Source organism: Amphiura filiformis, chromosome 14 (assembly GCF_039555335.1).
Source record: "Amphiura filiformis chromosome 14, Afil_fr2py, whole genome shotgun sequence".
NCBI lineage: Eukaryota > Metazoa > Echinodermata > Ophiuroidea > Amphilepidida > Amphiuridae > Amphiura > Amphiura filiformis.
In genome coordinates this window covers 62,352,430-62,424,518 of record NC_092641.1, presented here as the reverse complement: position 1 = coordinate 62,424,518, position 72,089 = coordinate 62,352,430, and the positions used below count along the sequence as shown (strand labels likewise).

General features: G+C 36.1%; 2 protein-coding genes and 1 long non-coding RNA gene across 5 annotated transcripts; 2 read left to right on the top strand and 1 right to left on the bottom strand.

Moving 5' to 3' along the window:
- Window positions 1-14,991: 14,991 nt before the first annotated feature.
- On the bottom strand, window positions 14,992-18,457 carry LOC140169109 (uncharacterized). Its single transcript, XM_072192375.1, has 2 exons — window positions 18,359-18,457; window positions 14,992-16,314 (listed from the first exon to the last, which is right to left on the bottom strand). Exons 1-2 carry the CDS (start codon window positions 18,451-18,453, stop codon window positions 15,066-15,068), a joined length of 1,344 nt encoding a protein of 447 aa, XP_072048476.1. The 5' UTR covers window positions 18,454-18,457; the 3' UTR covers window positions 14,992-15,065.
- An 8,128-nt stretch (window positions 18,458-26,585) lies between these two features.
- LOC140169108 (uncharacterized) lies at window positions 26,586-31,540 on the top strand. The gene is made up of 3 exons (XR_011861357.1): window positions 26,586-26,871; window positions 29,305-29,440; window positions 30,824-31,540. It is a non-coding gene; the product is annotated as an uncharacterized lncRNA (long non-coding RNA).
- A 7,095-nt stretch (window positions 31,541-38,635) lies between these two features.
- LOC140170414 (uncharacterized) lies at window positions 38,636-70,773 on the top strand. Of its 3 annotated transcripts, XM_072193786.1 has the most exons (4): window positions 38,636-38,742; window positions 52,818-52,953; window positions 67,069-67,204; window positions 68,563-70,773. In XM_072193786.1, the coding sequence occupies exons 2-4, from the start codon at window positions 52,820-52,822 to the stop codon at window positions 68,707-68,709; spliced, it is 417 nt and encodes a 138-aa protein (XP_072049887.1). In that variant the 5' UTR covers window positions 38,636-38,742; window positions 52,818-52,819; the 3' UTR covers window positions 68,710-70,773. The 3 variants fall into 3 exon arrangements, with proteins under 3 accessions (XP_072049887.1, XP_072049885.1, XP_072049886.1); XM_072193784.1 differs by lacking the exons at window positions 38,636-38,742; window positions 52,818-52,953 and adding an exon at window positions 65,480-66,035; XM_072193785.1 differs by lacking the exons at window positions 38,636-38,742; window positions 52,818-52,953; window positions 67,069-67,204 and adding an exon at window positions 65,480-66,035.
- Window positions 70,774-72,089: the final 1,316 nt, after the last annotated feature.

The window sequence follows — 72,089 nt, the reverse complement described above, 5'->3', positions numbered from 1 at the left end:
TTTTAATAGTTTCTTTGACAGTTTTTGACATTATCTACATAGTAATTTGAAAACACTAAAAAAGTGATAAAATTACAAAATCACTTCAGGTGGGTTCTAAGCTGACATCTGCTATTACTTTTAATTGATTTCATTAGAAACCAATTTTGTTTTGTCTCTAAACTAATATCAGTGTTGATCTTTCCAATTTGAGGTCATGTACGACATTTCAAGTACAAAGTCATGTCAAGCCATATAGTCTCGTGGCATTCAAAACTCAGGTGTGTAAACTCTCGGCTCACGGATATGTACCCAATCCATTCCCGGAATGCTTTGCGACCTATTGAAATCATCAACGTCAAGTTTGAAATGGCATGGATACTATCAGTCTGAGGTGATTATACCATGCTATTCTCACGACATGTCATGATCAACTTGAAATGTTTGCGTCAGTGGCGTAGCGTGGGTCATCATATATGGGGGGCACCGACCATGATTGGGGGCATCGGGTCTGATGGGGGGGGGCACAAGCAGCCGTTTTTCGGCAATTTTCCTGTGGGAATTTCTAAATTATGCAATCCCCCGTGCCCCTATGACGCTACGTCACTAGTTTGCGTTTTGGCCGGCCGTCTTGGTTCATCAATGTGCAACATTTTAATGTGTTAAATTGTTCCAAAAATTGCACCACTTTTATTCTTTGGTATACTTTCAACACAATTATTCAGCTCCTGAGCTCCATTTATTTCAAATGAGAATAGCTTTTTTTAAATAAATATTTACTCTAAACAATTTTCATCTACTTGCATAATAATTACGCAGTGCATGATGGGAAAACACTGAATCAACGTCTAAGTCGCGGCATTCCAACTCAGGTGTGTAAACTCTAGGCTCCCATGCATCTTTGATGTACCGCCTTTGTTAACTCATTGGGATGAAACATTGTTTGCTTGGCCTATCTTACATGCCGTCTTTTGTAGCAACGTTATTTCTCAAAACAAAATGTTGCTAAAGGTGGTCTGTTTCAACTCCGTACTATTGGAAAGTGCATTGAAATATCGCCAGATTCATTCACCAATGACATTGTACATGACAATGGGTAACATGCTTGACTTTGAAAACGCTTTATTTCATAGAGTGGTTTTGTGAAGTGTGTGCACGGGGTGGGTGTGTGTGTGTGTGGGGGGGGGGGGGGTGTGTGGGGGAGGGGTGTGTAGGGGGAGGGGTGTTTGTGAGGACACCCAGCAACTGAGACCGTAGTTTTTTAGTGTAAAGTCAGGTAAAGTTTTAATAGCAAAAGATGAGTCTGCAATTTGGGTCTTAGTTGCGGAGCTGCTAAGTCCTCGGTTTGATTTGAAAAAAAAAGATGTAAGTCCTCGTCTGCAAAGATATACAAGTAGGAGATGGGTGTTTGTGTGTCGGTGTGGGAGGGATTGTGGGTTGTGTGGGTTGTGTCAGGTGTGTGTGTGTGTGTGTGTGGGGGGTGAACCGGGATAGGGATGTGGGGTGTAGGGATTATACTTTGAAAGATAAATAACTATTTACTAATGCTTAACAGCTGTTTGTATCTGAAAACCGCGGCCTAATAGCATCTTGAAATTATACTTCTCAATGTGTTTTTGCACATTATTCTTTTTGTTTAAAAAGTCTTCTTTATATTTCCATTTCCCGCTGCAGAACAAACAAAAATAAATACAAATAAATAAATAAATAAATAAATAGAAAGTAAAATAGAAACAAATTTATTTTTGGTGAGACAAATTCTATTTTTATAATTGCGCAGCCATAATAATATAATATCTACCGATGTAGCAGGAAGGCAGTTTTATTGAAATCAAACACAATAATGAAAAAAAAAATCTTTTTGAGAGTAAATATTTTCAGCATATTATTAAATCATTCCTGTAATTCAATTTTAAAACAATGAATGTTCTTGTATACCTAACCCCAGATAATGTCTGAAAAACAAAACAACCTTTAATCAAAAAGCCATGACATCAAGATCATAGCTCAGTTTCATGTTTCTCTACTTAACAAGCCCTTAACATAAAACATAATTTCATGAACAATTTTAACATGATGAATTGAAGTTATTTAATAGGAACCACACTGACGAACCAATAACATGTCAATTTAATAAATGAGATGCGACAGCGACGAGCGAACTGTTCCAATTACTGATTCTCTCTCCACTTACTTATCTCAGTAAGACGCTGTAGGGAGTAGAGGCGAGGATGGTAGACCTATAATAGTTGCACTTCCATTCAAGCAACTTAAAGGGATAGTACAGTCATTTTGATTTACTTATCTCAGTAAGACGCTGTAGGGAGTAGAGGCGAGGATGGTAGACCAATAATAGTTGCACTTCCATTCAAGCAACTTAAAGGGATAGTACAGTCATTTTGACTTACTTATCTCAGTAAGACGCTGTAGGGAGTAGAGGCGAGGATGGTAGACCTATAATAGTTGCACTTCCATTCAAGCAACTTAAAGGGATAATACAGTCATTTTGACTTACTTATCTCAGTAAGACGCTGTAGGGAGTAGAGGCGAGGATGGTAGACCAATAATAGTTGCACTTCCATTCAAGCAACTTAAAGGGATAGTACAGTCATTTTGACTTACTTATCTCAGTAAGACGCTGTAGGGAGTAGAGGCGAGGATGGTAGACCAATAATAGTTGCACTTCCATTCAAGCAACTTAAAGGGATAGTACAGTCATTTTGACTTACTTATCTCAGTAAGACGCTGTAGGGAGTAGAGGCGAGGATGGTAGACCTATAATAGTTGCACTTCCATTCAAGCAACTTAAAGGGATAGTACAGTCATTTTGACTTACTTATCTTAGTAAGACGCTGTAGGGAGTAGAGGCGAGGATGGTAGACCTATAATAGTTGCACTTCCATTCAAGCAACTTAAAGGGATAGTACAGTCATTTTGACTTACTTATCTCAGTAAGACGCTGTAGGGAGTAGAGGCGAGGATGGTAGACCTATAATAGTTGCACTTCCATTCAAGCAACTTAAAGGGATAGTACAGTCATTTTGACTTACTTATCTTAGTAAGACGCTGTAGGGAGTAGAGGCGAGGATGGTAGACCTATAATAGTTGCACTTCCATTCAAGCAACTTAAACGGATAGTACAGTCATTTTGATTTACTTATCTCAGTAAGACGCTGTAGGGAGTAGAGGCGAGGATGGTAGACCAATAATAGTTGCACTTCCATTCAAGCAACTTAAAGGATAGTACAGTCATTTTGACTTACTTATCTCAGTAAGACGCTGTAGGGAGTAGAGGCGAGGATGGTAGACCTATAATAGTTGCACTTCCATTCAAGCAACTTAAAGGGATAGTACAGTCATTTTGACTTACTTATCTTAGTAAGACGCTGTAGGGAGTAGAGGCGAGGATGGTAGACCTATAATAGTTGCACTTCCATTCAAGCAACTTAAAGGGATAGTACAGTCATTTTGACTTACTTATCTCAGTGAGATGTGGCAGGGAGTAGAGGCGAGGATGGTAGACCTATAATAGTTGCACTTCCCTTCAAACAACTTAAAGGGATAATCCGGGGGGATAATACAGTCATTTTGACTTACTTATCTTAGTAAGACGCTGTAGAGAGTAGAGGCGAGGATGGTAGACCTATAATAGTTGCACTTCCCTTCAAAGAACGTAAAGGCGGGGGATAATACAGTCATTTTGACTTACTTATCTCAGTAAGACGCTGTAGGGAGTAGAGGCGAGGATGGTAGACCTATAATAGTTGCACTTCCATTCAAGCAACTTAAAGGGATAGTACAGTCATTTTGACTTACTTATCTTAGTAAGACGCTGTAGGGAGTAGAGGCGAGGATGGTAGACCAATAATAGTTGCACTTCCATTCAAGCAACTTAAACGGATAGTACAGTCATTTTGACTTACTTATCTCAGTAAGACGCTGTAGGGAGTAGAGGCGAGGATGGTAGACCTATAATAGTTGCACTTCCATTCAAGCAACTTAAAGGGATAGTACAGTCATTTTGACTTACTTATCTCAGTAAGACGCTGTAGGGAGTAGAGGCGAGGATGGTAGACCTATAATAGTTGCACTTCCATTCAAGCAACTTAAAGGGATAGTACAGTCATTTTGACTTACTTATCTCAGTAAGACGCTGTAGGGAGTAGAGGCGAGGATGGTAGACCTATAATAGTTGCACTTCCCTTCAAGCAACTTAAAGGGATAGTACAGTCATTTTGACTTACTTATCTCAGTAAGACGCTGTAGGGAGTAGAGGCGAGGATGGTAGACCTATAATAGTTGCACTTCCATTCAAGCAACTTAAACGGATAGTACAGTCATTTTGACTTACTTATCTCAGTAAGACGCTGTAGGGAGTAGAGGCGAGGATATACACCAATAATAGTTGCATTTCCTTTCAAACAACTTAAAGGGATAATGCAGTCATTTTTACAATATTTTACTATAATAGTTGCACTTCCATTCAATCACCTTAAAGGGATAATACAGTCATTTTGATTTACTCATCTCAGTGAGACGTGACAGGGAGTAGAGGCGAGGATTGTAGAGCTATTATAGTTGCACTTCCCTATAAACAACTTAAAGAGATAATACAGTCATTTTGATTTACTCATCTCAGTGAGACGTGACAGGGAGAAGAGGCGAGGATGGTAGACCTATAATAGTTGCACTTCCCTTCAAACTACTTAAAGGGATAATACAGTCATTTTGATTTACTTATCTCAGTGAGACGTGACAGGGAGAAGAGGCGAGGATGGTGGACCTATAATAGTTGCACTTCCATTCAAGCACCTTAAAGGGAAAATACAGTCATTTTGATTTACTTATCTCAGTGAGACGTGACAGGGAGTAGAGGCGAGGATGGTAGACCTATAATAGTTGCACTTCCCTTCAAACAACTTAAATGGATAATACAGTCATTTTGACTTACTTATCTCAGTGAGAAGTGGTAGGGAGTAGAGGCGAGGATGGTAGACCTATAATAGTTGCACTTCCCTTCAAGCAACTTAAAGGGATAATACAGTCATTTTGACTTACTTATCTTAGTAAGACGCTGTAGTGAGTAGAGGCGAGGATATACACCAATAATAGTTGCATTTCCTTTCAAACAACTTAAAGGGATAATGCAGTCATTTTTACAATATTTTACTATAATAGTTGCACTTCCATTCAAGCAACTTAAAGGGATAATACAGTCATTTTGATTTACTTATCTCAGTGAGACGTGACAGGGAGTAGAGGCGAGGATGGTAGACCTATAATAGTTGCACTTCCCTTCAAGCAACTTAAAGGGATAATACAGTCATTTTGACTTACTTATCTCAGTGAGAAGTGGTAGGGAGTAGAGGCGAGGATGGTAGACCTATAATAGTTGCATTTCCCTTCAAGCAACTTAAAGGGATAATACAGTCATTTTGACTTACTTATCTTAGTAAGACGCTGTAGTGAGTAGAGGCGAGGATATACACCAATAATAGTTGCATTTCCTTTCAAACAACTTAAAGGGATAATGCAGTCATTTTTACAATATTTTACTATAATAGTTGCACTTCCATTCAATCACCTTAAAGGGATAATACAGTCATTTTGATTTACTCATCTCAGTGAGACGTGACAGGGAGTAAAGGCGAGGATGGTAGAGCTATTATAGTTGCACTTCCCTATAAACAACTTAAAGGGATAATACAGTCATTTTGATTTACTCGTCTCAGTGAGACGTGACAGGGAGTAGAGGCAAAGATGGTGGACCTATAATAGTTGCACTTCCCTTCAAGCAACTTAAAGGGATAATACAGTCAGTTTGATTTACTTATCTCAGAGAGACGTGGCAGGGGGTAGAGGCGAAGTGGTAGACCTCATTAAACATTCTCTATTAAAGCTTGGAATCAAGTTGTGACGTAATTGACCATTTCGAGAACTTCGAGAATAGTTTCGACCTGGACAGCATCTCAAATATTTATATAATATTGAATGGCTTTGAGTGTGATACAAGAATATATTGCACGAGATAGAAAATATTGCACGAGTCGAAGACGAGTGCAATATTTTTCTATCGAGTGCAATATATTCTTGTATCACACGAAAATAAGCCATTCAATATTATTATTATTATTTATATCAGGCTTTTGATATGCGATAAAATGAAAATTTAAGCCTAGCCACCGGGTGTAACCAATGTGTATTGTAATGTAAGCTTAGGCCTACCTTTTGACTTTCTTGTTTTCTGCTCTTTACTCTCAAAAGACAATCTCGGAATAATTATATGAAGGTTATTTGTAGATGTGGATTATATTTCCTAAGTTTATCATCATCCAGAATTGCCGGGAATTAAGTTTGTGATTTAACTTGTTTATACAGTACGAAATCTCCTGTGAGCCGTTACGGTGTCTGTATTGTTGTGCTGTTGTATCATGCCGCGTGTTGGTGCTATCAACATGGTAACGCGCGACGCGTACGCGATACGCGTACAATATTAAAAAAATATTGTATTGCATCCGGGTATTTTGCAAATATTGTACAATATACAGTTTTATTGTATCGCTCAAAAGCCTGATATAAATAATAATTTTGAATATTGTATGTACAAAGTATATGCCAAGAACAGCTAATGCAGCACAGCCAAGCAGCTAAGATGGGATTTGTTATCCAAAAATCTTGAAGCTGAAAAGTTGCTATCTCATATCGCTAATCCTAAGATTACAAAGCGCCGCGGCTGCACATATCGCTTACTGATAATGGATGTGAGACCTCAGACAGTAATAGGCTATTCCAGAAAATAAATGCACACCCCCTATAGAGGAGTTCGGATTTCCGGACTTTTTGTCTAGTCGTGATTTTTGGAAATCCAGACTTTTAAAGTGTTCAAAGGCCAAAAAATCCAGCAGAAAAGTAGCTCAATATTAGAAATTCTCAATTTGAGAGCCAAGCCTTTTCAAGTGAAATTGGCAACTGGAATTTCAGTTGTTTTTAAACAGCAGTCTTGGAAATCCAGGCATTTATTTTCTTGAAAAGTTACTCCTCTACAGGGGTGTGCACTTATTTTCTGGAATAGCCCGATTGAACTTGTCAAGTGTGGATGTCGCGGTGAATATACCAGTCAACTTGTCATGTACAGCACTTTGCAAATGTAGTGACTGTGGTAACTTGCTTACTTGCTTGCTTAAGATGAGTGGTGTCCTCGAACTACGACAGCACGCCAAGTCCTTCTGTCCTACATGGCCGTCCCCAAATCCATAACATCCTGTCCAGTGTCCTGTTTCAATACATCCACGTATGTTAGAGGGGGTCTACCAGGTTTTCTGTTTCCATGTTTTGGTGTCCAATGGATCAGCTTGGCCACAGGCTCATTTTTGCTTCTGTACGCGTGTCCTGCTCTCTCTGATCTTTTGTGGTAAGACAATTGACTATGATGTGACAATTCAAGAAGAAGACTTTGACCAGGTAGGGCTACTTGGTTAAGGTTAAACAAAGGACAAGCAGTCCTCGGATGAAACAAGTTAAAATGTCAATTTTAATCGAGTTTAATTGGTTAACACATATATATTCAGACACATGAGAAACTCCTCACATAATCAAGCGTATAAAATTGTTTTTTTTTTCCATACACAATGGAATGGCGGCTATTTTGAAAGCCTCCATGGTAGCTGAATTTGTTCATATAGATGGTAGACATTCACGAATTCGGAATCCTCGTCATCATAAACTAGGGTATTGCCATCATTTTTAGGTTTTTATGTTACCCACATGCTGAGATATATATGCAAAAGTGTATTAAACATGGCGGCCATATTGAAATTCAAGACGGCGGCTAAACCAAATTAGTCACAAGTAAGGTGATGTTTTTAATGGAATCACTGGTATCATAAACATGGGTACTGCCACCATTTTTCTCCTATGTTACTCAGAAGCTGAGATATAGGACAAAATATAATGAAATGAAAAATGGCGGCCGAAGACGCCACTGACAAAAAACCAATTGGTACCTTATTTTTTTGAAATCAGCATCCCAAAATAGACAAATTCAGCTGGATCCAAATATCTGACATAAGGAACTCTACTATAATATGTCATGAACATGCTAAATTTGAAGATTGACCATTTCACTATCAGATGAGTCAATACCTGTGAAGTTGAGCCGGGTGTGACATTTAAATTTCTTCCACCATGGCGGGTCTTGGAGGACACACTTCTGTACATCTCAATCATGATAATATGTAGACCAAAGTCGCAATCATGAGTCCGCCACAATTTGAACTGTAAGATAATCAGTCGTCACTACGAAGCATAACACAGTACATGCGCAGTGTAAACGGCTGGTGGAATAAGTCTAGATAATAATATGCACATTTAATTTGGCACACTCAATGCCGATATTTAGCTTTATACAACCCAGTGAGTCTACCACATCAGATGAGCTTTTACATGAATAAGATGAAATAGTGATTATATTGCGATTCCCGTCGCCTTTTGTAACAGACTCATTCTAGCGTGGCAGACTAAAGCTGAATTTATACTCAATCGCCGAGCGATTGCACTTAAACGCTTTTGAAAAGCGATGGGCAATCGCCGAATTTTGCGATGCATCGCTCGTCGCTTTTGCATTTATACCCAGCAAACACAAAAACGTTTTTTAAACGTTTTAAATAAGTTATATTTTGGGTTTTGGTTTAGGTAAAAACGTTTTAATAACATTAAAATGTCGGGTTATATAAAGGTCATGAAATCGTTTTAAAACGTTTTGTATGAAAACTCACTACAACAATATTTTTAAAATGTTTTCGAAATGTCATTGTAGACTATTTTTGCAAACATTTTTGGCCAAATATTTTTTCAACACTTAAATAACATTATGTTAAAATATTTGCACCCAGCAAACACAGAAATGTTTTTAAAATGTGTTTTACAAAACGTTTTAATAACATTTAAATGGCCGGTTATATAAAGGTCGTGAAAACATTTTAAAAACGTTATTGTAAATATTTTGGGCAAACATTTTTTGCAAAATATTTTTTCAACCCCAAAATAACATTCTGTTTAGAATGATTTGTACCAAGTTTTCAAAATGTTTTTGGAATGTTATTAAAACGTTTTTATACCCTTTATATAACCCGACATTTAAATGTTTTGTGTAAAACATTTGTGTTTGCTGTGCAGTAAATTACCAACAAATGTTATTTAATGTTATGAAAACGTTTTATACCATTAATGTACCCTTTATATAACCCGACATTTAAACGTTTTCTGACAACCTTTTATAACCTTTTGCGAATGATGTCGAAAACGTTTTGTGTTTGCTGGGTACTTATCAGGTGATAGCGATTGCAGACGACAATTAAAATATTCTAAATGCCACAAAATACATTTTTAAAACATCAGTTGCTGTCAATAATTATTGCTTTGAATTAATTCATCACCAAAAATTAATAATCGAGAAAGGTAAATTAATTAGCAAAATAATAGATTCAGATGGTTGTAGTCCGGTGGCAGAGCAAGGTTAGATGGTTTTGCCAGTTAAAGTAGTTTTCTTTGCTGATTATTACTCTTTCAGTGGTACAAAATAAGATTTTGGGGGATGTAAACTGGTAACCCTTGGGCAAATAGAAATATTCAAGATGGCCGCTATGGATACTAAAATTAAGCTGGGTTATTCACTAGCGGTACCATAATAAATGATAACTTATAGTATTTTGTGTATTTTTTTTCCTTTTGGATGCTTTAAATATAAATTATATACAGTTTTAAACATGACACTCTCGCAATTCAAAATGGCCGCTGTTAAACAAAATAAACAAAAACCATTAGTTTCAAGGTAAAGTTCTTTTGCCAGATTTTGTTTCTTACAATAATTAATGTACACCCTAGAATTAAGCAGATCCAGTTTGACATTTTACTTCTTTACAATCGCATAAAAATCCAAGATGGTCACCACCGAAATGAAAGGTAGAAATATAACACATTTTGGAGGACTTTTTGCAGGGAGTGTATTGAGTGACAGCTCGGGGTAAACAGCTTTCCATTTGGTGATATCTGAACTGATATCTGTATCGAAATTATCTGCCCAACTTGTACCAATCCTTCCTGAGCTGAGCGCCTTCAATTCCTTGACGACTAATATCAACAGCGCCTGCAACTGCAGCCGAAATTCTTGAAGTGTATGACCGATCATTATAGCAATATATAACCCGGTACATGTGGTTTATAATCATCTTTGAATCTCTGAGTAAGACGCCCAATGCCACTTTAAGATCCATTGCTTGCTTTTGCACAGGGCTTCTTCCACTTCGGCGAGGAAATTGCAGCATGTCAGATACTGATTATGCAGCCAAATCCTCGTCGATAGGGACATTGTAGTGTGACTTTACAATGCGAATGTCTTTGCACTCTCGTACTACCTGTTTGGCTACTCTTTGGATGCTACTGCCTATAACAGTTTCATTATAACTTCACATTTCACGTGCGTTAAAGTTGCAACGGAATACGATACTACTAGAATAACTTTGTGATGAAAGAACTAGAAGCTCTCCGGTAAAGTTTGTTTGGAGTTCTTCATTGAGTCACCTACGATAAGCACGAGTTAATGTGATTTCCAATTGTGTGCAGCATTCCTGATACAATTCAGCAGGTTTCCAAATGCGACTCTTATTACCAGATAAGACATCTACAGCATGTTTTCATCAGTTGCATCTTCTTCAGATGCTGCAAAATCACATCGTGTATTGCGTTTGTCACTAAAAACAGTAAAATAATGCAGTTTGTTTGCTTGTTTCATTTCTTCGTTAACCGGGAACATTCACTGAATTGAAAACACAATCATCTGTTCTTCCTTGAGGCACAGGATCTCTGTGATGCCTAATTCCCATCGCGTGAAGATCACTCACAGAGATTTCTAAACGTTCTCTGATTTCATTTGCCTAGCTCTCACCACGATCGCGCATTTTGCTATCAGATACTCAAATTTTGGCATAACGTTCATGTGTAGATATGTACATATATGCAAGCTTCCATCTGTCTGGATGCTTTGAATCTTTTGGAGTTCACACAGTTCCCCACATTAGTATTCCTGGAAGTCAAAGTGGGGGGGGGGGAGATCAACGTAGTCGTTTGGCGGACTGGGTAGAACCATCTTCTACATAATTGCCAATATTAGTTTTACGTGTGTATTTACATTTTTAATGATAGTTAATCTTAAGAAACTTATCATTTTTCAAGCTGACATACAAATCATACTCATGGCCCATTGTTCGAGAGCAACGATGAGCATTATTACATTCGTTCCCGTATCGGTATGTGAAGATAAATTTAAACAAATGCATACTATTTCAATTAAAAAATGACTGAAGAAAATAATTATGCTGTCTTTTTTCTGCGCACGTTGGAATGTTGTCTCGCTGTATAATATAGGCCAGTTTGTCATCAGAGGATGATTTAAGCACTTCCCAGCAAGTCTTGCGGTTAGCACAGCTGTGTGAGTGAACATGACACCACTGCCCGCCCACTGCAAACACACGTGCATGGTTAAATTTGAATTTGGACTGATATATTTACAATAAATACACATTCAAAATGCCAGTCGATTTCACATTTTATGTTATCTACAGAAGGTGTGAATTATCCTTCATGCATACATCACTTTAGATCTGAAATCGACCAAGTAATAATGACACACGGGCAATTCTAAAACAACATCTTTTGCACAGAGTTCAATGGGATTTGAAAAGTAAAGTGGCAGTTGAAACTCTAGTGATAACACTTTTACAGTGCATGATGGGGCTTCCTTAAATCATCCTCTGGTTTGTCATTTTCAAAACTCAACCTTAGTCCATACAAATGTGGGCTATTACTCAAATTACTCCCTTGGAACAGTAATCATTATTATATCTTCACACAGTGTATTTTCAAAGAGTGTCATACAATTATAGCTATAATTCTCAGGTATTTGTGTTAAAGAACATATTTTATGATGACAATACACATTTAATGAGTTTTAATTCAATCTAATTGGTGTATTCTATTGCTAAAATGGTCTGAAAGACAGGTAAAACTTTATGCAAATGGTTAAGAATGATTAAATTCAATAACAAGAAACGTATGAGTATCATATGTTATGCAAACCATTCAATATGTTAAGAAAAGACAGTTACCTATTATGAGCATACATTACACAACTCACGGGACGCCATCATGGACATTTGGGATCACTGAAGCGTGTCAATTCATAATCTACGTGCATATATTAGATATTGAGCACACGCTACCATTAATGCGCACTAAACACGCGATAATTATTTGTTTTGTTACAAAAAAATCATTTGAATGCTATTTAAGAGTTACGTGTCGGCCATTTTGAATATCTCGGATTGCCCATGGGTGACAATTTCACACCTCTTAGAATCTTATCCTACACCACTCAAAGATCATTTATCAGCAAAAAAACTAACTTTAACTGCCCAAAACACTATAATTATTTGGTATGATACCATTTGTCACTAAAACACCATTTGAAGGCTATTTCAGAGTTACGAATCGGCCATTTTGAATATCTCGGATTGCCCAAGGGTGACAATTTTACACCCCCTAGAATCTTATTCTACACCACTCAAAGATCATATATCAGCAAAAAAATAAAATTTAACTGCCCAGAACAGTATTTGGTATGATACCTTTGTCAATAAAACACCATTTAAATGCTATTTCAGAGATACGTGGCGGCCATCTTGAATATCTTGGATTGCCCAAGGGTGATAATTTCACACCCTTAGAATCTTATTCTACACCACTCAAAGATCATTTATCAGCAAAAACAAACTTTAACTGCCCAAAACACTATGATTATTTGGTATGATGTACCTTTTGTCACTAAAACACCATTTGAATGTTATTTCAGAGATACGTGGTGGCCATCTTGAATATCTCGGATTGCCCAAGGGTGACGATTTTACATCCCACGGAATATTTTTCTACACCACTCAAAGATCAATAACCAGCAAAAAACAAACTTTAACTGGCAAAACCATCTAACCCCAAAATATGGTGTTTGCAGCCGGACTATTGTATATGATTGGTTCACGCATTCACGTGTCAAGCGATATCGCAGAGAAGTTGAGATTTCTTCAACTTGCAAAAGCGACGTCGTTTTTGCCACGGCGATTTGAATCGATTGATCGGCTTCACGCTCTGGAAATGTAAGTAAACATTGAGCATGCGTGAAAATCGCTTTTCTGCAAAAGCGATCGAGTATAAATTCAGCTTAACGCTCACTGCCTTGTGTTTATAATTTGCTTGCTAGAGGGAAAAATCCATATAAATTTTGTCACTTTTGAAATGATCTCTTTTATTGAAATTGGTATAAGTTGGAAAAGGAAATTGCATCGTACCGCATCAAAACAAAATTCTACATCTACCAATCGTTAATGTAGTAGTTTTAGGGTCTTAAAGACGTGGCTTTTGTTTTAAGTGTAAAGATGCTTTAGTGCGCAGTATCGTTCTGTACATAAACACCTCAAAAGAAATAAGTCCCCCCTCTGAACATGTCGTCATAACATCGTAAGGTTTCGTTTTGTACCAACAAAACTAACTTTGAAATAATTCTATGACTGTTTATTAAGTGCTGTGTGAAAATGAGAGATTTCCATGACTTCAGGGCTGAATGAGCCTAAATTGAAGACAAAAAGTGCCCTATCCAAAAGTCACAAAGTAGGCCTATGCTTGTTAACTGCAAGGCGTATTGGGACAAGGAATGGAACTGACCATCTTACAACTCACTGTGCTGAACTCTGCACCAAGGGGATTTGCATGGCTGAATGATCAAGAATCGATACACATTACAGTAAATGTTCACTTGGTGAGGATTTTAAACTGCACTCAAACGCATGGGGTTTTCCATTAGTAACAAGCCATGAATCAACTTTTGTGACAAGCATAGGCCGACTTTGTGACTTTTGAAAAGGGCAGTTTTTGCCTTCAATTTAGGCTCATTCAGCCCTGAAGTCATGGAAATCTCTCATTTTCACACAGCACTTAGTAAACAGTCATATAATTATTTCAAAGTTAGTTTTGTTGGTACAAAATGAAACCTTACGATGTTATGACGACATGTTCAGAGGGGGACTTATTTCTTTTGAGGTGTTTACATGTATTGCGTAGTATTAAAGTAAGAAATAAATTGTAACAGACCCATTACAGCGTGGCAGACTAACGATCACTGTCTTGTGCTCGAGGGAAATTCTATATAAATTTTGTCACTTTTGAAATACACACCTTTTTCATTGAAATTGGTATAAGAAAGTCGAATTGTGCTGCATCAAAATCAAAATACGCAGAACAAAATTATACATCTACCAACCATTAATAGCTGTTAATGTAGTAATTTTAGGGTCTTTAAGGGATCTAAAATGAGCGTTTATTGCGTTTCGACAGTATTTTTTGTGGGACATGAGAGCATCTCAGACCTATCGAATTGCATTCTGAATACGAAGCATGTCTTTCTGATATCAAATAATTTTCATTTTTGAAAATCACAATATAATACAAATTTTATGACAAATTATAAAAATTTGATATTTTTCAAATTTTGATATATAACAGTCCTCGAAGTAAATTATATAAATCTAATGATATATTCTTAAAGTGTATGTAGCAGGGAGGAAAAGCCGACGGTCAATTGAAAATGTTGACCTTTCATATTGAAGATATGGATTTTTTTCCCAAAAAGACCTAATTTTTTTGGTGTTTTGGCTTTTCATCCCAGCTACATACACTTTAAGTATAAATCATCAGATTTATAAAGTTTACTTCAAGTACTGTTAAATATCAAAAATATCAATTTTTAATGATTTGTCATAAAATGTGTATTAAATTGCGAATTTCAAAAAATCAAAATTATTTGATATCAGAATGACATTCTTTGTATTCAGAATGCAATTCGATATGTCTGATGTGCTCTAATGTCCCACAATAAATACTGTCCAAACGTTCATACCCCAGCCCTTAAGAAATCACTTTTGTTTAGAGATGCTTTAGTGTTTAAAATAAGTGTTAATAAAACCATATACCTATTATGATAATACCTAGTGATGAAAGGCGGGCCATGGGACAAAGTTTGACAGGGAGCGTGTATTCGTCTTTTCCTTTGCTACGACCGATGAAAACCCAAAAGAACGGTAATCTAATACTTCAATTTCAGATTTTATGACTGGATATGCGGTTGGACTGAAAAACTGACTTATATCATCTAGTAATATCTTTACGTTCTTGATCCTAGGAAGTGTGGTTAATAATTCATATAGTGTCCTGAGCGCATCCCTGTCACTCACCCGGACTACAAGGTTTTCAAGCATGGGATGGTGTGACAATGATTGCAAACTTGAAATACACGACGACGACATCGTACTTGACTTATTTTGAATCAACTCCAACGTTTTTAATTTCTTTAAATAAATTCCAATCAGATTAACCATTGATGACGACACAGAAATCCCGCTTAATTCAAGTGTTTCTAGATTTAGTATTCCTGGTATCATCATCTCAAATGATTCATCTGTAAATCGTACGTTTTTCAAAGCCAATACTTTCAGATGTGTCCAATGAGCAATGGATTGTAAAAGATCATCAATCTTGATATGGTCGCGGTCTCTGTAGTCGCAGGAGTGTAATTGGTTATTTAGTTTAAAGCAAGTTAACGACGTCAGGGACCCGATTGTTGACGACAAATTCAAATCAGCTATACTTGGTTTCCAAGACAAATCATATTTGTTAATATGTAACTCACGTAGACATTTCATCTCCGACAGCTTCTCTATCAAGTCCAAGTGTAGATATTGAACAGTAATGGTAATCGTTCGCAAATGAGGACAATTTTCTAACCATGATATAACGTGTACACAAGAATTTTTATCAACACAATTGCAACGGAAGTCCAATCGGTGAAGATTTTCATAGTCTTTATGATATTCCTGCTTTGTTAATCTTGTCCTTGAAAGTCGTTGGTAGTCTTCGTCAAGCAATCCAAGAGTGTGTATGTTAGGACAGTTAACGCGTAAATAGCTCATGATTTCATCGTTGACTACATCCAAATAAATCTCTTTCAAATTTATACCAGCATAAAGAGTCATGAACTTTAGCACGGGTTCTCTGTACCTTGGGAATTGCCATTTGAGGGGAAACTCTCGATACTCAAAAACGTCTGGGCCATTATTTGATACAAACCGATTGTATAGTCTGTCAGACGCTTTAAGTGTTCTCTTTGGACCTTTGTCTCTGAAGTCGATGACAGTCCAGGCATGGTTTCTGATTATCTTATGCCATGTCTTGCTTACCCTGTAAAATGATAATAGCAAATAAACAATAGAATACATAGTATACGTTAGAAGACATTACATAATTCGCGCTAGGGGGTTGTGTAATAATAATGAGTCCTGATGAGGGTAAAATTGTTTTGACACGTTGAGGAGGGAGCGATTTTTGACACAAACTGCTTAAATCGTCTTTAAGAACCATCATCATTTCTGATGGGACCTTTATTTCTGAGTCGATGATAGTCCAGGCATGGTGTTTGAATATCTGATGCCATCCATTGTGTTTTGTCAAAAAAAATGTCTTAAATGATGTTTTTTATTGTATTACTCTTTGATGTAAGTTGTTGTACAGGGTGGGCCAAAAACAACTTACCCAATTAAAAAGGTTCATATCTTAAAATTGAAAAGTCTGCTTCAAATTGTTTTTAGATATTCGTAAAGAACATCTTCTTAAAAGTATTTGGTAAAAAAACTATCCACAAATGTATTAAAAACGTGACGCTAGTTTTAAATCAAATGGTCAAAATTAACTTTGTCCACGCGAAGGCCTACTAGCTGTCGCGTCGCATCACTTGCAATACCGAGCTCGATAGAGAATGAGAACCACTCAGTATACGCACAAATTTGTTCAGCAATTTTATATAAAACAACCAAATAAATCAAACATAAACAATTTAAATTTCAAGCTGCTACGATATTTCGTCATGATATGCAGCTTTCTTGCTGCAAAGATATAAAAACAATTCTCTTCAAATATGCGCAAAAGCAATTGTAACCTCAGATCTCATTTTTTGTCAAATGTTTTCTACAAAAAAGTTTGCACTTTTTGCGTTCGTGGTATGTTCGGCCGGCAAATTGTTGCGTCGACAACTGACTCTGGGGTTAGCTGCAAGTTCCCTTTGAACCGCTGCAATATTTGCAGCTGAACGGTCAGTTCTTAGACGTCCGCTCCGTGCTTTGCATAATCTATTCATCACACTTCTGAGGTTGTTGTTAATGTGTAGAGTTGTGGTAGGTTTTGGCGGGACTCTTTACGTTCGGGAAACGAATCCGAAATTGACGATGCACTTCCAAAAAGCTTTCTGTTCGTAAGTATACCTTCCATAAAAGTCCTCTCTTGTGATCTTGATACCTGACACCTTGCAAACCTATTTAGAAATAAGCCACGCAGTCTCAAAATGCACGAAGACCTATTTAAAATTAAAAACTTGCGGCAGATTGTAATTACACTTGTAATTGTGTAATTTTTATGCTAATTGTTGGTCAATGACAGGAGTGAAGTTCGAGTACATGACCAGTAAATGGGGATTAAAATCGATTGTATTTCTTTCATGCATATTAAACAATCATCACTTTTCAAAGACAAGCCAAACTTGTTTACTAATTACATGTATGCCTAACGCTTATGTAATCCTTACTCTTAGCAATCGGACAAATCCCATTGAATTACGTGTGGACAAAGTGATTTTTGACCCTCGGACGTAAAACTAGCACCATTTTGTTAATTTAGCTTCTTTTGCTTTCATTTCTTCATCACATACTCTTAGAAAGATATGCATTTAGAATATGTAACATTATCATGAATAACTCATCTATAATTCGAGCAACCACCCCCTGAAATTGGGTAAAGTTGTTTTTGGCGCAAACTGTAATGTGTGCAATCGTATGATATAATGTTGTATATGCCGTTTTTATTAAGGGAGAACAGTGCCAGTGCATTGATTGGTCACCCCACGTTAAATAAGAAATAAATAAATAAATAAATAAATAAATAAATAAATAAATAAATAAATAAATAAATAAATAAATCTTGTTTACCCTATGAAACCATAATCACAAATCAATCAATATTACAGATTAAAGTTAAAAAACAGTTGCATTCTTCATTTTGATCAGTTCATTGTGATCACTTGAAATATTTTCAAATGTTCATCTGGCTTGAAACACCATATCTGGCTTGAAAACAAATTTAGCATGTTTAGAGAGGGTCGTATCGCTTTGCAAGTTAATACATTAATATAATTATTATATAAGAAATCTTAATTTTGAAAACAAGATTTTCTTACCTCATTACCATTAACTTTTCGTATAGAGACAAGTAGTTGAATATAACCAACAATGTATCGATATTGAGCATATGAATAGGTCCCTCGTCGACCATGTCGACAGGCGCTTTGTTCTTCAATAATGTAGCATCCATTTCTGTAGATATGATAAGATATAAAATATGATTATTAATTAATCAAATTGAGTTAGCAGTTGCAGTGGCAACTAACGGGTTTTTATTCTCAAGGGCATTGGGGATGGGGTTGTCAAGAGAGGGCAGCAAATTTGCCTACAATTGAGCGATTTTGTGTGATATTTGGTTCTGAATAGAGGAACCGACGTATGATTGGAAAATGCCACGTAAATTATGCCCCTCCTGCTCTGTCATGGCACCATCACTAGGCAGGACCAAAATCCAGGGATGGATGGATGCATACATTCGTGGAACTTCGAGTAGAATATTTGTCTTTTTCATATTATGCACAAAATACATTTCATGTCGAATCTGATGTTTAACAATAACCTTAACCTGAACCCTAACCCCAAACCGTCAAACTATCTCTAACCCTAATATCAACACATCCCGGACAAATATACATAGTCCTAACCTAGCCTTTACCTTAAACCTAGGAAACCTTATTTTATGTTCGATTTACCTTATTTTTGATATAGACAGCTTTCGACATAGCTAACGAACACCGGCGAAAATGTCCTATTAGGCTAGCCGAATGAAAATTATTTGAGGAAAATTTTGCTGAGGCACGGCAAATTTGTGCTTGATTCTGCCATACTCTGCTAAATCAGTTGAAATGGCGCGAATGATCGTTTACAATAATTATTATTATGATTATAGCCTGTTTGATGAGAGAGCAAGCGTCCTCAACTAAGGTCACCGCAGACAGGAAAGGGTCAAATGACATGTTCCATCGTGGCTTTTGTGATACTTTTAGAAAAAAAGTCTACTAATTTGATACTAATGTTAGAGATATTGGAACTTGGCCACCAGCATCAATTATTGATTTGATAGATTTGAAGAAAAGCATCATACTATTGACATTTCATCTGTGTATTATAAAACAAACTGTATCTTAATCATAGGTTTATTACCAAACATGTTATGGCAATTGTTATACATTCTTAATATTCAACAAGTCTGGTTTAGATGATAGTCATTGGGTATACTGGATCATTTGTCTTTGTAAATTAACATCTCTCTTAAATGCAAACAAATGTCAATTAGAACTCAGTATTATTACAATAAGTCATTTTAATAACTAGGGCACCGTAATTTGATGTTGCAGCTTCTATTATACAGGGTGTCCCAAAAGTAACTTAACATTGTAAACTTGCCATAACTTGCGTTGGGTTAATAGGGTTGTTACAAACGTTGCACAGCATGTAGATAATTCTTTTAGAAATGTTATGATACCAAACATGCCTATGTGGTCATGACCCTTTGGCATGAAATTAACGGATATCTACCGTACCGTAAAACCCACTTATTGTCGTTTTAAAATCTGTTTTGTTTAATTTTGCTATGTTTGTTTGATTGATTGTTTGTTTGTTTGTTTATTTATTTGTGTTTTATCTGGATTTTATATGGAAACTGCTTAAAAGATCTTTTATGAGGATTCGAAGAACAGGTGTACGCGGTACGTTATTCTCCATTGAAGGCCGATCGTTTTGGGCTTTTCGCCACCGCTCTTCGTATGACATTGATGTTTGTAGCCGATCTTCCTGTTCTTCCACGCCCTGCCCGAGGTAGATCATGAACAGATCCAGTTGATATATAGGAATTTCTGCACTAGTTACTGGATTGTTTTTCAGCTGGGTGCATAATATACAATAAAAATGTTCCTTAAACTTTGCTTGAGTGAGTCTGTCCGACTTTGTCTCGGCAAAGAACCATACGATCTGAATCCTTTGATCTATAGGAAATTCATCTTCACTTCAACTGTTTTAAAGTAAAGTTTAATATTGTCAATATATCCTATTATAATCTAAAATAGCAGTCACTCTTACGCTAGGCCATGTAATCCATGAATGTTCATACCTAAATGTAGCGTGTGCAGTGAGTGAACCAACTCTATCGTTCAGGGAAGCACATCATTCGTGTGCTTGAACAAAGAACATATGAGCTTGCTTTTGTGAGTTTGATACACACATATGTACAGTCGCACAGTAAGGCCAAGGGGTCATCAATAATGCTGTTTTTGGTATCAGAATAATTCTAAAAGATCAATCTATGTGAATATGTTATCCATTTTGGTATGAAGTAGGAAATATTTGAGATATGGCAAATTCACAATTTTAAGTTACTTTTGGGACACGCTGTATTATGTGCCTTATCTAAAAAATACGTGTAAGTCTATTATACATAAATCAAAGTTTTGCATAAATAAATCATTAAAATAATGTTAAACGTTGAGCACGTAATATGTATTATCTTCGTCAATAACCTGAACAGAACATTATAAAAATCACAGAATCACAAAAATCAAGACTTACTTGATAGAATAGATGATACTTATAGATCTCACAAACCATTTTCACAATAAAATAGCGGCAGAAGACGTTTATCAGTGTCAGTATACTGCATACTACGCTTGGCTTGTGTACAACACTTCACTGGTAATAATGAAATTACTGTTGACTTCCTATTCCAAAAATAGAAGGGTGAGCAAGCAAATGAAGTCAATATTTTTTCAGAAATACCAAAAGCTACAACTTCAGCAAACATACAGTAGACGAGCAGGCTGTGCCCTACATATGAGCAACATAAATGGAGTGATGATTTCACATTGCCCACACCATACAGAGTGTCCCAGAAAAAAGATACCGGATTCATGAATTTGAACATAAGTCGAGAAATAGCTGCACGTAGCTCATTATGCAAATATGATTCTCTCGCAATAGATTACAAGTGAATATCAGAGTATCGTCGACATACATGTCAACAACTGAGTGTTTTAGATCATTTTGCATGTCATTAATAAATAAATACCTTGATTTATGTGTGTAGCAAAGATGTTAAGGAAATTGAGAATAACCTGACTGAAGATCTTAATACACTCTGTAAATGGTTTGATAATAATTTTATGAAAGCAAATGTTACTTGGTACACCTATTAAAACTAATAAAATTGATCATAGTGAAGTGTATATGAATAATGTTGAGATTGAAAATGTCACATGTTTTAAATATCTTGGTGTTCAAATTGATGTTAACTTGAAATGGAAAGAGCAGATAAACAATATTTGTCGTAAAGTGTGTATAAATCTTGCACTCATGAGAAGAGTTAAGCCGTTTGTCCCAAGAAGTTTGTAGCTTTTTTTTCATTCTGCTGTATATCGTTAAAAAGCCTTAAATTAGCAGTTAAGCAGGTTGAAAAAAATAAATAGCAGCGTTTATCCTGCAAGTGTTCACTGTATTTTATAGGCGCATATTATAGCATTTCTTTTGAGTACTATATACAGTAAGCCAAAAAATTAAGGTACCAGTTGTATTCACCCTGTATATCCTAAATAACGAAAAATTTGTCAAAATTAAAACAAGCAGCTAATACCTGTACTCTTTAGCTCTGATTTAAGACCTCATTTATTGAATTTGGTTGAGAATTAAAGAAGCGGTGGTCTAAAACCTAATTAAGAAACGAAATGAAATGTTGTACTTTTGTGTTCTAATCAATGAAAGCACGACGCTAGTTTTAACGTGATAATTAATGGAAGCGCAGCGCTAGTTTTCTTGTTCACGAACGCTATGTGTACAAATCAATAGGGCATTTAATGCAACAAACTGCAACTTTTAAATTGGTATCTTCCTTGGGTTTTGGGATCGTCGTGTTTTTATTTCTTGAACAATTTCAACGAATGAGGTCTTAAATTCGAGCTAAAAGGTGCAGCTATTGGCTGCTGGTTCCAATTATGACATGTCTTTGTTTAGGATATACAGGAGGTGAACATACTGGTACCTTAATTATTTGGTTCACTGTATAGGAAAGTTATCAATTGTGAAATTGCTTCACATTTAAACTATAATGTAACATTGGGAAAAGTAACAGTTTATTACAATGGTGTGAGAAACACAATTGGAAAAATAGGGGTTACAATATTTTGAGTGTTTTGAGCGCCCGATTGTGCAAATAAAAGCCGCCTAACACCTAGAGAAGATGCAAAGACGAGGAGGGTTAATAGAATCATATATGCAATAGAGGTAGTCCTGTCGCATCTATTCATACATAGTCCTTTTGTTCATCCATTTGTACATCTATGAATAGATGCGACGGGATTACCTGCGGAATTATCTCTATTGTATATTCTATTAACCCTCCTCGACCTTCTCTCTTTTGTCTACCTGTGTTTTCGCGGATGGTGTAAAACGGGTGATGGAATGCAGTTTAAAATTTCCGCCGAGGCCGAATCATTTCACATTTTGGATGCATTGTAGCCGACGGGGACCCAACTCTGCTGCTAGTCAGGTGTAGGAATGCGTGTATTTGGATTCGTCTATAGTTATATCCTCAGCAATGATAACTAATTCCACGTTTTCTGTAACTTGGATGAGTAGGAGGGTTATGCAACAAAGTATATCAGCATGCCCACATCCTAAGGTAGCCCACGTTTCAGAGGAATATACGAAGAGCAATCGTGTCAACTATAATACACCAAAGAAATCTGTGAGTAAATGGAATAGTGTGGAACAAGACCTTATTCTTAAAAGAAAGTGTGTGAAAAGCAGCAGCAGCCCCGTTCCACACTATTCCACTTACTCTTTTAAAATAATCACCTGTATAAGGAACTTGCACGCATTCTCACAGATTTCTTTTGCTGGGTTCCAATTATTCGCCTGTTAATGTGGTCCCGGAAGCTGTTCCGTGTCAGTGTATTTTACTGTTTTTTCAGTTGGACAACTGCTTGGTTACTGACATTTGTTTAGAGTAGAGTATTGATGTGATCCTGTGTATATTTTTTGTTTATTTTTATGGACTAGTTTTTTAGATATGACCTTGTGAAAAATTGTAAGTTTCTTTTTGAGGCCAGTTTATTTACTTTAAAGATAATCTAACAGTAGTATTTATTGCAACAGTACTATTTTATACGCGCACTTTATTCTAATTGGCTAAGGGGTATCATTTCAATTAATGAAAATATCTTAATCTGTCATCACATCCCTGTATGTACTAACTGTGAGGCCCCGTGGAGGCCCCATGTCACTGCGAAAGCCTGGGATGTCGTGCGAAATCAACATAACAACATTTCTTAGTCACAGGAAATTATTAATAAGACAAGTCAAATATTAGATAAATTGTACCTTATTCTGAGCACAGATATTGGTTCTGAGCTATTCTGTTAAGGGATCCAAAATGAGCGTTTATTGCGTTTCGACAGTATTTTTTGTGGGACATGAGAGCACATCAGACCTATCGAATTGCATTCTGAATACGAAGCATGTCTTTCTGATATCAAATAATTTTCATTTTTTAAAATCACAATATAATACAAATTTTATGACAAATTATAAAATTTGATATTTTTCAAATTTTAATATATAACAGTCCTCGAAGTAAATTATATAAATCTAATGATATATTCTTAAAGTGTATGTAGCAGGGAGGAAAAGCCGACGGTCAATTGAAAATTTTGACCTTTCATATTGAAGATATGGATTTTTCCCAAAAGACCTAATTTTTTTTTGGTGTTTTGGGAAAAAAATCCATATCTTTAATACGAAAGGTCAAAATTTTCAATTGATCGTCGGCTTTTCATCCCACCTACATACACTTTAAGTATAAATCATCAGATTTATAAAGTTTACTTCAAGTACTGTTAAATATCAAAAATATCAATTTTAATGATTTGCCATAAATTGTGTATTAAATTGCGAATTTCAAAAAATCAAAATTATTTGATATCGGAATGACATTCTTCATATTCAGAATGCAATTCGATATGTCTGATGTGCTCTAATGTCCCAAAATAAATACTGTCCAAACGTTCATACCCCAGCCCTTAAATCGGCGAAAACGGTGGTTCAAAATGAGAGTGAGATTTTCATTCATTGGTTGGTGATACGGGCCTACCAGGCTTACCACATCAGGAGCGGTTCCTCACCATTACCATGCATACAGATCTAAAAACAGGGCTATTACTAGGGAAAGCGAGAACACCGGCGGCCTCCGAACAAAAATGTCGGGCTATATAGATGATGTGACTTCTGACGTCAATGCCTGACAGTATGCGCACGCATCATCACAATTTCCATTGTTTTTTGCCTGACAGTATGCGCGCGCATCATATTTTGTTAAGGGCTCGTGTTTTTAAAACTCCCGCCAATCACAAACAGACTATTAAACAGGGTAGTGGTTGCATGGGGTTCATTCAAGCATAAAAATATACCAGTCCCTTGCCTTTGTTGATAAACATTGAGGTCACCTCATCTATACAGGGCATAAAACGTTTTAATACTGCTTTAAGAAAACATTTTTGAAAACTTGTTGCAAAACATATCAAAATGTATTGGCAAAATATTTTTTCAACAATGTTGGCCAAAAATTATATTACAATAACATTGTAACAACATTTTATGTTGTTATCATTAGAGAATGAATTTGGAGAAAACATTCTGATAATACAAACACACGCTGAGCAGCTCTAAGCTTTTAATCCGATAAGCTGATTATCGATTTGTTTTCATGAATTGGAAGACATTCTTTGATGTATTACTGAGCTCAATCATCTGAAATTACTGGAGCGTGAGCCACCCAGGCTGGTGGCTCAGCATAGTATTTTATTGTCAGAAGGTTTTCTCCAAATTCATTTCCTAATGAGTGGTTTTTGATATAAAACGTTTTAAAAATGTGTTCATGACCTTTAAACAACCCAACACCTTTTTTTTGTTAAAGCGTTTGGACCAACACCAAAATACGTTCATAACCTGTTTATAACGATTTAAAAACATTGTTGTGTTTGCGTTGGAGCTACATGTCCAAAAATCAACAAGTGTATTTTGAGCAGTGGTTGGCTATAATCAATATTTACTCGACAGGATAGATGTTTGATTGGCCTAGTAGTATTCTATTTCCTGAACAAGATGACAGCAGAAAGTAGAACGGTTATCTGTGTTGGTACTGGTCAGGTGATGTTAGTATATTATGGCAAGCCATGCAAGACACAACTATATACCTATATTTATGATACCGAGTTTCACGTCAAGGTCAAGTTTAACATGCGTTATGTTGAGTTTGGCACGCTATGTTCCAGAATTACTTCAGTCACCACGCTCCCGGGACCACGCTATTACATTGAAAGTTACAGCGCAGCATAATTATGGCAGTTGACAAAGATAAACACACATTGCATGCCGAAAGTCATACGTCTCAGCCAGGATCTGTGATCCCAGTAAAGGAACTTGTAACAAGTGTATTCCTTGGGGACAGACATAAAATGAAGCCTTGTATTATAGGTATTATACATTCCGTCTAAAAAAAACCCCAAAACAAAACAAAAAACGGCGCGAAATGGTTATGCTTGCTACTAGAGTAGAAAGGCGAAGTGAAGGAGTACCGTTATTTTGACTCACTATAATTTTAGTAAGACGCTGTAGTGAGTAGAGGTTAGGATACAATTAGTAGTTGCACTTCCCTTTAAACAATACAGTAATTTTGACTTACTTTTTTACGATTAGGATTTAATTAAGGAAAAAGAAACGCAAATGAACATTATGTGTGCTCATTTGAATGTGCACATTTATATACTACTAATTAGCTATTTATTGAAAGAAAAATGAAAAAAAATTCAGTAAAAAAAAACGAAGGTCGGAACAGACTTAAAAACAACGTCCACAATGTTCCTATATTCTGTGAATGTTAAAGAAAAAAACAGATCAAGGGTGGTACTCGAACCCGTGATCTTTCGGTCACTAACATTACTCCTTATCCATTAATTAAGCCATCATATCTAATCGTTGAAGTTATAAAGGTGTATTACTACATATAGTTCAGGTGAGATTAGTAAAGTCAAAATGACTGTATTATCCTTTAAGTTGTTTGAAGGGAAGTTCAACTATTATATAAGTCTATATCCTCGCCTCTACTCACTACTGCGTCTTACTAAGATAAGTAAGTCTAAATGACTGTATTATACCTTTAAGTTGTTTGAAGGGAAGTGCAAGTATTAAAGGTCAACTATCGTCGCCTTTTACAAGTTCCTTTGCTTGGCTGTATTACTTCCGGCATGCAATCTCGGCATGCAATGGTTTTTTATATCCTAGGCAACTAATGTGTATACTCCATATGCAGCGATGTAACTTTCAACGTAACAGTGTGGTAACTGAAGTAATTCTGGGTGCCAAATTCAACATATCGCGTATAAAACTCTAAAGGCAAAGCGTCAAACTCGATGTTATGTCTTGCAGGGCTTACCATAGTCTACTAACATCACCTGACCAGTACCAACGCAGGTAAACATTTTACGTTCTGCCGCCATCTTGTTCAGGAACTGGAATATTAGGCCAATAAAAACATCTATCTTGTCAAGTAAGTAGGGATTGCAGCCAAATAAAATATACTTACTGGTTTCTGCGCATTTGTCACGAATGTGGTTTCCCCAAACGTGACAGCCCGGCTATGCAGGATATTAACGAGAAACCCCTCTTAGGCCTATATATACAGTAAACAAAAGAATTAAGGTACCAGTTATGTTCACCCCTAAACAAAGACATAATAAATGTCATAATTGGATTCAGCAGCCAATAGCTGCATCTTTTAGTTCGAATTTAAGACCTCGTTCGCTGAAATCGTTCAAGAAAATAAAGACACGGTGATCGAAAAACCCAAGGTAGATGCAAATTTAAAAATTGCGGTTTGCTCCAGTTTGATTTTATTTGTACACATAAAGCGTTCTCGAACAAGATAACTAGCGCCGTGCTTCCATTGATTAGAAAACAAAATGGCAACTTTTGATTTTGTTTCTTCCTTAGATCACCGTTTCTTTAATTCTCAATCAATTTCAACAAATGAGGTCTTAAATCAGAGCTCAGGAGTACATGTATTGACTGCTTGTGCTTGTTTAAATTTTGACATATTTATCTTTATTTAGGATATAAAGGGGTGAACACAACTGGTACCTTAATGTTTTTGGCTTACTGTATTATGTACAGTCATATTTGTCATGTACATGTTGTAGGCCCGTAACTCAAGCAAATATTAGACGTTATTTTGCAAATGACAGGTAGCACAGTTTTCTTATTTACCACGCCAGATTTTTTTATAGCACTACCGTAAAACCCCGTCTACAAGCATATATGGGTTTTTTTTTATGAAAGCTTAACTAATACTAATTAGGCATATATATACCAATACAATAGATTGGTCTTACAATAATACTTGTTTTTATATGCTTGAATCTGTAATTTATTTGTTCAAACTCCATAATGGCGCCTGGAATAATTTAGCTTTCATCAGAAGCACTCTATATGCTTGTAGACGGTGGTTTACGGTATTTCAATAGAATTAATCATGGTAATTTTCTGCAACCAGTACACAATGTATCCCCGGAATGTGTCATATTTAATAATTTCCTGTGACTTAGGGAAATGTCGTTGATTTAACACGATATCGCAGTCTTTCTTAGTGACACGGGGCTTCACCATTTTAGCCTACAGTATTTTCACTAATTGAAGTGATATGCCTTAGCCTGTTAGAATAAATTGAGCGTATATCTCTGCACGTATACTGCTAGATTCTCTTTAAAGTAAATATTGCCACCATGCTACTTTTGCCCAAGTCATTTTTTACAAACAAGAACTGCCTTTAAAAAGATAATGCCATGGATGAAGTTTATGTTTCATAATCTTGGAATGCTAGTAATTTTTGTGTGTGGCACAACTAACCTGGTAGGAAATATTGGTATTTATAATTGGTAAATACCACCAATGACATACAAGGAAATACTCAAAGATTTTCATGTGAAAAACTATATGATCTAAATTTAATTTATACTTGTAACAAAGTGCTCAATGGAAATCACGTCCTCTTAGTTTTACGACAATCCTACAATCTATATTCAGACGACCGTAAGAATGTTTGGTGCACAAGGGTGAACATATTAACCTTAACCTTGCTATCACTTTGACGGTTTGACGCTTAAATGTGATTACGTTTTATGACAGTCCGATAATCAATGCTCAGTTGAATCAAATGACCTTGACTTTGAACATTCTGACAATCCAAAAATATATCCTTAGTCGACCTCGGATGATCTTCATCAATTGTGAATTGTGATCGACAATCTGACAATCTATACTCAATTCACCTCGGATGATCTTGACCTGAGTCACCCGACACCCATCATGTTTGCCTTGTTCTGTTTTTTTTAAAACCATTTACTAATATTTAGTACACTACAGTTTTTTAATCAAATAGCTAAAACTGAAAAACAATCCCTTAAGAGTATGACATTTTACTTAAAATATATTTATTCACAATGTATATTTAACTGTTAGTTACAAGCACATTGTAATCAAAAACACTGATTACTCAATCATCTATTTACTGAATGTCTTGATTGCTAGGACTATACTTCTGCGATTGTGCACAAGTAGAGTTTAATGTCATGTCAAATATTATAGGTCCTAAAAAACTTTATATGTTAACGGATTTTCATCGTTGACAAACAAAATTCATATATTTGATTAAAATTATTTCATCTATAGCATTTTCCTTAGTTTTCATCCATAAATATTCCTAGATTGTATGGTCAAATATAACTAGTCTATTATGATATAGTAATGCACACATCCTGGTAGGGTCCCTGGACCACAGATATTGCCTGGACAAAAACGTTGTATTGTGACCTTGCTCATATTTACATTGTAATAGTCAAAAACAGATTTTTGAATAGTTTGATTACGAAGCTGATGCAAGCTTGAACCATTTTTGTACTAATTCTTATATGTTCTTATATTGCAGAAATGGGTGCTACATTATTAAAAAACAGATCGTCTATCGACATACTCGACGAAGGATCGATTTATATACTCAATATCGATACATTATTGGTAATATTCAACTACTTGTCTCTATACGACAAACTAATGGCAATGAGGTAAGATACTAATGAATTAAAAGCATGCGTTATATTTATTAAGATTTCTTAATTGATATTAATAATTTAAAGTGCATAACAAAAATGCAAATCATGCACATTTTCACTAATAATTTTTGGAACCTAGAAATATTTGACATCTTTCAAGTGATTAGAATGAGGTACTCAAATTAGGAAATGTTCGATGCGAATTGCATTTCACCATTCTGTACGGTGTCATAGGCAGGCCCAACCAATAGGATATTTAGTTATTTAAATAATATTTAATTGATTTAGAGAATAAACGATAGGAATTTTTATTTTGCCTATCCTCTACCGTGTGATAGACGACAGGCAGGTACAGTATTAAGATGCCGGCGCAGCGGTATCCACTACGATAAAAATATTGGACCTGCCTGTCGTCTATCATAGGTATAGGATAGGCAAAATAAAAATTCATATCGTTTATTCTCATTCTTAGTCAGTTAAATATTATTTTAATAACTGTAAACAATTTTTAAGCAAAAACTAAGTTACCGTCATAAAAACTCCCCTCATTATAAAATGAACGAAACTTGTTTACAACTTATTCTGTTGCGCGTACTGCTAGTACGTTCGCGTATTCCGCACTAGTCTACGCATCCAGCGCGATATATACGCGCACCCCTACACGCGTGTTACGCATTATCAAGACGCATGATGACGTGGGGTCGTCTACGGCCTGATAGACGGCACCCGAAATCATGCGATTGTCCAATCAGAAATGTGTCTACGAACTAGACCACTCCCACTGACTAAGAATATTGTGTCATAGACGTAGCTGCGCCAGTGTCCACTACGCAAAATAATTGTTTTGCTTTATACGATTAAAGGTTAAAGCTAAACGATTAAAGGTTTGTTGACATAACAAAATATATTTGATCAACTTTTCAAAAATAGGAGAAAAAGAGGGCGAAATGACGAGGGTTCTCTCTTTTTAGGTGGTGGCGGATGCGATATCGCCATTTTTGACGTTGCCATTGGATTAACACATAATCATGAAATTTTCACAAACAATTCTAAATTTGTTATGTGGTGTCAAAACTTACTCTAAAACCGTTGGGGTACGACAATGTACCACACGGGTAAGTATGTTGTTTTTCAAGTTATAACTGCTAACCGTCTATTTTGAATGGGGCTGTTAGCCTTATATTTTCGCCAGGCTCGAACGTCACGTGTCGCGTGACCTATACCGCCTGACTTTTTTTTGGGGGGGGGACACCCTGTAGAAAGCGTGGTCCGCACCAATGCGGCCACTGTCGTCCACGGCTTGACAGATGACATCTAGGAACCCCTGCCATGCGAAGCGTTTACAACATATATTGACTATAAGAACTTTTTTTTTTTTAATTATTTATTTTACAGGGTTAGCAAGAGATGGCATGAGATAATCAAAAACCATGCTTGGCCTGTCATCGACTTCAGAGACAAAGGTCCCATCAGAAATGTAGACAATTCTAAAAGACGGCGGCAACGATATAGGCGGTTTGTATCAAATAAGGGCCCAGACGTTTTTCAGTACCGTGAGTGTTGCAATGAATGGCAATTTTCAATGAACGAAAAAGAAGTGTTAGTGTTCATGAATCTTTATGCTGGTATAAGTCTGCAAGAGATTTATCTAACTGTAGTCAGCGATGAAATCATGAACTATTTACGTTTCAACTGTCCTAACATACACACACTTGGATTGCTCGACAAACGCAACAATCGCGCTCTATATACATCAAATCAAGAATATCATAAAGATTATGAAAAACTCCTACGATTGGAACTAAACGACTATGATGAAAGGACTCATTCTGAACAAATTATACCATGGTTAGAAAGTTGTCCCGTTTTGCGTAAGATTACCGTTACTTCGTTCAACCTATCAATCGCAGAGATGCAGAGGTTGTCAGCTATGAAATGTTTACGTGAGTTAAATATTTCTTGTCAATTCAACGGTGACTTGAGAACAGCAGATAGGAACTTGTCTTCAACAATCGGATCTCTAACATCGTTAACCTGTTTCAGACTAACCCGTTTTAGTATATGTCAATATATCAACTTTGACAATCTTTTACGATCCATTGCTCATTGGACACATCTTTTACGATCCATTGCTCATTGGACACATCTAAAAGTATTGGCTTTGAAAGGCGTAACATTTACAAGTGATACATTTGAGATTATGATACAGGAATTACTGAATCTGGAAACACTTGAACTAAGAGGAAAATTCGAGATGTCATCCGTGGTTAATCTGATTGGAGTTCATCTAAAGAAATTAAAGACGCTAGAGCTGGTTCCTTGTCCAGATTCGAATTCGTCACAGTATGTGTGTGAAAGTTTACAACCTCTGGCATACCATCCCATGCTTGAAAACCTTGTAGTCAGGCAAACATGTAACGACAGATTTAAGGAAACTTGGGTTCTCAAATTATATAACGTATTAGCCACACTTCCGAGGATTAGAAACGTAAAAATGTCATTAGTTGACATGTGTTATTATTTCAGTCAAAACGCATATCCAGTAATACAATCCGCGGAAATTGAAGTATCAGATAACCGTTCTTTTTGGCCTATTTATTCGTCTGTCGCAGAACAAGAAAAGGCGAAATATCCATGCCCGTAATACACTCCCCCTCCCCAACCAACCATGTCCCCGGCCTGTCTGCTACTAGGTATCATCATAATAAGGACTTGATTTAGTGATATTAAATTCTTACCTAATTGCGCAATACATGTACGGAACTATACTGCGTACAAAAAGTATTTGTACACTTAAAAAATAAAAGACACTAAACCCACAGCATTAACGGTTGGTACACTTTCTTTTCCCAATCAATACCAATTTCAATGAAAAATGAGAGCATTTCAAAAGTGACAAAATTTTTATAGAATTTTCCATCGATATGAAGTCCGTAATATAATGAGCCCGTTATTACAAAAGACGCTGTGAATAACCGTAACACTAGTTAATCTTAATCCGCCTTCTAATCCCGTCAGTGATCATGAACATCATGTAAAAATAATCATCTGAATTGTTCGACACAGTGGGCTGTCAGCTAAATATCGGCATTAATTGATGCACCATGATTGAGATGAACAGAACTTTGACCTCCAATACCCCCCACCCCCTGATAGAAGAAGTTCAAATAACAAGTATAGAGTACAACCAAGCGATGTCTTCCTGATCCCTGAACTGTTCCCCGGTCAAGTTAGTGACGCACCATTTGATTCCGGGGGGGGGGTCAAGCGGATTTTTTTCACCGCCTTTAGCGGCGCGATTTTTTTACTACCGAAGCCGGCGAATTGTGACCTGTGATACAACATGACCTGTGATACAACAACATCCGCTTCACAGGTCAATGAACTTTTACCACTGGAAGATCAGTGGGGCTGATGATGCGTTCAGGATTGGACGTGAAAATTTCCTACTCATAAATAGTAACTTCAGTTGACTATATTATAGTACAAATATTTTATCATATTCTGTACTTTATGGATAAAAGTGATTAAAATGTTATTGATACAATAATTGACATATTAAACACCAATTTTGTCTTTTCAATGGGAAAAATCCGATGACATAATAAAGCTTTTAACAATGTATTCTATTTGACCGACCTTCACTGATAAATAGACAGGTAATTAATTGATTAATTTATTTAATCAATTACTATCAAATAAAATAATGCATAAAAATCATGATCCCACTTTCATTGTTTTCTTTTATTAATTGATATTATTTTTTATTGATCGTGTGAATCATTATTAAATTATTAATATGACATTCAATCATACACAATGCAGACTATTGAATGAAGAAGGCAAAAATAAATGTCACGTCCTTAACTTCGCATGAGTACTAGATAGGGCTAACAATTAATACATTCAAAAAATATAATTTGAAAGTGAAGATTGGATTGAGTAATTCCCCATTTCGATCATATTGTGCTTGTCATGCTTTTAGGGGATCGGAAAGGTAGAGACCATAATTTTTTAGTTTAACCCATTCAATTAAAAAACTGCAGTGTACCTCTCAACATTAATAGTAAAGATTGGTAAAAGACTATAAAGGCAAAATGGTGCATTTTCACATTATTGATGGTTCGTTGACTTACCATAAAACATGGTGGGTATAAGCGTGATAACGCCAGGTCATCATAACCCGGGGTCAACTGAGTATAGATATTTGGATTTGAAACGACTAACTACTCAACTTAGCAGATGTAATCATCATCGAGGGCCAAATATGTGACCAGCTCCAACAAAACCCGGAACAAGTCGTCAGACATGCTTTTGAATTATAGGCCTTCAAAGATGACATTCCCATAAAAAAAAAAAATCAAATTTTGTAATTCTTTAATTCATGGTACTTGATTAGTGGACTTTCAAATCCTTGAAAGTACTTATTAAAAAAGAGCTTTATTTAATCAATAATTGACGGGTGAACTATGATAATCCCTATTCAATCCTGTGGGCAGGAAACCAATTGGCACATTACTCAGAATAGCAAGGTATAATTTACAAAAGTATCCATATCTTGAAAAGTAATGATGCTTTGTACAGTGTGGGCCAAAAACAACTTTACCCAATTTCAGAGGGTGGTTGCTCGAATTGTAGAAGAGCTATTCATGACTTTGTTACATATTCTAAATGTATATCTTTCTAAAAGTATGTGATGAAGAAATGAAAGCAAAAGAAGCTAAATTAACAAAATGGTGCCAGTTTTACGTCCGAGGGTCAAAAATGACTTTGTCCACACGTAATTCAATGGGATGTGTCCGATTGCTAAAAGTAAGGCATACATATGCGTTAGGCATACATGTACTTGGTAAACACGTTTGGCTTGTCTTTAAAAAGTGATGATTGTTTTACATGCATGAAAGAAATACAATCGATTTTAATCCCCATTTGCTTGTCATGTACTCGAACTTCACTCCTGCCATTGACCAATAATTAGCATAAAAATTACACAATTACAAAAGTTCCATCTGGCGTAATTCTTGAGTTTTAAATAGAGCTTCGTGGTTCGTGCATTTTGTGACTGCGTGGCTTATTTCTAAATAGGTTTGCGAGGTGTCAAGATAAGGCAATTCACAACACAACAGAGGACTTTTATGGAAGAGGTATACGTTCTTAAGAACAGAAAGCTTTTTGGAAGTGCAGCGTCAATTTCGGATTCGTTTCCCGAACGTAAGAGTCCCGCCGAAACCTACCACAACTCTACTACGAACAACTTTCACAACCTTGGAAGTGTGATGAAGGGATGCAAAGCACGGAGCGGACGTCCAAGAACTGACCGTTCAGCTGCAAATATTGCAGCGGTTCAAAGGGAACTTGCAGCTAACCCCAGAGTCAGTTGTCGACGCAACAATTTGTCAAAAATACCACGAACGCAATAAGTGCAATAACTTCTAACTTTCTTGTAGATAACATTTCGTAATGACAATAAAATGAGGTCTGAGGATACAATTGCTATGCGCATATTTGAAGAGCATTGTTTTTATATATTTGCAGCATATCATGACGAAATAAATATCGTAGCTTGACATTTAAATTGTTTATGATTGATTTATTTGATTGTGTTATATAAAATTGCTGAACAAAATTGTGCGTATACTGAGTCTTTCTCATTCTCTATCGAACTCGCTATTGCAAGTGATGCCACGCGACATCTAGTAGGCCTTCGCGTGGACAAAGTTAATTTTGACCCTTTGATTTAAAACTAGCGTCACGTTTTTATTTTAATACATTTTTGAATAGTTTTTTCACCAAATACTCTTAAGAAGATGTTTTTACGAATATGTGAAAACAATTTGAAGCAGTCTTTTCAATTTTGAGTTATGAACCTTTTAAAATGGGTAAAGTTGTTTATAATTTTGGTATCATTTTACAGCTTATGGTCTAGTGCTTACATTTTATTCAATTCATGAAACGTCAAAAATGCGACTTGTTCCTGATCTTGTCAGAGCGGGTCACATTATGTTTAAGGTCACCGAGATCCATTCAGTATTGATTGCCGAATAGTCATGAAACTTGGTAGATATCAGTGATCACAATTTTAATTTAATTTAAAGTACATTCAGCTTCAGTATGCACACTCTTGAGTATTTCACCGTGACCGTATTTTCCAGTATGACCTTGGTGGCATTAACCAAGAAATACCAGTATTTCGAACCCTGTTAAGTAGTCCACTCATAAAATCTAATTATCAGCATTTCAAACACTTATCAAAGCAAAATATTTTTTTATCAAACATGATCTTCATCTGTGGCGTTGTCTTTTTAAAAGACAGTTCTTTTTTAACCTAAATGGAAACATGAGGTCACAGTGCGGGTTTTATTATTACACAGTCATGTGTTTACCAGAGAGTAGATATTCTTGAGAAGGCACTCTATTCACGTGGTTTCTTTTCCAACGCTAAAAGATTGATTAAGTAACTGTTATGAATAATTTATTAGGTTTTTCAAATCAATCGCCTCGACCCATTAATACATATTATCTGTATTATCAAAATACTTAGAATAGCAATCAGGTGAGTTCACTGAACAACGCCCTAATACTGATGGAGTTTTAATGGCGTTTAATGGCGTTAATCCTCTCCATACACAGATGAACAAATACAATAGATGAAGGTCAACACGTATGACCTCCTATGTGACATGTTATGTGATGTACAAAAACCTGAATATCATAAAGATCAGTATTCGTATGTGCATATGAACTGCACATTTACGTTGCTAAATATTACTCATTATATATAATTACAAATATTGGTATTATGACAATACGGTATATACATTGTATATAAAACGACTAATAGATCCTATTATATCACTCATGCATAAATTCTAGACAGTTCATTGGTTGATTACCATTTATCATTTTTACTATCACCCTCTCCGTGTGATAGTCTTTACCATCATGTGCTCTGCCGTAGTGCGCCTGCGCCAAGCCGTGCGCTGACTCTTGGACTCGCCGATTTAGTTATGGGGTGGACCCCAAAATGTGAAGTATATCACGGCAAAACATGGTGTTATGTTGATGAAAAAATGTATTTCTTACCTTAAATAGTATTTTAGTAATAGAATTTATGCACGAGTGATATAAAACAAATATTAACTGTCTTAAATTCGTGTAATGGTCAAAATATAATCACTCGGAGAAAGATGTATTGTTCCATTCCACTCGCCGTTCCGGCTCGTGGAATGGAACAATCCATCTTTCACCTCGTGATTATATTTCGACCATCACACTCATAGACAGTTAATATTTGTATACTATCATGGCGTCAGGTCAATGTTCATCATATCCCGTATGTTTCTTAAAATTCATTCATATTTGAGACAAATTGCTGTGCCCATTTTATAGGTGCACAAGTAGATCCGTGTTTTTTTTTTTTTCATTTCCTTTTAATGAAAGAATTAAGGTTTTCCACTGCACGAGGGCCACAAGGGTGATACTAATTTTAATGCTATATTTTCGAAACGAATACGTGTTCCCGGTTGGCTCTATAGCGATTTCACAGAAAAGGTATTTCTACTGCAATGCAGCGTCGGACTCTAGCTGAGAGCGTAGCCTAAGTCATTACGGACTCCAAAAAGGGCTCTCCATACACAAATGAACAAACACAAAGGATGGAGCGGAACCAAATTGGCTGTGGAGGATACGGGTCATTTTGCTATGCAAATGAGGTAGTGTCGCTGCCCTGTGTTTACCGTGCGTTGCACATGCGTATACTTACACTGATAAACAAATAACAAGCACCCTTGTCGTTTCTGCCGTTATTTTGTTTAGGAAATAATTTGTGGGATCAGACATTCTATTCTGTTAAGTAAGTCTATGTGATTCTGTGACATATAATGACAATATAACAACACTTCTTTTGTTTAATAATTAACAACAATAATAATAATAATTCTTTTGTTTAATAATTAACAACAATAATAATAATTTTTTTGTTTAATAATTAACAACAATAATAATAATTCTTTAGTTTAAGAAATAAAGGGTAATGCTTTATCCTTTACACCCAAATAATGTGTCCGAGGCAGTAAAAACGTAAATAATGGGTGAGGCGCAGCCGAACCCATTATTTAAACGTTTTTACTGCCGAGGACACATTATTTGCGTGTAAAGGATAATAATGCTGCGCCCTTTATTTCTATTCTATTACCAGAAAATAGTGCGATTTAAAGAGAAAATTTCATTTTTTTGGCACAATAATTTTAAGTTGTTTACTTCAAGGTGGAGCGAGTACGCGTAAGTGACAGCGAGTATCGCGGAAATATTGCACGCGTAACCAAGCGTAATGCTGTGCGTAGAATGTATTACGGCGCTTGACCCATTATTGCAGAATAATGGGCTCTCACGTGACGCGTTTCAACAAATCACAGTGCGCGATTTTGAATAATGGGTCGTGGAGGTAATAGAATTAATAATTAACAACGATAATAATAATAATTATAATTCTTTTGTTTAATAATTAACAACAATAATAATAATTATTTTGTTTAATAATTAATAATTCTTTTGTTTAATAATTAACAACAATAATAATAATTCTTTTGTTTAATAATTAACAACAATAATAATAATAATTCTTTTGTTTAATAATTAACAACAATAATAATAATAATTCTTTTGTTTAATAATTAACAACGATAATAAAAATAATAATTATTTTGTTTAATAATTAACAACAATAATAATAATAATTCTTTTGTTTAATAATTAACAACAATAATAATAATTATTCTTTTGTTTAATAATTAACAACAACAATAATAATAATAATAATAATTCTTTTGTTTAATAATTAACAATAATAATAATAATAATTCTTTTGTTTAATGATTACCAATAATAATAATAATAATAATAATTCTTTTGTTTAATAATTAACAACAATAATAATAATAATTCTTTGGTTTAATAATTATCAACAATAATAATAATAATAATTTTGTTTAATAATTAACAATAATGAAAATTCTTTTGTTTAATAATTAACAATAATAATAATTATTATTTTGTTTACTAATATCTTTAGATTGATTGACATTCAAACATATAGTTGTATTCTTCAAAACAGATGAAACACTACGTCATCAGAGTTGGTAATACGTCATCTGCTTAATTATTCATAGGTACCTTGAACGGCTGGGATACATGGATTACCGTGTGTTGCACATGCGTATACTTATACCGATAAACAAACAACAAGCACTCTTGTCGTTTCTGCCGTTATTTTGTTAAGGAAATAATTTGTGGGATCAGTCAGTCTATTCTGTTAAGTAAGTCTACGTGATTCTGTGACATATAATGTTCAGTTTAGGTTATTGACGAAGATAAATACACGTAGCGTGTTCGATATTTAACATGTACTTTCATGATTTACTAAGGCAAAACCGCTATTTATATAGACATACATGTATATGGCAAGGAAGATAACTACAGAAGTGACAACACTCTAATTAGCATGTGCCATATATATTGTTATTAAAAAGTGTGAACTTTTTTTTATAGTTCTTAGTTGTAGTTGTTTTTAGTTGTAGTTACAGTTGAAGCTGTAGTTATGTTTGTAATTATGAGTCTATGTAAAGTCTGCACAAAAAGTAACGCAGCTGTTATAAATACGCCTATAGATTCAGAACTAGTAATTGTTTTCACAATATTTCAACATAGCGAGAAGGATGATTTATTTACACGCATTTTGATACCCCATTCGTCAAATGTCGCTCAATATTAACAACACAGTAGTGCTTTTACAGAAACATACCCGAATTTAAAAGTTGCCGTTTACAGCGATCAATAGTTATAATGCCAGCACTGTAAACACGTAAAGCCCGCCATTATCTTCGCGCTTACTTCAAATCCATACAAATAACTGCAACTTTTAAATTGGGGTATTTTTCTTTCAAAACACTGCTGTATTGTCAATATTGAACAAAATTGGACAAATGGGGTATCAAAATGCGCGTAAATAAATCATCCTTCTTTTATGTTGATATATTGTGAAAACAATTATTAGTTCTGAAGGCGTATTTATAACAGCTGAATTACTTTTTGCGAAGACTTTAGTTGGAATTTATAATCATATTTGTAGTTGGCGTTATTCACCCAGTGTACGGTTCCGCCATACGCGAAGAGAGCCTTGCAATCTAGCAGCATGCATGAATGGGAATTGAACCAGTCATGTAAACATTACGCAGTACTTCCTTTCATGCCTTTTGCCAGTTCGAGGCTCTCCTGCAATAGGCGAATAGTTGATAATTATAGTTGTAATTATAGCTAGGTTTATAGTTATAGTTGTAATGATTACAATTATACTAGATGGCTTAAGAGTTAGAGGTTGAGTTATGGGATTCAGTGTTTTGGTTGGAATTAGATATACTACTAAAGCTGCAGATTGGTATGCACAAAAGATTTAGACCGGGTCTAAATTTAGACCTGGTCTAATTGGAATTTAGTCTCAGGTGAAAGGACACTCTCCTTTACATTTGCTTAAGTTATTTTGTATTATTTTTGAACTTCGCATTAAAATCTTTAGAATTTGCTAGCTACTATTGAAAGGAAATAATAGTAAAGGACCATTCCTGATTGAACTAAATTCCACTTAGACCAGGTCTAACTTTAGACCCGGTCTAACTCTTTTGTGCATACGGACCGCAGACTTTCTCTGTACCTCGGTCATGCATGATTGTTGACATTATGCTATTTCTTCCCATAATACATTGTTGAAATTGTACTCAGGATAAGTAGCTCTACCCTGTACACTTTCCTCACATAATGCATTGACTGTTACAACTTTTCTAATGCATTGTTGAAATTATGATATATCTTCCCATAATGCATTGTTGGAAATGTAATAATCCTCCATATAATAAGAAGTACCTGGATCGACAGTTCGGATACAGTTCAGATTCGAAGAAAAACTGATGCGTCAACAAGTATTTAGACTCTGCATAATTTCAGTAGTCCACGTGTTCTTCGAGTATACTGCCCTCTCCTAAGAAACATGCCATTTAAAAGTAGGATGCACAGACAGTAAGGGTCAGGAGTGAGCTAGCACTGTGTTCAAAAAGTGAGTTGGTAGTCGGAGTTGACAGTTAAAACCATGTAGGTGTTAACAAGTCTAAAAATGGCATGATTTCCATAGGCAGAAGAAGTAATACTGAGAACTCGTCTTATTAAACACTAAGGCTTGGGCCAAGATGATCTGTGTATTGTTCTTGAGCGCCCACAGAAATAAAGTAGTGATACATCGACAGTCTTAAAGAAAGTTGTCTCATCGCCTCTCGATTGTGCGTTTCTCCAAATCAAGAAGAACCCGGACCCAGGGATTGTAGGCCCCGTTCACGTGTAATAATTATGTGTTTGTTTATCATGCAGAACATTCCTAACAACCGACATCCCTACAGAAACTATGCTATTGTCGTGGTATAAGTACCTGTACTTGGTAGCAAATTGTCTTCCCATAATAATTTGGCTGCACCCTGTATTGGAATGCCTTCCCATAATGATTTGCCTGCACCCAGTATTGGAATGCCTTCCCATAATACATTGCTGAAATGCTGCTATAGCTTCCCATAATACATTTTGGAAACTATCCTATAGTCATGGTAAGTACGTGTACTCTGTAGTTGAATATCTTCCCGTAATGCATCGGCTGTACCCTATATTAGAATATATTCCCATAATGTATTGATGAAATTATTTTACAGCTTCCCGTAGACGAAAGGCAGACACCCTCCACTAATAGAGTTTGAGCAATTATATTACTGATACAGGCGGCTGTAAAAGCAAGCTATTGTAATGTTTCGTGGGTTATCTGCCTTTAGTTTCTTTTGTAAAAAACTATAACCTGCATTTAGCAGTAGACTTCGGTTATATATATAAATGCGCTTTTATAAATGCGCAGGTGACCAGATGGCCATGCATTACATCGCTGTCAAACACTGAAATGGCGACCATTGAGGGAGTGGCTACAGTTGTGACCTTGTTTCGTGGCTAGCACTGGCAAGGAACATTGGCTGGAGGTTCGATGCTATAAATTTGCAAGGATAAAATCAGGGGGGGAAGGACACTCGCAAACTGGCAACCCACTTTGGCGATCGCAAACAGTGACTTCCGGGTTCAGTAAATGTAAACAAACCAACACGTCGGTACTGTCGGTACGCTGAGCTGTGCTGTGTTATGTGTAGAAATCAAGTAAACTCTCGGTAAAACAACATTGTGGATTAAATCTGTGTGACAGTTTTGGATGCTGCAATAAAGTGAGTATACCATAAGTATATTAAAAGTTGTCTCAGCGAGATACATGATTATAAATACTAGTTTGCGTCCCGGTTTGCGTCCTGGTATGTGTGAGTTACATGTACTCTGTGTCTAGTTCTTCTAACACAGCCAATATACGCAGTATGAATTACATTGCCAAGAATGATTGCAGTACATGTAATTGCACGTAGCAATTTGAATAGTGTAGTAAACCGAGGTAAGTAAGCTCCACATCACAAGTTAATTGTTACTAAATAAATTCTTTTTTTTTTTTTTTTTTACAGTAACAAACTATTCTGTTGGTCGCAAAACCGGGCATGAACCGGCTGACAATAGCACTGGAATGAAAACAACATTCGCATTCACTGAACTCTGGAGTGTATCACAAGCTATCACGCTATGTTTGTTTGTTTGTTTAAACGGTCGCTCCGTGCGGAGACACGCTTGGGTCCTGATGGGACCAGGCTCAAACAAAATGCGATAAGTTGTTTTCACTCCAACGCATGAATGGATGTGATGTGGCCCGACCAAGAGAATAAATTTAATATCAGTATATTTAACAGGGGGAACAGGGGTCCATTTCATTAAACTTTAAAAAGCTTTGTAAATCTCAAAATCCTTTGTAACGTATGATGAGTCGTAGGTTCCATTTCATTTAACCTACGACCAATACCCTTCGTAAGGATTTACTACAGGGACCCTTCGTAAAGTTAATGGGTATTCGTAACTTAATGAATACCCACTACTAGACATAACATTACGAAGGATCTCTGTAAAATCCAAAATACTTACGAAGGGTACTGTTCTTAAGTTGAAATTGAACTTACAACTTGGTTACAAACGATGGTTGGTTACAAAATAAAAGTTTAGTGAAATGGGAATGTTAAAACAAGTCACAGTGACTGGCATGTCAGCATCGATCAGAATCGCAAGCACTCAGACCCAGCAACCCTACATGGAAATTTAGCCTGAAACTTCATGACCTTTTCTTTCCTATATCCTCACATAAAGGCTCTGAATGCCACTAATAGAACAAGTGGGACACCTTCCTACACATCAGTGATATGCGCAAAGGGGGTCCCCACTATTCAGGGGAAATCACATTACCAATTATGGCGGGCGAAGGAGCCAAAATTTGAGCCTTCAGGGAAATTGAGACCCGCCCCTTCACTTTTGAAAAGCTGCGTACACCACTGCTGCACATGTCTGCATTGAGATTACGGCAAACCGTTGCTCATTAATTTGTGATTGAGCCAGTCTCTGGGAAGAGACTACAATTTTGGTCACCTTACACCTTGAAATGTGCTCAAAATTTACACTGATGTAAAGAAAATGATTTCTTTATTTGTTAACTTCATGTGAGGAAATTAAGTTGTGAATATGTTAAAAATTTATTTTTCTGTGTGCCTCTTCTGGCTGTGGTGTACACCTCACACCTTTGTGTGGAGAATGCAGCGCTCGAAATAAGGCGCATCCTTGCGTCAAATACCCGTGAAAGTAGGCGCGGACCCGCAAATTTCCGACGGTACGGGTCCGCGTGACCCGTAAAAATTGAACCAAGCAAAGGGCAAAAAATCCTAGTTTTGTTGTTCCACTGAAAAATCCGATTCATATAATACGTACAGCTCCCTGAGTAGACTTTCATTTGTGACCGTACACCACGAATGAGCCGTAAATGTCCTCAATTGTATTCTGAGTTACAGTGTAAAATGGGCATGAAGGTCGTATTCATATGTACCTCAATTTGGTGCTACGTGTACATCATTTAATGAGATACACGTAGCACCAAATTGAAATACCTATGAATATGACCTTCATGCCCATTTTACACTGTAACTCAGAATACAATTGAGGACATTTACGGCTCATTCGTGGTGTACGGTCACATTTTAGTTTCCCATCAAGTTTTCAACCAGGATCGCCGTAGCTAATTCTCATTCTTGAAATTTCAAAGGCAAGGGTCCGGGTCGGACCCTTGACCCGGACCCTTGACATTTCAAAGGCAAGGGTCCAGAGGACCCTTGGAATTTTGTTCTTATTTCGAGCCCTGGGAGAATGTCAGTGGAAATTGGAGCTAAGAAGGCATGAGTACTGGTACCTCTAAACTGCTTTGAAATGGATTTCAAATGTCGCTAACAGTGGCATTTTCATAATCACTTGCACCATTTTGCCAATGTTTGCCACCAGCAGTAATTTGTCTCCCAGAATATTGTTGTATCCCATATCATTTTCAATTTGCAGTAAAAACTTGTTCGATGTGAAACAATAAAAAAATATTTTATTGTATTTCTTTTTAAATTTACAGGTTGGTGTGGTAAGCCAAAAGATTGACCAAGCCTTGGAAACTGATAACTCATCAGGCAACTGGTAGTCAGCAATATAAGGAACCACATTTAGCATAATTATTGAGATTGAAACCAAGTCTATGTACTGGTGTACTACAGTGCCATTTGTGGCAACAAGCACTCGACAAGTAACTTTTAGATTTTACATTCCAATTTAGAACTTAAATCTAAGCAGTGGACTGTGGCAACAAGAGTTTAAGGATTAATAATATGAAGCTCAGTTACACTACCTGATTCCTATTGGGCCACCTGCACAGGTGCACCATCGCCGAGGCACATGTACTTGGCTGGTACTGTGCAGTACCAGGTGAGTACCAGTGTATTACCAGTACAGTACCACTGCTGATGGATTCTGTGCAGTGGCAGTATTGGTACTGTGTAGGTACTCTATGTGTACCAGCCTGGTACCTTGGCGATGGTGTACCTGTGCAGGCCCGGTGCAGGTGGCCGAAATAGGAATCTTGTAGTGATAGATTGGATAGACAGCTGAGAACATCATGCTTATAAGCTTTTAGGCTTTGGTTGAGCCATTTGTTGTCGGTTTAAAAAACCAAGAACAGTCATATTATGATTCAACTTAGCCTCGGTTCGAGGTGTCTGGGCTCTGTGATGGTATTTTTTTGTTCTATTTTTTTCCTATTTTTTTTTCTTTTTTGCTTCTCGATTTATTTTTATTTTTTTATGCATGTGTTTTCATATCCTGATAATCCTGTCCACCCACCTCTGATCTGTACATTATAATATCAGATTACTACCTCTCTTCGTTATTATGGTTCTGAGAAAATAACCAGAGAAAATTGCTGATTCCAACCAGTTTTTATGTCTTACTCACAACACTAAGTTCTCAGTGTATTGTAGGCTCCTTCTAATTATTTCTTGCCGCCATAGACGGCAAGAAATAATTAAGAAGGAGCCTACAATACATTAATAAATCGAGAAGCAAAAAAATTGAGGAAAAAGTAGAAGAAAAAAACACCATCCCAGAGCCCAGATGCCTCAAACTGAGGCTAGATACAACCTAATTAGTGGTCCTCCATATGATCCCCCAATTAGTGCCCCACACCGACATTGGCTGGCTAATAATTATTTGATGCAGCAGAGATATTAAAATAAATACACGGGATCGATACACATGAATTGCTATGCACGATTTTGATATCAGACGAAAATCTTCGGATACCGGGTTGGAAAATGATGAATATCTCCCGTAAATGATTTTTTCTCAAGAAACCAGATGTGGTCTCATATACTTGAAAATACGTGTTGAACAGATATGATAGTCGTTAGTTTGCGCTTTGAGAGAGTAGCTTGCGTCTTGAGCTGAAAAAGTGACCAAAATTCAAGATTTTAAATAGCGCAGCGTAGAACCTTGTGGAGGTAGTCTCAGGCCAGACTATATGTGGCTATCACGAACATACAGGATCGACGAGTGTCAGACCGGCTGACACAAACTGGCTGTGTAGGAGACTATCGTAGAGACAGTCTATAAGCATATGACAATGGCGAATGTATGCTCGCTGACCGTACAGAGGTCAGTCACAGGCTAATGTCATTAGCCTTAGTCAGATGTCCTTCAGCCCACCATGCATTTAAAAACTATTAAACAGGTGGGAATACAATGGCCATCCGTGGCTGTGGATTCAACCTACCATGGCATTTTCTGCCATGAAGATATCGGGCCGATGACACTGTGCCCCACACTGTGAACTCTTTGACTCAAAGGTGCAACTTCAAACCCAATTCACCCATAGAGGTAGGTCGAGTGCAGATCTGTCCGAACACACTTTTCAATACGGAATAAATGCCGGGAATAAATGCTATCCTCATCGTGACATCATCCAAGCAGCAAATTTCATTTCCCATTGAAGTGTTATCCAACGGATCTGCAGTCGATGATTCTGCATAGCACCGTTCCACTATATGCAAGGAGAGCCTCAATCTGACAGCATACATGAATGGGAATTGAACCAGTCATATTACATTGTGTAATGTTATGTAATATTTCCCATTTGTGTCAATTGCCAGTTTGAGGTTCTCCTTGCATATGACAGGACTGTGCAATGGGTGAATAGTGCCACTTCAAATTCAGTGCACCTTCAGCATGTACCGGTAATTGGTACAAAACATAACCAGCTGGCTATCGTTACATCTGTTTACAGCTCAAGTTATTTCTATTGTCAAGTATTTTGAAATTCTCCCAGCTAACTCAAGTCATGTGGCAATAGATGGCCTTGTGATCAGCAAACTGAGTTGGTTCCACATGAAATGTATAATTTCCACCTGTTGTTAGGAAAATCATTTACTTCATTTAAAAAAGGTTTCATTTTTTTCTGTGTTTCCGGTAACATTAGTGTTGGAATTAACACTCTGCGGTTGGCCAAATATTTTATTTTATGAGAAGATTTTGAATTATGAACACATGCTGTTGCAAAAAAAAATGGGTTGATCTGCAAAAAAAAAATGCAAATGGACAATGGACATTAAAGATGAGAGAAGAATGACTACAATCAAGACTTAGTAGAACAATGCTATATAAAAAGAACATTTTATTAAACCTCTTTACATGGTATCAAAAGATTTACTTTACATTATTGAAGGAAATTTGGTAACTTTTAACACAATTACTGGTATTACAGATGATGTTAACAATCACGACTTTGTATATGTGTAAAAATGAAAATAAATAATATTAAATTAAAAACATAATCATTTGCTTTGCTTGAATTTACTTCAGTGTTGCATTTGGGTAGGAATAAAAATTGTAAGAAGACAGGTAAATAGCATATAAACAATGGTATCAGACTCTGCATAGTTCAGTAGCAGAGAAGATAGTTTGCCAATTTTTTTCTTTGCTGATTATTGCTGTATGGAACCTTGAAATTTGAAAATTCCAGTCAAAATTAAAAATAGCTCAAATTCTAAACACAAAATGGAGATGCATAATTTGACCTACTTGGGGCTTTCATTCCAGTTTTATGTGTATGAGCACAAAAGAAAAGGACCAAGGTTAAATGTAAATGTAAACAAATTAAAATTGTTTCAAATTGTCATTTGGTATTTTTGAAATGAGAAATTTGGCAAAAAACAAAGAAAACAGCAGTAATTCTGGAGCCCTTTACCATAGTTTTGTTCTCCAGGAACACAATCATTTCTGTAAATATTTTTAGTTCAGTTTTTGTTCACAATTAATTATTGTGCAGATCTAACCTTTAATTTATCATTGGAGTTCTTTTGAAGCATCAAACAGTGAAATGGTGCAATGTCTCATAAATTAGTCACAAAGTTAGCCATTTTTTCTTAACTGCTGGAACCTAAATCCAAACGACTAATCATGTTATAGTGCTATGTGAGAAGTTTGTGACAAATCCGTAGGTTGAACAATCCATTGAGCTCCATTGAATAACCAACAAGAATGGTTCCCTCCGTTGATTCAAAAATCAATTGTTTCCTATGTCCATGGTATAGCCATCACAAGGTCCATTTTCCAAACCATCATGCATACTTCCTGTAAAAAAAGACAATAATAACAATAATTTTACATAACAAAAATTGAAAAGAAAACATTTTTAATACATTATCATCTCCATAAATGTAACTCCAAAAAATAAATTGACTGGAGATAATTTATCATCGCCATTTATCTTGAGATGATTTAATATAATTTATTATTTTCAGAAAAACGGTTTGGAGATGATGTATTTTCTTGAGATAATTTGTTATCTTGAGATTTATCAATTAAACTTATCTCAAAATAATTTCTCGAGACATTTATCTCCAGATAAAAGATAACAAATTATCTTCAAATAATAAATTATTTTGAGATAAGTTATCTTATAACTTATTATTTCAAGATAATTTATCTCAAGATTATCTCAACATATTTATCTCCGGATAAAAAAGATTTTGAGATGTATTTTTTTAGTGACTTATCTCAAGATAATTTGTTATCAATTATCTCAAGATGATTATCTTGAGATATTTATCTCTGGACAAAAAGAGATGTTTTTATGGAGATATTTATCTTGAGATAATTGTCTCAGGATAGTGGATTATCTCAGAATAGTTGATTTTCTCAGGATAATTGATTTTCTCAGGATAATCAATTCTGAGATAATCAATTATTCTGAGATAATCAATTATCCTGAGACAATTATCTTGTGATAAATATATGGAAATAATAAAATATCTCAAGATAAATATATCCATAATCTTTTTGTCCAGAGATAAATATCGAGATAATAAATTATCTTGTCTAAAAATAATAAATTATATTGAGAAAATACATTATCTTAAGATGTTTTTTAGCTGGAGATCATAAATTATCTTGATAGTAAATTAGCTTGAGATAAATATCTCCATGAAAACATCTCTATCATTTTGTCCAGAGATAAATATCTCGAGATAATAAATTATCTTGATGAAAAATAATAAATTATCTTGAGAAAATACATTATCTCAAGATGTTTTTTATCTGGAGATCATAAATTATCTTGATAGTAAATTATCTTGATCATAAATTATCTTAGGATAATTATCTTGAGATAATCAATTATCTCAGGATAATCAATTATCTCAGGATAATTGATTATCTCAGGATAATTGATTATCTCAGGATAATTGATTATCTCAGGATAATTGATTATCTCAGGATAATTGATTATCTCAGGATAATTGATTATCTCAGGATATTTGCTTGCTATTCAAAGACAAGATTCCTCATCCTGCTTGGAAGTCGATGGACAGCGACTTGGGAAATTCCCTGAGGTATGGGGCCAGGAGATGGTCAGGGGCGACTTCCCATTCAAAACTGCCCTGCCCTGCTCCACATAAGTCGGCGAGGCATAATAGTCCATTTGAATTACTCAAAAGAGTGACGTCGGTGCAAATAATATCTATTAAAATTTAAATCGGATGAGTTGGCTCAAATTACTGCAGTGTTTTTACATGCATTTAAAAGCTGTAAAGCTTACTACAAAAAACATTAAAGTGCAAAGTATACTGACGTCTCTCTCTCTCTCGAGGAGAGATACATAATACAATATACATGTCCAGATCACTAGCTAGTAGAGGATTACGGTTAGGGTCTGTGCAATAATTGAGCCCTGGGGAGGGTAAAATTGTGGGGGGCAAGAAATTTTTGGCGTGCCGAAAGGGGGGGGGCAAGCAATTTTGGTAAGCCGAGAGGGGGCCAAGCAATTTTGGCACACATTCACGGGGCATTCAAAGTTTGAAAATTGGGATCCCAAAAATTTGGCATGTTCAAAGGGGGGCAAAGATTTTTGGCGGGCCAAGAGGGGGGAGGGCAAGCGATTTTTGGCGGGCTGAGAGGGGGGTAAGCGATTTTTGGTGATCCGTTTGGGGGGCTCATAATTTATTGCACAGCCCCTTAATATTGATCCAGCTCCCCGTACTACAATTACCATGGCCGGGGGGTCAGCATGGTCAGTGTTTTATAATCCCGGGGGTTTAATATACACTGACATAGTGACGCTGTCTTTATAATAGATGGATGATTATTGTAAGCTATTGTAGACTGATTATTTTATAGACATTGTGCACTGATCAGTGTCATAGACATAGCATGCATTGCATTGGATGTGCTCACCGGGGTGCTCACTCCCCGGCTCACTCCTGTGAGTGTTGTACTATTTTAAGCTTTCACTTCAGCATCAGACAGTGCATCATATGACCCTACGAAAACAGTGAGCTCGACTAATTATTCCGTACACTCACCTCAAATTTAAAATTATGCTCAAGTTGTCATCACGTTTGTAAACAGAGCTGTCTTTGTTTGTTTGTAAACAGAAGTACTGACTTCTCCGTGCTTCGTTCTGACTTTGTTATTGTACATCAACAAAAACATGGATCTCGCCGTAAACACACCACTTTCCTAAAATTTGTGAGTAAGTCTGTATATAATCACGTGATAAGGATATCGGGAACAAGGGCAAGATCTGGGTTGCTGCAATCCAAGATGACGAATCGCAAATATCCGACTCTTACACAGCATAGAAATAACGATACGTTATACGCTCATAATGACAGATGCTTTTCATAGCTAGTAGCAGAGAGCAAATTAAGGGATTTTTAAAAAACGCGCGAAAGTCAAAATTTGACGGTTTTTTACTCAAAATCTACTCGGTGCACATCTTGTGCGCCGGGCAGATTCCTTTTAAATACATTTTACTTTCTCTGTGTTAATTTTTATCTCCCATGGATATCTGGTTTAAAAGAAATCGATCGACACAAGTTATGGCTAAAAACGGACTTTTAGCGGATATATTGCATAGGTTTGTACAGGGCCCAAAATCTACTTTGCCTAAATTTAGTGTTATTTTGTCAATATGATGGGACGTCCTTTGCCGCCTGGATAAAATCATAGATATCAAAGGATCATGATTATTGCACAGCACCCTCCCATGTACAAACATAACTAATTCTTATTTATTTATTCATTTATTTATTTATTTATTTATTTATTTATTTTTTATTTATTTGTTTATTTTTTATTTATTTATTTATTTATTTATTTATTTATTTATTTTTATTTTTTTTTATTTTTTTTATTTATTTATTTTTTTATTTATTTTTTTTTTATTTATTTATTTATTTATTTATTTATTTATTTATTTATTTATTTATTTATTTATTTATTTTTTTTAAATTTTTATCCGACGACCCAGATTTTGAAGAAATTAGGACCCAAATTTGTTTTTTTTTTTTTTTTTTTTTTTATTTTCTCAAATTGCAAATTATTTACAGGTTTTGGTGATTTTTGGTTTATTAAAAAACAACAACAACAAAAAAAAACCCGGCCGACCGACCGACCGATAACATCATCGGCAGCTACTCAGTTGACCTTAATGCCAGTAAGAATCACATTTCGTCATCAATATGGCCAATTAGCATGGAAATAATGAAATATAAGTTTTAAATCAGCTATATCTAGCTTTTCCGTCTTTAATTTTTTTTTTTCCGTAATGGAAAATCCAAATAAAGAGTTTATGTTTCGGGTCAAATTATTTTGCCCTTTGCAATCAATGCCACTATTTTGCAAAAACAATTTTCCCTGTAACCTGTCATTTTCGCCTATATACTTTTGCGTGCAGAATTTGTGTACATCCTGGTACCTTACATCGTTGAACACGGTATGGCGACTTGTAGATGTCACGTGCGTATTTATAAAAGCGCATTTACATACCCGAAGTACACTGTTTATGCTAGTATAATTGAAATCTGCGGTATATTCAAAATTTGCTAACACATTAAAAAATCGGTGCTATATAGATATCCAAATTTAACTAAATTTGTGTTAAATTTTAATTATAATATAGGTTCCGTTTTTCGGCGAAAATTGGTATATACATGGGTCTTACTCCAAAATTAATTTACAAACCCAAAATTCTGCTACAAAATCCCAAAGATTGTTTATTAGTATTGGTTAGGCCAAAAAAAAAAAAAAGGGTTTGTCTCAAAGCTCACGAGAGATTTAAAAACAAATGCGAAATGCGATTTTTTTTTTTATTCCCGACTTTTTTTCATGGTATTTTGAGAAAAAAGTCTGATTTTCGCCGATTTTTTTTGAAAAAACTAAAAAAAATTTCCGCATTTCTTTTTTGTCAAATCGTGCGATTTTACAAACGCGCGCGCAAGCTTTGAGACAAACTTTTTTTGGCCTTATATACCACAAAATAGGCCTGGGCGATGCATAAAAGTACGACGTGTGGCTATTTTTTGTGGGGTATCTGAAAAGGCTGCATTAAAATCACTGAAATTGACCAAGTTATATAGCAAAAAACAAACTGATATTTTTGGTTTTGTAGCTTTGAAATATTTTTGTTGAAATATTACCCACTTAGAAATTAATTTAAAATGACGAATCCATCCAATCAAATACTTCCCTGCAATTTGCACTGCCCATTGTCGACGATGATATGGGAGGAGGAGGCATAATGTGAAAACCTGAGAGCAAGAAGACCGTAAGTCCACTTGGCCCCTGAACATGTATACACTCAAGTTACGTATATTTCTTAGGGTTTGATAATGTGTAATACATGTTCAGGGGCCAAAACCTCATGAAAGATTGTGAAAGATCTGTTTTGGCCCCTTAACATGTATTAAACATTATCAAACTATAAGAAACTACGTAACTTTAGTGTATACATGTTCAGGGGCCAAGTGGGCTTACGGTCTTCTTGCGCTCAGGTCTTCATGTACGGGTCATTTCCCACCAAACGCGGGCTTTAATCATCGGTTCCCAATTAATAAGGCCAAGTAAAATGAAAAACATATTTCACGTCCGGGTTTTTGAAAATCGGTGTAAACACCCATAAATTAGCTGTTTTAGCACTAGACAATAATGCCTGGAAAAAGGAGGAGGCCTCTTTTTATTTGTTGTTCTGAGAGATAGGCCCCTCTAACTATCACAAAACCTTATAAAAAGTGTTTCTTGTATATTAGCAAGGCTATAGAAAGCATCTCTACTTCCTAGACATATTTTTTGAAAAGTTATAACTGAATTATAAAAAAAAAATATTAGAAACCTCAAAAAAGGAAGCGGAAGGGGACGTGAAACATGTTTTATTTTTTATTTGGCCTAAACATAAATCACACAAAAATTGCCCAATTGTAGGCACATTTGCTGGCCTCTTCAGATAACCCCGTCCCCATTGCCCCTCGCGAAAATAACTGTTGCTGCCACTGCAATTGCAAATATACTTTGATTTATTAATATTTCATATCTGCAGATATGGGTGGTACATTATTGAAGAACAAAGTGCCTGTCGACATAGTCGACGAGGGACCTATTCATATGCTTGGTATTGATACGTTGTTGGTTATATTCAACTACTTGTCTCTATACGACAAATTAATGGCAATGAGGTAAGAAAAATTAATGTATTTGAGAGGTTTCGATTTCTAAACGCCGTGATTGTCCATGTACGCCAATCCTTATAATCAAAATCACTCTCCTGTGACGGAACGAGGTTGATTATTTAGCCAGTATCGACGATTCGACACGTATCAAATGAACGTGCGGGTAACATAGAAAATGCACACACTATGTCCGTTTTACATTTCAAGAATATTGAACATACCAAGGAAAGTGTAACTATTAATATAATCTATTTTATTTTTAAGAAATCATTGCAATATAGCAACAGTGAGGGCAAATATTTTACTTCATTCATACGTGTGGTTTAAACGTAGATATTATTCATTAAAATGATTGTGAGATCGGCCGTAAACAAGATACTGCGATTTGCACCGTTAATGCAAAAGCACGGAGTATATGCACGTTGGACGTCGAATTGACAGTTTCTACGGGGATCATACGGATCATGCAAAGGGACCAATTGCCCACACAAAAACGTATAATTTTGAAAATATAGTCATGATATATGCATATCGTGGATTGTCTTTTTTCTACAGAAATATTAGGGTTTTTTTGCAATTAAATCATAATAATTCGGAAAGCACTGAATTATACGTGTTAATATTGAGACCGCTAGGAGGCCTGTAAAGACGCCATCCTGTGACCAAAATTTAGTCACAAGCAATCGGGATCACAAGAGGTCCGAACGCCGTATGCGAAAATTGTTGGTTGAGTATGTACAGCCATATTCGATGCTTAAGTTGCTTTGTATGGAACGTGCCGCGTATGGAACATCGCAATCTCACTATCCATCTGAATACGACCCTCGCGAAAATATAGAGATTCAAAATTGTGAAACGTGATGAATTTAACATTATTTTAAGTGACTAAAATGAAGTATACAACTGGTTTGTTTTAATCTGTAATATTGATTTGTTACAGGGTAAACAAGAAATGGCATGAGATAATCAAACACCATGCTGCCTGGACTGCCATCGACTTCAGAGACAAAGGTCCCAACAGGAAGGTCAAAGATTCTAAAAAACGATACAGGCGGTTTATATCAAACAATGGCCCAAACGTGTTTGAGTATCGAGAGTGTGACAATGAATGGCAATTTCAATGAACGAAAAAAGACGTGTTAAAGTTCATGGCTCTTTATGCTGGCATAGGTTTGCAAGAGATTTATCTAAACTTAAATGTAGTCAGTGATGCAATTATGAGTCATTTACGCATCAACTGTCCTAATATACATACGCTTGGATTGGGTGTCAATACACCGATTATGTGGCACAGGTTCCGTGGTGTAAATCGCACGCAAATCGTGACCCGTAAATTTCACAATTGCGCTTTATGTACAATGGACGAAGGATATCATAACGACTATGGAAAACTTCAACGATTGGACCTACACCATGAGCATGATTCTGACATAATTATACCATGGTTAGAAAATTGTCCTCGTTTGCGAATACTTACCGTTACTGGCTGCAAACTATCTTTTACGTGGGTGAAGAAGTTGTCAGAACTTTCAAGTTTATGTGAGTTAAATATTACTTGTCGCTATGGTGATAGGGAATTTACCATAGCTGATGATATTCTTGCACCTCTCGGATCTCTGACATCATTAACATGCTTCAGACTGTCTTGCCTTTATATCAGGAATGATATGAACAATCTTTTACGCTCCATCGCTCATTGGACACATCTAAAAGTATTGGCTTTGGAAGGCGTGCAATTTACAATTGAAACGTTTGAGATTATGATACTGGAATTACTGAATCTAGAAACGCTCAAGTTAAGAGGGTTTTCTATTTCTTCGTCAGGGGTTAATTTGATCGGAATTCATCTAAAGAAATTAAAAACACTGGAGTTGTTCCCAATTGAGCCGAATTCGTATTCAAATTCGTTATCGACGCAATATTTTGATTTTTGTATTTCAAGTTTACAATCACTGTCATACCATCCCATGCTTGAAAACCTCGTTATCCGTGTGAGAGGCAGGTATGAGAACAGGACATTGTATGAAGTATTAAGCACACTTCCTAGGATTAAGAACGTAAAAATAATACTAGATAATATAAGTAATCATTTCAGTGGAAACTCATATCCAGTCATAAAATCCGCGGATATTGAAGTATTAGATAATCATGATGATTTGCATTCATATCAAGGAGGACTTTCTACTTGGCTCGGATATCTTTCTTCATCGGAAGTAGAAAAAGAAAAGACGAATATAATGCAAATATCTATGCCCGTGATACCCACCCCTTCACCCACCAGCCTTGTCCCCCGGCCCGCCTGCTACTAGGTGTCATGATGATAGTATTACCCGCCCCCATGCACTGGAAAACCTGAATTCTTTAATTAAAAACAACAACAAAATGAAAAAAACAAACAGGGATTCAACTGTGTACATTATCAAGTGGGTAGAGAAATTTGTCTCAAATATGATAGCAGGATTTATTCGTCGTTTTATATACCTTGCATTATACCGTTTGTCACAATACCAATATTTGTCATATATAATGAGTAATCCACCATAACAAAGTTGACAATGCAAAGAAAGCAGGAAGTTTAAAAAGCCCCCCCACCTCTGCCCACTTTTTAAATTGTTTTAATCCCATTTGTAAAATAATGATTTAATTTTAGGGGGCTACCATAATCAATTTAAAATATTTCCATTACTGTTATGTATCGTCATGTGTAGATGCGATATTTAATTTGTATGCTTCATAGAGCCACCAGTAAGGGCATTTGCCTGTTCTTGCATGGGGTAGGCCGATATCTTATATCTTATATACGGTACATGCTTTATAATATCAATTGCATGATTAATGATTGAAAACGATAGACCTGCAATGTACGTGATGCTATCGAAAACGTTGTATCTTATGAAATTACATAATGTGAACAGAGCTGGACGATTTTTAAACTTGCTGCTTTCTATTATTGTCAACGTTTGTATGATTTTTTTTTTTTTTTTTTTTATTTATTTATTTCAGACATATTTAAAGAGGGTAGCCAAGATCAGTGATCCAGCACTGCTTTACACAAGGGCCCTCTGTACATGACATCAAGAAAATACAAGTACAAATAAGGTTACAAAGTTACATTATAAATACATTATAAATAGGCATTAAAAGATATAGTATTTTTTAAAAGCACATAACAAATTAAGTAGCACCAAAGGGATACAAATATCATACACCAATACACAAATCATTTAACAAAAATATATTATAGCACCCAGACAAAAAGTAAAACAGATACAATCACTCTTCACTTCATACCCGATAAAATACACATGCACCCTGACACATACCAACCTCTCCAACCCCAAGACAACGGAGCACCAAATATACACCTACCACACACATTACACACACCCACCCCCCCTCAGAGCACCAAATACACACCCCTGTCACAACACACTAAGCCAAAAAACATACAATATCCGCACACAAACACAACACTTTGCTATACACACCCCACGACATACCTGACACACCTTCATTGACACCCCACTAACGTTCATCATACACAACCAAGGCTCAACACACACCCAAAAGATGCACACACGTCCTTCATACCTCCGCATATATACGTACGCCCATACAGACACCACCTATTCACTCAGCCCCCCCCCCCCACACACACACATACCCCTACCCAAGGAAAATAAATAAATAGATTAAAAAACAAATAAAAATAATTATTTAAAAATAAATGAAAATTCATGAACCTGAGTCAAGTATAAAGGCCTTCAAGTTCTTTTTAAATACCTGTATACTGGTTGAATGTTTGATATGGCAAGGAAGATGATTCCACAGTCCTGCCCCGTGTTTCCTGAAAGTACGCCTTCCCCAGTCAGTTCTGCTGCGTCCAATATAGATGTTATTTGAACTCATGGATCTTGTACCATAACTGTGGGTTTTCATGCTATTAACGATGTTATGCGCCAGGTAATCCGGGGCAAGGCCATGTACACATCTGTAAATAAGAGTTAAAGTAAAATAGTCAGCACGTTGTCTTACAGTCATCCATTTCAGTTCATCGTATATTGCACTAACATGTTTGTCCCGTACTTTACACCTTAATGTTACTCTAGCAACATGATTTTGGAGGATTTGGATTTTATTAACATGCTTATCAGCAGCAGTAGACCAAATTGGGCAGCAATAGTCAATATGAGGTAGTACAATAGCATTATAAAGCATGTTCATGGTATCCTGGTCAATGTATTGCCTAATACGTTTTAAAATACCAAGTCTTTGAGAAATTTTGGAAGCAGTTTTGTCAATGTGAGCTTTCCATTTTAGGTGAGGATCGAAAAATAGACCAAGATATTTGAAAACTTGGACCTGCTCCAACATGACCTGATTGAGGGATATATTGAGTTGAGCATCTTTTAATTTGTGGTGAGAGCCAAACAACATGACTTTGGTTTTAGAGGCATTCACAGTAAGCTTATTATTTTCCATCCAATTTGCTACACTTGAAAGCTCCTTATTAAGTACCTCCTCAATATTGGATACTGTCTTTGCATGAAACATGATTGCTGTGTCATCAGCATATAAAACAGTCTTGGCTTCAGACACAACATTGGACAAGTCATTGATGAATGAGATAAATAAAAGGGGACCAAGGATTGAACACTGGGGGACTCCAACAGTGACTTGTTTGAAGTCAGACTGAACATTATTGAGTAATGTACTTTGCTGCCTATTACTCAAGTAGTTTGAAAACCAGTCCAGCGCTCTACCCTTAATGCCCAAATGCTCTAACTTGGACAAGAGAACATTATAGTTGACGGTATCGAATGCCTTTTTCAAATCTAAAAATATGGCACCAGTCAGCTCACCATGGTCCATATTGTCAAGAATGTAGTCAGTGACATCTAGAGCAGCTGTAAGGGTAGAGTGCTGGGGGCGAAAGCCAGATTGGGTATTTGTGAGGAGATTATTTATAAGTAAATGATTATACACCTGTTGATGAATGGCTCTTTCGAGGATTTTTGATGGATTTTATTTTCTTTTTTAATAAATGTAGCCAAGCTTGAAAGTCATGTATTCAACGTGTTACGGAATAGTCCATGAAAGAAAGAAAGAAAGAAAGAAAGATAGAAAGAAGAAAGAGAAAGAAAGAAAGAAAGAAAGAAAGAAAGAAAGAAAGAAAGAAAGAAAGAAAGAAAGAAAGAAAGAAAGAAAGAAAGAAGTCGTTGATATTCCCTGTTAAAAGAACAGGGAATATCATCGACTTGTAAAAAGGTATAAACAAGGTGTATAGTTCCTTTCATGGTATGATTCTCTCGTGGTACCGATGTCTGTGTTAGATATGGACATGAACAAAATTATGAGGAATTGACATAAACGTCTCTAGAAAATGTACTCTTATGATTGACTTTATGATGATTTCAACATAATATTTTTGTACATCTCAAAAATTATTGTTATGTCTCATTTTGTTCTATAAAGTCGATGCAAATTAAGACCACCTATTCGACGTGTTCGACCGACCCATGTTTTACGAAATTGGGCAAAAAGCAAAAGAATACCGACCCAAATTCCAAATTATATGGATATTTATATTTTGGTGTATTTCAAAATATTGCAAAACTATTTACAGATGTTAGTGAGTTGAAACGATTGATCTGAAATGAAACGATTGATCTGATTGGTTCGCGCTATCTAAGAGTGTATTAAACATGCATAAAGCTTGATCTACATCCACGCGCCCACACACACCCCTACAACTTTACACCCCCCTCACACACACATCTCATAACAATATCTAGCCAAACACGCCCCCTACAACTACCCGGTCAAAAAATATTAGTAAATGATCACAATTAATAGGCATAATAATTAAAGGTCGATATATTGAGTAATTTATCATGTTAAGATGTCTTTTGTTCTATATTATGAGTGAAATTATGAGGATATTAAATAAATATTTTTTTTTAAATGGTACCCCGTAAAATCTGGTGTCCGACAGGGATGCGTCCTTTCACCTCTTCTCTTCCTCATGTATATGGATAATCATACAAGAAGCCAACCCAGATCCAGAAGTGATATCCTGTTTGCAGATTACCAATCCCTCATCTGTAATTACAGCAAACACTTTCAAGAACTGACAGATAGACTGCACACTATCTGCAAAAATATGGGATGAATATTAGCATTGGCAAAATCGAGACCATTCTGATAGGCCGATCTGCGAAAAGCCTCAACAAAATATTCCATATTATTTATTAAAAGCTATGTATTTGTCATCAGACATTAGTTTTCACTTGTTTAGTTTTCATTTGTTTGTGACGCGTTTGTGACTTCCCGCATTGATTCTTGTAACAGTCTTCTCGCTGGCCTGCCTGATAAGCAAATCCGTCGCCTTCAAATGCTGCAAAACGCAGCTGCAAGACTTGTCTCTCGTAGTAAGCGTCGTTGTCACATCACACCAATCCTCTTTCAATTGCATTGGTTGCCGGTATGCCAACGTATCCAATACAAAATAATGCTGCTGATCTTCAAATGCCTTCATGATCTTAGCCCATCGTACATGAAAGAACTTATCAAACGGTACGAGCCCGTTCGGCCCCTTCGATCGGCACAACAGAACTTACTTCAACACCAAACTGTAAGGCCACGTACCGTGTCTTATGGAGACAGAGCATTCGCGGCAGCCGCACCTACTTTATGGAACAGCATTCCTGGTAACATCAGAAATATCAACTCAATCGAACAATTCAAAACAGCTATCAAGAGCTACCTTTTCAGACAATACTATGGTTGCTAGGTTTTGTTGGTACTCTTGCATTTCAGTTTTTCCTGAACTCAATTTGTTGCTTATCATTGTGTATATTTTTGCTTGCATTATGCATGTTTTGAACTCAGTATCTTGCTTATCATTGTGTATATTTTTGCCTGCAATATTCATGTTTTTATTATGTTTCAAATCTGATTCTTTCTCTCTGCTCCACAGCCTGTCTGCTTTGTTATTCGCTCATTGCTTTCCAGTGTCGTTGTTTCTCATTTTGCATTCATGTCTTGGAGCAGTGAGAAATGTTTCTGCCATTGAGGACTTGGGAGCGACACGCCCGATGTCTGGTTTTTGCGGTTCTTTGTGTTTTTGCTCTGTAATCTTCATCAAGGCGTGTCGCTCTAGAGTCTCTCTCATCTTAGTTTTTAAATCAAGTTTCTATTTTTAACCTGTTATATTATATGTTTTTATATCTGTTTTAAATTGTTTCATAATGTGTATATTATATTGCTTGTATTTTTCTTGCCAATTCAGTTCGTTATATTTTATTGTATTCTGGCGCTTAGAGGCCGCATTTGCGTGCATTAGTGCGCCTTTTAGAAATCTCGTTTTATTATTATTATTATTATTATTTGTTTGTACATAGAATGTTCTAGAATGCTAATGATTAAAGTGATCAAGAAAGTCATATCCAGTTACATGTGGAGGTTTCTGAAAACATTTGGATAGTACTATAATGATCTTGAAGTTTCTGGAACATTCAGTGGTGGCGCTATTACAGTAACCACTTATACACACTAATGAAACTGATTGGTTTGTGTTGAGGTAATGTGCTATATTTAGAACTAATTATACAGAGAAATGAGCCTAATTGGTTTGTGGTGATTTCATGCACTATTTTTAGGATTGATGTAATGTGCCATAATTATTATATGGGATGATTAGATGTTGTAATTTACCACAAATAGTTCAGATTATTCTAGAATAGGTAAAAAATAGATATAAATAAATGAAAAACAATAAATGTAGATATTTATATAGCGCTTTATGCCGTAAACAGCCTCAAAGTGCTTTACATTTATTCCACCGTCATTAGAATATGTCAGAACCACGTTTGCAGCCTACAAGTAGCGCAGGGTCCATCAGTACAACGACTGTGACTACCCCTAACAGCTTCCCATTGCACCTGGGTGGGGTGAGGAAAGCGAGGCAAAGCGCCTTGCCCAAGGGCGCAACACGGTGGTGGGACGGGAAATCGAACGCACGCACGTCGAGCAAGCTCGTAACCACTGAGCCACCGTGCCCCTGTAAGGCCTGGAGAGTAATTGATTAGGGGAAGCTGGATGAAGTTCTAAATATCTCCATCATCGAACTGTGGTATTTTTGCTGGACTAGCATACCGGTAGTCTGTCAAGTGGAGCAGAAAGTTTGCTCAAATAGATCTCCGAGAGAGGAGTTTACGGTCAACATAGAAGACCGTTTGGAAAGCACTAGCATAGCAGTTAGGATAGAGAAAACGTAGTCATCAGGACTTTGGACTGAGATTTTGTTAAACCAGGGGTTTACCTTGGATAGACAGGATCATCTTGGACATTGCCGGATCTTGGATCAAGAACTGACACCATCAAAGGAATCTCATCAGATCGTTAGCTAATCTAGATCACCAGGTTTAGATAAGTAATCGTAATAATAAGATCTCTGTAATATTTCTAAGTTTAATTATTGTATGATTCTGTATTATTACTTGATTGACAGCCACACTGCACTAATTAATAAATAATAAGTAGTTGTATAATAAACAATGTGTTTGCGTGTTTGGTGTTGGTTGAACTCGGAAGCAGGTGATTTTGGCCTGGGTTTTTAGTGACCATAACAACATCAGAATTGGCAATTAATGCCTCACTCCAATAAGCAACAGAGTTTAAATATCTGGGAAGTCTGTTCACCGACAATAGAAAGTTGGACCGTAAATTTGACACTCGACACACTTGGTATTATATACTGCGCCAAAAAAGTATCCTTACACTTGGAAAAATAATCACGAGTTTCAAACTGAACAATATTGGGGTAAATTTGTTTTTTTAATATATGCATTTATCTAATCCTGCACATTATGACACTACACTCCCTCATTTCAAATATATAGTTTTGGTTTCTCTTTTGTTCAGAAACCAAAAATCAAGGGATTAAAAAGTAGAGCTGATCTGATCTGCAATCATAACACTATTATGCTGGGAGGACACAGTATAGGGTATATAACCAGAAGTATACAATAGCCTATTGTGCTAACATAATTATTATCATGATTGATATCGGAAATCTATCCCGCGGACGACAGTTGATGCTCTCTGTCGAAGGTAGGTGGCATATTACACTCACGAGTTGTAGGCCTAGAAATCATATACATGCGCGTATACTGAAGGATGGGGTGGGTGAGGGGAATTTGTTTGTTTGTATGAAACATAAACGATGTATGGAGATGATTTGATTATGAATTAGTTTATTATCCCCGGGAAGCACAACCCATACCTCTTTAAGAGGGGGCTCCCCTCCCTATATAACCACCTCTTTCCTAAATTACCCCTTCCCCTCCTCCTCCCCTACATTCGATATCTTCATCTCGAGCTCTCCTCCCCTTCTCTTTCACTTCCAATGCTCTCTCTCATATGTTTCTCTCTCTCCCGGCCCATATCCCCTTGCCCTCCAACCCCCCCCCACACACACACCCCAATCTTCTCCCCTCTATCTTCTACTTTTTGCAGTAAAAATTGCTTCAGTAAAAGTCATTAGGTTATTAGAGTTCATATAATGGCCTTCCATCGATTCTGGTACATGGGATTAAGGACATGAATCGATTTTGTTTATAGCACCTATACAATTACAGTAGTGGCCCTTTTGTAATGTCGAATGCAAATATTTCGATGGTCTATATATTTTCACAGTGAAATCAGCTTAGGCTATTTCGTAGTCTCAAGCCAATGCTTTCAAACTAAATCAATGCTTTCAAATGTAGACTGTTTTGTTCGACTTCTCTGCTCGTGAATATTGCACTGCGAAATTTAAACATTTCTTTTGTATACTTAGATCAGGTAACTCGAAAATCCTGTAATTTTATTCGTCACACCACTTATAAGAAACTGAAACCAAAACCGAAACTACCTGTCACAAATGTTTAGTTTTAAACAAAAGGTAGAAACAAAGAGTTCGATATCTTGTGATTCAAGTGGTTAGGCAGGACAATAGGAAACCACGTGACCAAAACCAAAACCAAAACTAAAACTATATATTTGAAATGAGGCATTGAATCCAGTGTGACTTCAAGAAGCAAAGTTACAACCTTTTGATTAGACGAAGGTGCAGTTTTAAAAGTGACAAACTGGCCTATTCAAAACTCCACACACTATAGACATCTGGTTTGAGAGTGGTGAATAGCTAACTTATAAATGCGTTTGGCTTTAATTTAAAACAAAAGGAACAAAAGAAAACTGAAACAAAAGAACTGACAAATAAAATGAAAGTTGTAAAAAGTACAGAGAAGTAAAAACTGAAATAAAAACTGCTTTAAATAACACTTCATTGAAAAAACTGTGTTGTATCTTTGTTGCGCTTGTTGGAATCTCTTTGCGCCTTATATAGACCAGTTTGTCACTTTTAAAACTGGACCTTCGTCTATTCAATTGCTTGTAACTTTACTTCTTGAGGTCACATTGGATCAAATGTTGTGTCATAATGTGCAGGATTAGATAGTACATCTATTAAAAAAACAAATTTACCCCAATATTGTTCAGTTTTGAAATTGTGATTATTTACCCAGCTGAACCTATGGATGCCAAACGGACTATCATCAATGCAATGTTCACACCTACATTGTGCTACCAGGCACAAACATGCTCTGTGACAGGAAAACGTAAAGGAAAATAAAAACATGTGAGACGAAATGCCTTTTTATAACGTTAAAAAACCGTTTCACTTTGGTTTCGAAAACGTTTCAATATTGCGTTTTAAAAACGTAAAAGTGTTGAGTTTTGAATACGTTTTAGTAACGTTTTCATGTAACGTTTTCAAAACGCCATTATAACGTTAAAAAACATCAGTTTGGTTACGAATACGTTTCAATATTACGTTTTAAAAACGTAAAATGTGGCGTTTTCCAAGCGTTTTAGTAACGTTTTTAAAAAATTGTTAAAAAACCGTTCGGGAGTGTTTGTGTTATCTTTGGGGAACAACAATGTAACGAACATGGAAGTTTGTAAATACATTTTTGTTAAGTATCAAAAAACAGTTTAACAATAATTCTTTACCGTACTTCTACAGCAAACGATGCGACGTTATGGTTACATCCGTACATGATCCGTATAATGTTTTGTGATTGGAGTCCAGACGCAAACTCTGTAGTAAAACATGAAGCCGTGTGTTGTTATACATCAGCCATGGCTGATAAACTTACACCATTAGCTAACGTATGACCCCAACAGCTCCATGTTCCTATAGGCCATTGTTAAGTTTCTTCTTACTGGCTGCAGGCTGCAGGCTGCAACATCAAACATGTCTACCCCGGGTATCTACCTGTTTGGATTATGATAAAAGTGTAAAAATATACTTTAATTTACCCGAAAATGTCACTTTTTTGGAAAATATTACAGTATCCGATTCCAACAGTTATAAGTCAGCTCTGAGTCATGAGAGTGTAATGCAGAAACAAAACAAAAAACATGCAACGTTATATTCCAAAAGAACATTTGGTCCCCAAACTTGGTCAAAGATGTGTATAGGCCTATACACAGACATTTAAGTCATTTCTCCATAATAATCCTGAAGCAGAGCGACGAGTTGATTTGAAATTTAAATATCAATATACATGATTGTAATAATATAACCGCCAGATTGTCCAGTGCGATATTTACATGTTTGGCACACCAAAAGGGAGGGGGCAAAGGTTTTTTTGGCCCGTCAAAAAGGGGGGGGCAATGATTTTTTGGCACGGCCAAAGGGGGGGAAGCAATTTTTGGCAGACCATTTTGAGAATTCACCACCCTGGGGTACACATAATCATTGCACCACCCTTTAATCTCTCACACATGGGGGTGTAGATTTCAAATGGAGTCACCCATTCATGTAACTCCATTTGAAATTCGCAGTACCTGTCCATGTGTATCGGGGGTGTGCAGATTTCAATCAGGAGTTAGGAGCAATAAATTAAAGAGATATGAAGCTATATGAGATGATATGCGAGACATTAGGGTGACTGAAAAGGCGTCAGTTTCCTAATCAGTTGGCACCCATTCAGGTAACCCCTTACTTGAGGTCAAGTCTTCCATAAGGGGTGTATGAATTTTAATTGGAATAACCCATGTAGGAGGAAATTCAAATTGTCTAAATTTACGTGACAGAATTGTTTTCGATGCAGATATTGAAAAAATATTCTTGTGGATGACCCTTTTCAGGAGCTACAGGGTATATCAAAATAATTGGTACCCATCAATGTTGGTGTTCATTGAAAAGCCCGCCTCTTGAAATGTCCAGAATGTATAGTTTATGACTTGTTTTACAATTAATCTACTAATTATTTGGATCTTATGTTGAATTTTTATGTGTCAGTCTCATCGATTACCAATGAATACTGATGAGTACCAATCATTTTGATACAACTTGTAGGAAACAATAGATAATAGAGATAATTATTTTTTGGTATGGGAGTCATTAGGAAGACTGAAAAGGCGTTAGTTTTTCCTAATTCAGATGGCGTCAAATAGCGTCATACAGGTACAAGTACAATTTGCTTACTCAACCTTCTGGTTTTTGTGCAAAAGATTACCTTGAACTTGAACCAAAGTTGAAAAAGGAAGGTCACAGTGATTGTATTATTATTACCCACAAACAAGCGTACTATGCAGTATACTTACACTGAAAAACAAATGACAAGTTACTGTTGTGGATGACCTTTTTCAGGAGCTAGTAAACAATAGATAATAGAGATAATTATGAGATGATATGGGAGTCATTTATAGGAAGACTGAAAATGCGTTAGTTTCCTAATTCAGACGGCGTCAAATAGCGTCATACAGGTACAAGTACATTTTGCTTACTCACCCTTCTGGTTTATGTGCAAAAGATTACCTTGAACTTGAACCAAAGTTCCAATGTTGAAAAAGGAAGGTCACAGCGATTGTATTATTACCCAGTCAAGTGTTACACACAAGCTAAGCATTCAATATGCCGTATACATGTACTTACACTGATAAACAAATGACAAGTTACTGTTGTCGTTTTCTGCCGCCATTTTGTTAAGGAAATAGTTTGTGGGATCAGTTAATATCATCTATTCTATCAGGTAAGTCTTGGTTTATGTGAGTCTGTTATTCATTCTATTTTTGTTTAGATTCTTGACGAAGACAATTCACGTAACGTGCCCGATGTTAACATGTACTTTTATGATTTATTAGTATAGCGCAAAACCCCAATATATGTATAACCGTATATGTATTATAGGCAAGGAAGATAACTATGGAAGCGGCAAGATCTAATTAGCATGAACCATGTTGTTATTAAAATTACTTATTATATTATAATAATACTGAGTTCTAACGGTTAGATGTGCAGAAAACACATCTGTCTGCATTTAAGATATACATGAAATTTCATAAAAGACATAAACATTTTAGGTCTTTTGGGAAATGTATGTATGTATTCAATATGAAAGGTCAAAATTTCCAATTATTGATGGTAGGCTTTTCATCCCAGCTACATTATATAAACTACAAACCATTAGATTTATAAAGTTAAAATCGAGGATGTATTCCATAGTGGCGTATAGTGGAGTACCGGGAATAAACAACTTCTCGAGAACGGATTTGAAGAAATTCCGAATTAAAATCGAGTTGCGTATAAATTGGACATTCATTATAATTATTTTGTAAATGATGTGACATTTCTACGGAGCCCCTGAAGTGGCATATTATAAATAATTTTTTGGATTTTTTTGTGGGAAATTATCTCGAGATAATAAAATTACCTCGAGAGTGAATTGATTTTTTTCGGTATTAAAGCTAACGATTACAGGTTTCTTGACATACCAAAATATATTTGCTCAATTTATCTAAAATAAGAGAAAACGAGGGCGCAATGAGGGTTCAGTTTATTTGGGGGATACCCTGTATCAAAGCTAAAATATACTACTAGTTCCACGAATCCATGCACCCTAATATTTCCCTGCATTTGGTACTGCCCAGTGGTAGTGCTATGTGCAGGAGAGGTCGGGAGGGCCTCTCCAGATTTCACCGTCCCCATTGCCATTCGGATACCTGTTGCTGCTACGGCCAACTCCCTTTGATTAATCTTTATATCTTTAATTATCATATCGACAGAAATGGGTACTGCATTATTGAAGAACAAAGTGCCTGTCGACATAGTCGACGAGGGACCTATTCATATGCTCAATATCGATACATTGTTGGTTATATTCAACTACTTGTCTCTATACGACAAATTAATGGCAATGAGGTAAGAAAAAATAATGTATTTGAGAGGTTGCGATTTTCAAACGCCGTGATTGTCCATGTACGCCAATCTTTATAATCAAAATCACTCTTCTGTGACGGAACGAGGTCGATTATTTAGCCAGTATCGATGATTCGACACGTATCAAATGAACGTGCGGGTAACATAGAAAATGCACACAATATGTCGGTTTTACATTTCAAGAATATTGAACATACCAAGGAAAGTCTAACTATTAATATCTATTTTATTTTTAAGAAATCATTGCAATATAGCAACAGTGAGGGCGAATATTTTACTTCATTCATACGTGTGGTTTAAACGTAGATATTATTCATTAAAATGATTGTGAGATCGGCCGTAAAAAAGATATTGCGATTTGCACAGTTAATGCAAAAGCACGGAGTATATGTACGTTGGACGTCGAATTGACAGTTTCTACGGGGATCATACGGTTTTTTGTTTTGTTTGTTTGTTTTATTTCTTCTTTAACCTGGGACACTCAATCAGTTGAAAACACAATTAATCATCTGTTCTTCCTTGAAGCCCAGGGATCAATACAACATTTACATAACATAATTATTTTAAAAGGTTTTAAAAATACTACATAGATTCAAATACACGATAATATTGCAAATTTAGATAAATACAATGCTTACAAAATAAATCAAATTACAATGTAACTTTATAACATGTTTAAAATACTAAATACTACATACATAGGCAAAGCATATAGAATAAAGAATCAATAAGAACCCAATAAGCATTAAAACTACTTAAAAGATAAGACACTACAAAAATCAACCTATGAACCAGCATAGCTATAAAACATTAATATTATTCAAAACTATCGATTGCACCAAATACAAACTAAATAACGGTTCAGGCAAAGTGACCAATTGTCCACATAAAAACGTATCATTTTGAAAATTGTCTTAAATCTACAGAAATATTAGGGTTTTTGTAATCATAATAATTCGGAAAGCACTGAACTATACGTGATAATATTGAGACCGCTAGGAAACCTGTAAAGACGCCTTCCTGTGACCAACATTTAGTCACAAGCAATCGGGATCACAAGAGGTCCGAACGCCGTATGCAAAAATTGTTGGTTGAGTATGTACAGCCATATTCGATGCTTTGGGTGCGAGAGGTCCCGGGTTCAATTCCCGGACGAGCCCCCAATTCGTATGGAACGTGCCGCGTATGGAACATCGCAATCTCACCATCCATCTGAATACGACCCTCGCGAAAATATAGAGATTCAAAATTGTGAAGCCTGATGAATTTAACATTATTTTAAGTGACTAAAATGAAGTATACAACTGGTTTTTTTAATCTGTAATATTGATTTGTTACAGGGTAAACAAGAAATGGCATCAGATAATCAAACACCATGCTGCCTGGACTGTCATCGACTTCAGAGACAAAGGTCCCAACAGGAAGGTCAAAGATTCTCAAAAACGATACAGGCGGTTTGTATCAAACAATGGCCCGGACGTGTTTGAGTATCGAGAGTGTGACAATGAATGGCAATTTCCAATGAACGAAAAAGATGTGCTTAACTTCATGTCTCTTTATGCTGGCAAAGGTTTGCAAGAGATTTATCTAAATTTAAATGTAGTCAGCGATGCAATTATGAGCTATTTACGCATCAACTGTCCTAATGTACACACACTTGGATTAGGTGTCAGTACACCGATTGTGTGGCACAGGCTCCGTGGTGTAAATCGCACGCAAATCGTGACGCGTAAATTTCACAATTGCGCTTTATGTACAATGGACCAAGGATATCATAACGACTATAGAACCCTTCAACGATTGGACCTACACCATTACTCATCATATGACTTGTATGAGCATGATTCTGAAATCATTATACCATGGTTAGAAAATTGTCCTCGTTTGCAAATAATTACCGTTACTGGCTGCAAACTATCTCTCACGTGGGTGAAGAAGTTGTCAGAACTAACAAATTTATGTGAGTTAAATATTACTTGTCGCTATGGTGATAGGGAATTTACCATAGCTGATAATATTTCTGCTACTCTCGGATCTCTGACATCGTTAACATCCTTCAGACTATCTTGCCTCAACATATATGGCCATGTCGTTACATATATCCCCGCATATATCAGGGATGATATGAACAACGATAATCTTTTACGCTCCATCGCTCATTGGACACATCTAAAAGTATTGGCTTTGGAAGGCGTGCAATTTACAGTTGAAGCGTTTGAGATTATGATACTGGAATTACTGAATCTAGAAACGCTCAAGTTAGGAGGGATTTCTGTAACTTCGTCAGGGGTTAATTTGATCGGAATTCATCTAAAGAAATTAAAAACACTGGAGTTGTTTCAGATTGAGTCGTATTCATTTTCGTATTCAAATTCGTTGTCGACGCGGTATTTTGATTTTTGTGTTTCAAGTTTACAATCACTGTCATACCATCCCATGCTTGAAAACCTCGTAGTCCGTGTGAGAGGCAGGTATGAGAACAGGATATTATATGAAGTATTAAGCACACTTCCTAGGATTAAGAACGTAAAAATAATACTAGATGATATAAATCATCATTTCAGTGGAACCGCATATTCAGTCATAAAATCCGCGGATATTGAAGTATCAGAAAGCCGTAAATATAAATACCCTATTTCTGCATCAGTCATAGAAGAGGAAAATAGAGGAAATTATAGTACAGTTGCTCCCAAACCTGTGCCCTCCCCATATTAAAAAGAAAATGTATCGAGTATAGTTCCGGCTACTCTACGGGATAGCATCCGGTAGGTATTCTGCAGCTATCCGAAAGTATCCGCTAGTACTAGTTAGATATTATATACTTCATTATTCTTGTTCATTGATTGGTTAAAAGTGGATCAAATTACCAAACATTGTTCTACCATCAGTACTCCAATCCGTAAATAGTACATCTAGACCGTAAATAGTATTTGCAATGTCCCGGATGAGCCGCAAATAGTACCTCCAAGCCGTAAATAGTAATTTTGACCATGCCTTCCGCGTGCGCGCATTTGTTGCAACGGAACTGTTCACGCACGCGAAACTGCCATAGCGTGATTTCGCGTTGCTGTAATTGGTTAGCCCGATTTTAGCCTATTCGATTTTTTTGAAGGGCAAAATATAGGTTGTGCTTAAATTGGTCGTGCTGTTCACTCAGGATAGAAGCTGGGGAGTCAAAACGTCAAATAATTTTCTTTTAACCAATCAATGAACAAAGAACATATTAATGAAGTAAGTAAATGAGTTCCTCTGATTCAAAGGATTATACTGATGTACAAGAATTTTTTACAGTGTATTCTATTTCTGGACATTACAGGTATGATTGTATTGGGTGACATTTTTGAACAGAACGTTATATTTTATCTGAATTTTAGTATAAGCTTAAGAACATTGTACAATGTATATCAAACCATGGAGTACGTTGAATTCTGCACCCAAGACGAAATGGTGCTCTTGTAATGCATGGAATAATGTAAATATGTATAATGTTTTGAGCATGCAATTGAGCATTCATTATGTATACACACTGCTAGTAAATTTATTGATTAGTATACCAGTTTGTTTGTTTCTTTGTTTGTTTGTATGTATTTACTATTTATAGCATAGATGGGTGATTAATTCAAAAAAATGCTTTAATGCATTATAAATTATAATTACTAATAGCACTTAATCAGTTAAAATACATAACTTTCAATTGGTTTTTTGACCTCAAGTTACAATGCTGCATGTATGTACAATAATCAATTGCTACACATTTCCCATTTTATATAATTTATGTACAACTATAATCATTTGAAATTCCCCAGTGACCTTGTCCATATGCCATGTAGCTCTCTGGACATATCTCTATGACCACATTTGGGCAAAACGATTTAAATGCGAAACAAATAGTATCGGACACTATTCCGACACTAGTATTAGGTACTGTCCCGATACCAATATCGGGCACTATCCCGATACTATTTATCGGTGTATCCCAGTACCATTACCGGATACTATCCCGATACTATATTGTCCATATAATGGACACTTATATCCCACAAGCAGGCTGCGGATGACATGATCGAGCCGGCAACTTGTGAAACCGCCCGGCCGTATGGCATTTTCCAATATAGTCGGTTAGTTTTGTAGGGTTCATTATCGAACCCCAACGGTTTTAGCTTGTATTTATATTATTTATCAACATTGGCCTATTTGTTTGTGATATTGCAAGCGTTTTAAAATGTCAAAATAATCCCATTCAATTACACGGTTGACGATAAAAATTTACTGAATTTAGAGAATGCAATGCGGCCACCACCTGCCCACAAGGTAGTGGTTACTATGGCGGTATTTCTAGTATCAGAGACTATCCCGATACCTATTATATTTTGATATGTGTTTGTGTGAGAAAACCAAGAGAGCTTCCATGCATGAATTAGGGATTCAATCATGTTTCACCGTTGTTCATCACCGTTTAACAACGACGCGGCCGCGTCGTCTGCGTGGTTTACTTCGCGAGGGTAGCTTTCCCTTTCAACAACGAAAAGAAGCTAAATATCGTATAATTCACGATTATTTTATGAGAAATGTCAGTTAATCATTGCCACTCAGCCTTACAAAAACTTCGATGATTTCTCTTTTGATATCAGCAATAAAACTACAGAATAAAACGGCAATGTTTAGCCGCTACCTGAAAAATACTGAATTCAACTTGTAAGCTGGCATACGCACAAAGGTTCCAGGCATGACGAATTTTACGCGCTCTCGCGTAACGCGTAGTCTCGCTCGCGTTCGCGTATACGCTACAGTAAATGTGTGGGTTCATCACGGATTAACAACGGTTGGCTCCAGTGCAAAGGTATAGGAAGAGTTGTTGAAGTACAAT

What these genes read in the sequence shown, in the direction of transcription:
- LOC140169109 (XM_072192375.1), bottom strand. Translation starts at nt 18,453, where the DNA reads ATGGTCGACGAGGGACCTATTCATATGCTCAATATCGATACATTGTTG. An exon ending in GAAAAGTTAATGGTAATGAG is followed by an intron (nt 16,315 to 18,358) that starts GTAAGAAAATCT and finishes ATCATTTTACAG; the next exon opens with GGTAAGCAAGACATGGCATA.
- LOC140170414 (XM_072193784.1), top strand. Translation starts at nt 67,071, where the DNA reads ATGGGTACTGCATTATTGAAGAACAAAGTGCCTGTCGACATAGTCGAC. An exon ending in GACAAATTAATGGCAATGAG is followed by an intron (nt 67,205 to 68,562) that starts GTAAGAAAAAAT and finishes GATTTGTTACAG; the next exon opens with GGTAAACAAGAAATGGCATC.